Genomic DNA, 60948 nt, shown 5'->3' with positions numbered 1-60948 from the left:
GTTCCCTGGATTCTTAACAGAGAGCCCAGCAACAGAGGCAGGGCCATTGTTCACTGGTGCCATCCTGGTGCTCACATCTGGTTTGTCTTTGGAGACTGAGAGGAATTCGGTTAACCTCTCCACTGGCCTCCCCAAGTTCACATACTTCACGTTTTTGTCTGCAAAACTCATACCTGAAATATTCTATTAAACAAAAGAATGAAGCCAAATCTTTGAAGCATCAGACTTGAACCAGTCACTGTCCAAAAGTCAAGAGAGCACTGAATGTGTCTATCATATCTGCAATTTTGTTCTTCCTTACTCCACCTGAGTCTAGGACTGTGAAACCTCCACCACCACTACTGCCCCCACACACTGGGCACCATCCCCTTAATTCCCAAGGGTGGAAGAGCTTCTTGCCTCTGATGCCAGTGCTCCTCAGCACCAGAAGTTGAGCCTCCGCTTTCAAGTAAATTGTCATATCTTTGGTAGTTGAAAATAACCCTGAAAAGAAAAATTCACACGCAGCAAAAAGATGCAGGCTTGCTCCTTAGAGATCCAACTGAAACGCCACGGTCATTGTCAGCAGATTTTTAAAAAGGTGTCTGTCTTTTTTTCAACCCCCCTCCAACTACTTAGCCTAGTGCTTCTGAAGAGTAGCTAAAGCTCTGAGAGTTTCCTCAGATTGGGGAACACAGCCTGCCTTTCAAGGTACCTCTCAGCTCTCTCTCTACTTCAATAAGTGAGATAGGCAATCCGGGGGCCATACCATCTGGGTAATTGAAGTTGAGTCCAGAAAGGTATGCCAAATGGTTCTCCAACTTTGCCCCCCAAAATGTAGCCCTAGAAGTCACTGAATTTACCAAACAATACCCATCCCAATGCAGACCTGCTGCTCCTCAGACTGAGGTTTCAGGAAGCCTGCTTATCAGCAGGGCACAGTTGCAATTTTCCCTGCATAGGGTTGAAACGTGGCAGACTCTTTTCTGGAATGAAACACTTACGAAAATGTGCTTAATCCATTTTTAGCAGTTTGGTAGTTTTTTCATGACAAAATAATATCTTTCATTCTGAAAAACATTTTGCCTATTGTAGCTTCTATACAACTTCAGCACTGCAATAAAGCCAGTTCTCGGGTGAGTATGGCAGCCAGTTGCAAAACAGGAAAAGGGTGCGATACATTTTGGAACATGATGATGCATATACTCCATAGCTTAGTGATGAGAAGAGAAAAAGGTTATGGGGTGAGGCTCAACACAACGTTGTACTCTTCCCACAGCAGAAAATGCTGAGGTCATCTTTGGAAAGTGTTGCTTCCTGTTGTTACAGGGAATTCTTCCAATTCCCACCTCTCCTGCTGTTTGTGAACGCCTAGTGCAGCTTACCCAGTTCTTTACCTCCCTTTCTCCCTTCTATACCCCAAGAGCCTGCTTCCAGCACCCTAGGAAAGCTGTATCTCTTCACCATGTCAGCCAAACATTTGGTCATAGCTACAGCCTCTCACAAGAAGGGATCTTTCCTCTCATGAAGCTGATCCTGCTATGATCTCAGCACTCAGAGATCCAATCTGGCACACAGGAGGTGGGACCGAGACAATAGACAGGTCCCCAGGGGCCTATGCCTTCCATTAGCTAAGAATTCCAGATGACCGAGTGTGAGGCCGCAGACCTAAGGGACAAGGGAATAAAAACTGCTTTCTCATTTTTCCTTATTATCATTACGTCATGCTGGCCTCTCTCTGTGTGTCAAACTTCTTGTTTGACAGAGAGAGATGCAGAGGCACTGAGCTTGAGGAAATATTCCTGCCCAGGATGCATCTTTTAACAAATGTTCACTAATTGCCTATAGTGTGCTGGGGATTTGGTGGATGATGTGTCTCTGCTCATCAGGGAGCTTGCGATAGTAGGGGAGACAGGCAAGTAATCTGGTAATGTGACAGTGTGACAGAGTGCTGCAAAGGTGAGGGTCCTGTGGGAACACATTGGACAGTCTCCTATCCTATACCCAAGGGACATGGGGGCAGCTCCAGAAGTGTTCCTTACAAAATGACAACGAGACTCAGTCCAGAAGGGTAAGAGTGGAGGGAAGAGTACTTTGGATAAAGGGAACAACATACAAAAACACCAGGAAGCTGGAGAGACAGAACAGGAAACTCTAGATGCATCAGTGGGACAAGCAGAGTGACCAACCTTGGGCTGCAGCCTGAGAGCAATGGGGAACTGTTGAAGCAGGAGAAGTGACATGTTGAGTTTTGCCACAGGAAGTGAGTTACACAGAGGAGACAAGAGCCACACCCCTCCCCGCCAGACCCCCAGCAAGGAGCTCTGTCCTGGGAGGTTCTGTAAGGCTCAGTTTCTGCCCATGGAGTGGGGATCATGATGCTTAAAGGAAACAAGGAGGGAGGGTGAGCAGATGAAAGGGCAGCTAAAGATGTTTTAGGTTATTTTACATTTACTGACCATATAGGCATTATTTGAGACTTGTAATGTTCTCAGTCCCAACTCCAAAAGCCCAGCACCCCTGTCTATATTTTAGTGTGCATTTAAAATTCTCTTCTTACCCTTTCATTTATGGTTTGAAAATTTCTCTTCCTTAATAATAACACAGCCAAAAGGGAGCTGCAGCACAGGTTCCACTCACGGCTACCTCATTATTAATCCTTCCATATAGCCAATAGGCCATGTGGAGGAGCTTCCAATCCCCTCAAACCCTCTCTGGCAAGGTTGAGGAGGCCACAGTCAGCTCCAGGATTGAACCTCAGAAGGTGGCACAGACCCCTCCCCACAGCATGCAATCAGAACTCCGCAGAGCTGGCGGGAGAGTTCCCCCTGAGGGAGAAATGAAAACGCTTGGCTTCTCACTGTTGTCGTTTTGGAGGAGAGTGTGAGAGAGTGAAGATACAGGGGAGGTGGAAAGAGAAAACCGGGAATGGAGAGGAAGTGAGGAAGAAAGAAGCAAGGCAGACAGGCACAGAAAGTGAGACGCAGAGAAGAAACTGCGAGGAAGATTGGAGATGGAGATGGACAGAGGGTCCGTGAAGGAAAATTTCAGGGAGGGGGGAGGAAGAGAGGAGTAGAGTGAAAAAAAGAAGAGAGAGCAAGAGGAAATGGGGGAGGGGAGAAGTCTCAGAGGTGTTTAGATAACACACTGGAACCTTTGAGGAAGAGTCAGGCAGGAGAAAATGGAGCTGCCAAAGCACCTTGTTGCTGTAAGCAAATGTGCAGGAGGCAAGGGAAGAGGCCAGCCCACCCCTCTGCCTCTGTCCTCCATCCAGGGCTGAGGGCCACTAGGTCACTGCTCTTGACCCGCTGCCATTCCTCTGAAGCCTGCAAAGCCTACTGTGTCCCAGCCTTGCTCTGCATCTCTGTCCCTTCCCATGAGCCAGGCTGGGGAAGGAGTGTCTGGGAGGAGGAATTCTGAGAGCTATAGAGGACCCCAAGAGACGACCTGAGGGAGGAAAGCAGGCACGGGAATGGCTGCACAACTAACTACAAGGGCGAGGTGGGATGGGGGCAGGTAGACAGATGAAGGGACAGACAGACTGTCAAGCAGGCAGACCGCACTTGAGGAGGGTTCCCAAGTTCCTCTGTATCATGCACCTTCTGTGTCTCTGTCCAGAGAGTTGGGGGAAAGCTATTCCTGCCCTCAGCCTCTTCACCTTCTCTCTAACCTGAAGCTGTCAGCTTGAGAATACCTGGTGGCGCTGCCTAAACCCTCTCAGGTCTTTTTCCCCCTGGTAACAATCATTAGGACTTTACTGTTGGGCTCCAGCTTGGCTCCAGGATGAAAGGAAAGCTGGTCGGGAGTGGGAGGTGGGGGGCGGGGGGAGCAGGGCTGCTTACATGCCCTCCTGCAGCTGGGGAGTTAGAGGTTGGACAGAACACCTCTGGCCCTCCCCAAACAGCCATGGCAGCCCAAGCTCCTCCCTGGCACACGGGCAGGCTCTGAACCCCACTCCAGCTGCTGCCGACTGTGCCTTTAAATTACTGCTTTCGGAGGGTGCATCTAGGGGGAGGTGGGAGGCAGGAAAACATCTTCCTACCGGTCTCCCTCCTCCCTCCCCTCCAAGACTCTTCAGGGTTTGGAGAGTGATTGCTGCCCAGAGAGAATCTTTTCCAGCTCCCAGCTGGCAGGCTAAGGCCCTCCGGAGCCCAAGGCGAGCCCAAGCAGAAGCCAGTAGGGTTATCTGTGTCAGGATCATTTCCAGGGGAATAGTTCTGGCCCCTGGCAGGTAAAGACAGGCCAGAGGAGAAGAGGCAGAAGAGGAGAGAAAGCAGGCTCTTTTGCGAGCAGCCCAGGTTGGAGAAAGGCTCTGTACTTTTGGCGTTCCTGCAGGGATATCCCCTCTCACATTGGCAGCCAGGCTGAGAAAGGGCTTCAAGATCCCCGCAGAATGACAACTCTTGTTCCTGCAACCCTCTCCTTCCTTCTTCTCTGGACCCTGCCAGGGCAGGTCCTCCTCAGGTGAGCTGAGTGGGGGTGAGAAGGAGGTGCATGCAAACACTAGCCAAGGGGGATGGGCAACCTGGGCATCTGGCACACTTTCCTCTAAGTTTGCACAAAGCCCGCAGTCTGGAGGGCTTCAGGGGAGGACACGACCTCCCCCAGTTAGGACCCCAAGAGCTTTTTATTAGAGATGTCAAGGCACCGGTCATGCTGGGAATGTTTCTGCACAGGTGGAAGCTTCCTAGGCCTGGGTAGGGGCTAGGCAACTAAGCCCCAGAATGGAGGGTGTCTGCCCAGCCACCTAACCCTGTTTCCCTATCATCTGGGCCACACACTGCTCAGATCGCTAAAAATGATGGCAACATCTGTCAACTGCCAGCCCAAGAGGCTTCAGGTAGCAGGGGTTTGCCCCAAGACCACATCAGGATGGAGCTGGGCTAGACATTCTTTGGCCTTCTGCAGTCACCCTGCCTGTGCTCACTTGGTTGCTCCCTATTCCTTGAGGGGGAAAAAGTAGCAGTCACTTCCTGGGCTTGCAGGAAAGACAGGCTTTGGGCTCCCTGTAAATGTTCCCCCACCAATTGCCCCTTTCTCATTAGACCAGGAGCCAGCCTAGGTTGGCAGGGTGAGCTGAACAGGAAAGATGGCTGTAGCCTGGGCTGACCTGATCGTAAGAGGAGTGCCTCCCAAGGTGGAGGGGGTCAGTACCACTGCGGCATACTCCTCCTCCTCCTCCTGTTAATCCAAGAAACATCGCAGGGCTGCTTGCGTCTGCAAAGCCTCCTGCCCCACTGTTTGCAGACACATTGGCTGGCAGGCAGGCAGGGATGCAGAGCAGGGCAATAAACTTCTAAAGAGTGAAAAGCAGCTCAAAGTAGAATGGCAGCACAGCTGGAGTTGACAGGAGGATGCAGGCAGAAGGGGGCACCACACTGGGCCTTGCAGGCCCTCCAGGAGGGGAGGCTGCCTCAAAGCTCAAGCTCCAGTAGCAGCATTCCCACTGGGGCTTGGAAAGCAGAGGCAGTTAGAGCAAAACGGGCCCTTAGAGAGTCTGGAGTCCAAGTCCTTCGTTGTACATACGGAAACTGAGGCCTAGAGATGGGGAATGACCTGCCCAGGGTGGCTCAGCTACCTAGCACCAGAGTTAGACTTCTCTCCCTGCGCCACCCCAAGACTTTACATGAGAAAGACTGTCAGCTCTGGATCCTCCTAGGTCCTGAAGGTGTTTAGGACTTTCCAGGAATGAAAGAGAGGAAGGAGTGGCTGCACACGGTGACTCTGCTCTCAGGTCCTCAGACAAGTTAGCCCCAGAAGAGGGTACTGCAACAGGGGCTGGGGACCAAGACTGCTAAGCCCATAGCCTGTCCCAGGATACTAGGTCTAGGCTTAGCAGGAGAGGTGACCTGAGAGTGGGGCTGAGGACGGCGGGGAGGGTCCAGTTTCTCCACGTGCAGGACCATGTGGCCTCCCAGCAGGCAGGTGGCAGGTGGCCAGAAGCAGCAGCAGCACCTGGCTAGCGTGGACATCCTGTGGTGAAGTCACAGACTTCTGCTTGCTCCAGCACCACCACCAGCCTCCTTGGATTTTCAGAGCCTGCCTCTGTCCCCAGGGTAAGGGCTTCCTCTTCCTTAGAAGATTCAAGGAGGCAGGACTCTAGACGGTCAAGGTGGGGCTGCCACTGACCTTCCCCTACTTTGGCTCCTTGGCAGCCCACCCTGGGCTGCCTGCACCATAGTATTGTGATAGATAGAGCTAGTTTTGAAGTCAGTAGCTCTTGATTTGAATCCCGGCTTTACCACTCACTGGCTGCATGATCGTGAAGAATTCACCTCACCTTGCTGATCCTCAGTCTTCTCATTTATATAATGGGGGTAATCATAATACTTAGTTGAGAGGACTAATGTGAGAACTAAACTAGACAGAGTGTGTAAAGCATTTAGCATGGGGCCTTAGCTATTTTTATTATTCTATCGGTCACTGGATAGTACATGGATCTACTGGGAAAGAGGAGCCCACTGGCTAGAAGAAGACTAGTCCCCAGCAGGACAGCAGTTACCCTGCTGCCCAGTCCCACAGTGCGGCAGCGGCAGTGACAGTGGTGGAGTCGGCTATAGAGCAATGACAGCAGGCAGGAGGGAGCAGGAGGTGCCTGGCCCAGCCTGGAGTCCAGCTGAGCTCAGCCCTGAGCACTGCTCCTGTCCCCAAGGCTTTGCTAAGCTCCTAGTCCCTAGTTTATCTGTTAGCTGGCAAGTTGGTAAGTAGGCATATGAAAGGGGCTTTGCTGCTATTAGAGGGAAACCCGTTAGGGGAAAAGGGGGCTGGCTTCTAAGCTATGCCAAAGCACACTGGCTCCTTCCTCAAAATCAAGCTGTTAGCGGGGAAAATACGGGAGTTGACCTCAGCATGTCTACCCTACCAGGAGGCTTTTTCCCATCCCTAGAGTCCTGCTTCCCCACCATAGTTGCCAAAACTAGTTCACCTGCCTGCAGTGGCATGGTCCTTAACTAAAACGTAGCTCAAACATAGCTTCCTGTTGGAGCACACACCAGAAGCCAAAACTCCCTCTTCAGAAGCTGGGTCCTACTTCCTGAGCAGCCCAGCATAAAGCCCAAGCAACTGAAGCCAACTCTCAGAAATACAAGTTGTCCTTGAGCCCTTCCCATCCTTGACTAGGCTAGACGGGCAAAACTTTGTAGTAGCCACATCATTTCCCGCAAGACATCACTCATTGAGTGTTTTCCAAGTACCTTCAGAAAGAGAACACTGGACGAGGCCTCAGCCTAGGGTTTGAGTCCTGACCCTGTCACTAGCTCTGAGACTTTGAACAAGTCAGTCCTCCTTTTGAAGCCTCAGTTTTCTCATCTGTAAAATGGGAATAACAGTCCTCACTCCCATCTCACTGAGAATTGGGAGGGTAAGAAGACCTACTGTCTGTGAAAACACTTTACTAGTACTAACTGGCAGGCTGCCGTGTTGACTTATGGCGTTTTTGTTCTCATTTTGCAAATGGCACCCAGAGACCCATTGTCTTCTATCCTCCTGCCTGAGGGGTATGGAAACTGAGAGTCTGTGATAAGTGCAGCACATAACTGGCCTCAGACTTTTTTACCTCTCCTGTCCAGGGTGGCCTTGGCAAAAGAGGAAGTCAAATCTGGAACCAAGGGGTCCCAGCCCATGTCCCCCTCTGATTTCCTAGACAAACTTATGGGGCGAACATCTGGATATGATGCCAGGATTCGGCCCAATTTTAAAGGTAAGAAATCTTCATCCTATAAAAACTCCTCCCTCCCCACCACCTTTGGCAGCACACTAGCCAGCCAGCCCCTATTGCCTTCCCTAAGGAAAGGAGGCTGGAGGTCCAGGGCTGGGGCTGGTTCTAACAGCTCAGAAGGAGCCTCCTCACCCCATTGTCCATGGGCCTGTGTATCTGGCACTGATTTCTCCCAGCAGTGCCCTGGCCTGCAGCTCAGGGAAGGAGTTCTGGAAGCTGCTCCCAGCCTCCTGGAATGCCCTGCCAATGGCCTGTGCTTTGCTACCCTCAGGCCCACCCGTGAACGTGACCTGCAACATCTTCATCAACAGTTTCAGCTCCATCACCAAGACCACAATGGTAAGGGATCTCCCTGCTCCCCACTTCCAGCCTAGTGTGAGTGGGAGGAGCCCACCAGATAACAAGCTGGCATCTTTTGCCATATCAGCCCAAGGAAGGTTCCTTCTCCAGTGAAAAATGCCTACTGCCCCTGAGATGTGTTCCCAACATTCCTCCTCATGGCCCTCCTGCCCCTACAGGCTTGCTGGGCCCCTGGGAATGGCAATGTTTCTGAAGGGCCCATATCTGCACCCTCCCAGGACTACCGGGTGAATGTCTTCTTGCGGCAACAGTGGAATGACCCACGCCTGTCCTACCGAGAATATCCTGATGACTCTCTGGACCTCGATCCCTCCATGCTGGACTCTATCTGGAAGCCAGACCTCTTCTTTGCTAATGAGAAAGGGGCCAACTTCCATGAGGTGACCACGGACAACAAGTTACTGCGCATCTTCAAGAATGGGAATGTGCTGTACAGCATCAGGTGCACCGGGTGGATAGCCAGGAGAGTTTGCGTTAAGGGGAAGAATTTGGATGAAGACTGAGGGGTGGGAGGAGGGTTCCCTTGCACTGTGATGGGCCCCAGTAAGCCGATGTCACTTCTTTCTTACTGTCCCCACTAGGCTGACCCTCATTTTGTCCTGCCTGATGGACCTCAAGAACTTCCCCATGGACATCCAGACCTGCACGATGCAGCTTGAGAGCTGTAAGTGTCTATATAGAGTCACAGAGAGCCTGGAATAACAGCCAGTTAACCCGACCTCATGACATCACAGACAGGAAAAGGGCCACTCAGAGTTGGGAGGAACTTACTCAAGCACACCCAGCCAATTCTTGGCACAGATGAGACTAGAAACCAGGGGTCCCTAACCCCTAGCCCAGTGTGTTTTTCATCCCCACGTTATTTGCTGATCTGGCTGTTCCATGGGGCTGGGGAACGGGAAGGCATCAGCCTTACGCACAAATGTGTTTGTGCTGTTTTGGGGGGCGATTTGAGCGACATCTTCTCTGCCCAAACGTATGTCCCCTCTCACAGTGCCTGAAGTAGTTCCACCTTTACCTCTCTTGAATTAAGACATTGAAGATGCCTATAAAAATGCCAGAGTGGGCAGGGTGGGGGCACTCGTGGAGCCCTGATTCCCCACAAACATAGATAACCTTTGTAGAGAGGTAGGAGATGACAGTTCTAGGCACAAGACAGTGCCTAGAATGAAGAGGTCAGCCAAGGGCTCCTCTGTGGCAGGGGTGCCAGCCTGGAGGGGCTGCCCAAAGTGCAGAGGAACCAAGGATGACAAGGTTGGGTCATCACTTATTTCCACTCCCTCCTCATCTCCTGGGTCAGGAGAGACTGTTAGATCTGGAGCCATCCACTAGATGTTCACAGAAGAAGGCTTATAAGGCTGTTTCCAGCATAAAATAACTGTGATGAATAGAATGTGTCCTATGTGGTCAGCTCTTTAGAGTTCTTAAACCACTTTCACATCCAGGCTCTCAATATCCCTTCATGGCAACGCTGAATAGTGGGGAGAGCAGCTACTATAATTCCCATTTTACAGAAGGGGAAGCGACTTACCCAAAGTCACAGAGCTACTCTGGGTCAAGGCCCAACACTGGATGTCTGTGAGCCTTGGTGTTTCTGCTCCCATCTCTACCTGACATGTGCAAATATGGTCATATACGTGGCATGAGCCCTCATGAACTGCTATGTATGTGTGAATAACTTGACATGTTCAGACATTAGCTTTAAATTTGCCCCAACTCAAGGCCCTGGCTAGGATCTATGGTATGCACATTGTCCCATGCATGACTGGCAGGATATAAATAGCTGTCTCCTCCCTGAGGTGATGTGGCAGAAGTCCTGGCTCTGAGGCTAGCTCAGCTTAAGACATGTGTTCGGTACACATGCTTACTCCCCTCGGCTTGAGATATGGCAGGAGGCTCCCAGCTGTGTTCCTTGACATCTTTCCAACCCTCTTGACCTGCTTTCTAGGTCTGTCAGAATAATTTCTCTTTGGGCTTTTCTCAAGCTTGAGAACAGGGTAGGAGAGGAGTCTGTAATCTTCCTGATTTACCTGCCCACTCAGGATGGGCCCATGAGACAACTGACCAAGTGTCCTCTCCAGAAAAGTTTTCCTTTCCATAATGAGCATGAAGCTCCTAAACCCCAGACCTTACTCCTCACCTGTTCTCTCCTGCCTGTTCTGATCCTACCCCTACCCCCACCCAGCATCCATACTCTGCAGCCCTCTGCCATCTCTGTCACTTTCAGTTGGCTACACCATGAAAGACCTCGTGTTTGAGTGGCTGGAAGATGCTCCTGCTGTCCAAGTGGCTGAGGGGCTGACTCTGCCCCAGTTTATCTTGCGGGATGAGAAGGATCTAGGCTGTTGTACCAAGCACTACAACACAGGTAAAAACCAGGATCTTTATTGGCTGTGAGCCACAGGAGAACCTTCAGATGTGAGGCAAGGGGACAAGGCAGCTGGCCTCTATCGAAGGTTCAATCTATGTCAGATATGGGGCCAGGTGCTTCATATAACTTATTTATTTGTGACAGCAACTATAAATACCATTTTTCAGAAAGGGAAAACTGAGGTTCTAAGAAGTTAGTTAAATCAAGTGTCCAAGTCGCACAGCTAGTAAATGGCAGATTTAGAATTTAAATCCAAGCCTTCTAACTCCAAAGTCTGTGTTCTTGTTCCTGTCGCATGCTGCAGAGCAAATGACAGTGGGTGGACAGTTTCCCACTTTTCCTGGGGTCAACTTTGTGTGGAAGCGGGGAATCCACATCTGGTAATAGGGAGTGACTATGCTGAACCCAGAGGGAACAAGCCTGAGGGCAGTGGCCAGCTTACAGTCCACACCTCCCACTGTCGCTACCACTGCCAGCTCTCAGGAACTTCCCAGGTGTGAAATGTCAGCTAAGAAGTGGAGAAGGGCTGCTTTCCCAGGCTGAGCATCTGCCCCCCTGCAGCTTCTGTAAGAGTTGCTGGCTCCACATTTTCCCTGACAATTTGTCTGCGCGGAGCTCTGACCCTGAAATAGAGGCAGCAGCCTGAAGAGGGGAGATCCCGGGTCCCTTCCATGGTGGGCTGATATGTTTTGGGTGCTGCCCCATGAATATGTGTGTGCATGTATGTGGGGGTGTGGGGAGTGGGAAGAGGAAAAGGCCATTGAATTTAGAAAATGCAAGGGGGAATGAAAATTGATATAAACTTTTTGGAGTAAAAAAGTTGGCAATTTGTATATAGATCAGTGGTTTTCAAACTTTGGTGTGCACTATATTCCCCTGGGGAGTCTATTAAAATGTTGCCTCCTGGGCTCTACCTCTCAGAGATTCTGATTATGGTTACCTGTACTTGGAGTGATGCCTAGAAATCTGCATTTTAACAAGCATCCTGAGGATTGTGGTGCAGGTGGTCCAGCAAACATGCTTTGAGAAACTTTAGTCTAGAAGCTAAAATTGTGTTTCTACTTATTTATCCAGGAATCCTACTCCTTGAAATGTATTATATGGAAATATTCCAAAATACTGCATTGGCCTTAGACCCCAAGGGGGCTCCTGGGTGGCTGTTTATATTAGCAAAAACTTGGAACTGTTTTAAATATCCACCAATAGGGCAGAGGTTAAGAAAATTACATGTGCGTCTGCTTGGTGGACTAGTATGCAGACATTAAAAGGAATGGTTACAAGGTGCTTATATCAATGTGGGAAAGTAGGAGTGAAAAAAGGTAAGATTCGGAGGTATAAATACAGAATGATTATATTATGGTAAAAGAAACAAACCAAAAGCATGCATTTAAAAACCTTAGGTGGAAATAGCACTAAATGTCTCTAAAGTAATGTGATACAACAGATAAGAGCAAGAACTTTGGAGGCAGATAGAGCTGAGTTTGGATTCTGGCTCCATCATTTACTAGTTGAGCGCCCTTGAGAAATATAATTTAATCTCTTCATGCCTCCGTATTCCTATCTGTAATATGAGAGATAATAATTTTACTTGCCCCAAAGAGTTGCTATAGGATTAAATGAGGTAAAGTCAGGTCCCTTAGTAAGGGTTTGATAAATGTAAGCTTATGAATATTATTATTCCTTCTCTACTTCTTATTTTTTCTATACTAAACAAGTTTTAATTTTGGAATTAAAAACAAAACTGCTATTGCAAAAAAAAGAAGAAGAAGAAGGAAAGAAAGGAAAGAAAGTATAGGTACCTAATAAAGGCATGTCACGGCAAGAATCCCAGGGTGGGATGAAGTGAGGTGGATTCAGGGAACAGTAAGAGGTCACAGCATCATACAATGTGTCAAAGCCATAATCAGTCATTGACAACATCACTGACTTTGAAGAAACAAGTAGGCCTGATAAGACTAGACCTAGGCCAGAATAAAATAACAATATATGCATCTTCTCCTTCTTGCTTGGATTATCCTGAGCCTCTGCTTCCAAGAGAAGCTCTGCGTTAGTATTTTCTTAGCCCTAGGGCCCTGGAAAGCAGAGTAAAGTGAAGTCTGGCAAAGGAGGTGGAGCATTGGTCGGTGTGCCTGGGCCAATGCACTTTTTGTTGGTAGAATAGAATGTTGCAGCCTGATGCTCTATGGGAACCTGCTCCCCGCTGTCTGGAGCTGGTCTCTGTTGGGCACTGTTTTCAGATGTTTGCTATCCGGCTCTTCTCACTTGCTTAAGACACAAGCAGTGTTTATCCCAGTGAATTGTTGTTGCTAGAGAGCTTCTGGGGCACTAGCAAGCACAAGCATGGCCCCTGAGATCTAAGTGGAGTCTAAGCTAATTGTTTTGTTAATAATGATAACAATAGTAACAGCTACCTATGTGTCAAACACCTCAAATACATTATCTTGTTTAATTTTTCCAATAGCCCAGTGATGCAGTTGGTATCACTACTCTGTTTTACAGGCAAGGAAACTGAAGCTCAAAACGCTTGGGTGTTTTGCCCAAAGTCACACAGTGGAAGGTTCAGGATTCAAACCCAGGCAGTCTGACTCTGGAGCCCTCCTGCTCCTTATCCTCTTGCTGTGCAGTCACGTGAAAGGCCTTCCGCTGGAAATGAAAGTGCTGGGAGCCAAAGGCCAAGTCTTTGATGGTCGCTCTGAGAGCTTCCTTAGTACGTACATCTGGCATTACCTGGGGCCATTATGAAAGGCTCATTCATGGGCCCAGCTGAGGTGCCCAGAGGCTGGTCAGTAGAGGGCTGCCCTAATCCTGTCCTAATCCCCTCAGGCTCAGCTACAGGCTGGGTACCTGGGGCCTGACACCTCACCTCTCTCCTTGCAGGGAAATTCACCTGCATCGAGGTAAAGTTTCACCTGGAACGGCAGATGGGCTACTATCTGATTCAGATGTACATCCCCAGCCTACTCATCGTCATCCTGTCCTGGGTCTCCTTCTGGATCAACATGGATGCTGCCCCTGCCCGTGTGGGCCTGGGCATCACCACCGTGCTCACCATGACCACCCAGAGCTCTGGCTCCCGGGCCTCTTTGCCTAAGGTGAAGAGACATGCAAGGGAACTTGCTTGCCATAGAGTACCCCATTTCCCATTCATCCCAATGTGCCCTCCTGCTCACCATTTACCTTGGATTTAAGGTTGAGAAGACCCACTGGGCAAAAGCTGGTGTCCTGCATTCTCTCTCCCTGTAATATACTGCTAATAACATTGTTGACAATGTGGAGGCTGGGGTTAGGGATACTATCTGGCTAGGGAATGAGGAGAGACAGTGCCTTACTTTGACTCTCTTCAGGAAATACTAGCATGTCCAAGGTCAAAAGATCCTCAGCAAGTAGAAAGTCCTACTGCCTCATAATACAAATGAGGAGAATACAGCCCAGAGTGGTAAAATAACCTTCTTAAGATCATGCCTTATAAGAAACAACCAAAACAATATCAGAGTTTTGAACCAATTTCTGTCATCTTACTGTATCAGAAATTAGAAACTATCACAAAGCGCTCTAGAGATATTATCCTTTCTTTTGGGATGAGAAAATTGAGGTAGAAAATAGCAATTAAAGTCAGTGAACTCCAGTTGTCTGGGCCCAGTGATGTTTTGATTACGCAGGAAGATTTGTGCTGATGGGACTGGGCACAGATTCTCCCTGCCTCATGTCTTCATGTAGGGAATTTAGAGGTCACCTCAAAGTCCTTACAGTCAGCAAGGCTCTGAACGAATCAGGGAACAAGGCCATTTATTCATTCAATAAATATTTATTGAGCATGTACTATGTACCAGCCACTGAACTTTGTCATGGAAAAATAACAGGAAGCAAAAGCAACACAGTTCCTTGTGGATCTTACAATGAACATATTCCCTCTTGCACTGATTTGTTGGGAACCAGGCCCTGTGATCTCCCATCTCTCAGTGCTTGTTCCTAAGAAGACTTTTTACTGCGGGCTTACACGGCAGGTAATTTCAGACATCCATGGTGAATTTATGAATTTGCTACATGGCGGGGGTTGGGGAGCTAGTGATTAGGAGTAGGAGATTGGGGTCAGACAGATTTGGGTTTGTCTCCCAGGCTCATCATCTACTAATAATTTACCTTAGGTAAATTCCTTAACCTCTCAATCATCTTGCCTATAACATGGGAATAAGAATATTACCAGTTCCTGCTGGGAGCAGTGGCTCAGGCCTGTGATCCCAGCACTTTGGGAGGCTAAGGCAGGCGGATCACGAGGCCAAGAGTTCGAGACCAGCCTGGCCAACATGGTGAAACCCCATCTCTACTAAGAATACAAAAAAATTAGCTGGGTATGGTGGCGTGTGCCTATAATCCCAGCTCTCGGGAGGCTGAGACAGAAGAACCACTTGAACCTGGGAGGCAGAGGTTGCAGTGAGCTGAGATCGCACCACTGCACTCCAGCCTGGGCAACAGAGCAAGACTCTGTCTCGAGAGAGAAAAAAAAAAAGAATATTACCAGTTCCATAGGGTTATTGCAAAATATAATGTATTAACACACAGGACAGTGTTTGGCACATAATAACCGCTCAATAAATGTTAACTATTGTTATAATTATCAGGTGTCAACGTTGAAAAAACTGAGTGATGAATCTGGGGCTAAAGCAGCTGGTGTTGTCCCTAATTATTTTTGAGTTGTCAGAAACCCTTTGAGGTGATCCAAAACCCTATAGGGATAAATGGTGACAAAACTCAGATCAGAATCACATGTCCCGGGAAACGTTGTTAGAGATCATTTTCTGTAAATGTGTTTCCTAGATGGACAGGGATATTGGCAAGGCTCTGAGAGGCAGGCTGGACTTAGGCAAGGGCTACACGGCCAGACCAGGCTGTGATGGTCGTGTTTTGATAATGATGTTGTAAGGAGACCAGAAGCAGAAAAGTAGTTCAGACCTAAGAACCCTGCCCTAGTTTATTGCCTCTGCCATGCAAGGTGATTCATCTCTAAAGCAGGGAGGTACTGCAATTTATGCCTTATTCTTGCCAAGAGAACTTCCTTTTCTGGTTCCCTCCTGTGAGTGAACATAATCCATCTGCTCCCAGGAATCACTTAGTTTCCTTATTTGGAAAAAAAAAAAAGTCTTTGTTTGAGGGTTGTTTGCAGCATTTGGTACCTTCTTGTCAGATTTTAATGAGTTCTTCATGGCCTCATTGGCCAGTAAGCAAAATATCCAGGCCTGCACCCTGAACTAAATAGCCTCATTAACCAGCCCCTCAGAGCAAGGGACTCAGTAAGCCAGGGACTGTCTGCTCACTCTTGAGTTTGTGCAACATTAAGTTTGGTGGGTGCCCATGAGGTCAGGCCAGGGGCTTCCAAAAGTCACACCAGTCTCACACCCCTAATACAACTCTAGTGTCCAGAATGAGAGTGGTAGGGGCTTACTTTGTAAGGGAACTAGATTGGAGTGGCCATTCCTCATGTTCCCAAGAAACAACTGTTACTTTGCCTTTATGGTGCCACCAAAGGCACTGATTACCATCTCTTTGCCAGGACTTTGATCCCCTCAACTGCAGGGAGCTCAAAGCAGAATGGAAGGACTAAATGGAAATTTATTCCAGAGGCTAGGAGATTAGACCTAAAGTTGCAGCAGGGAAGGAGCCACTTCTATCTAGATCCTATCATCTAAATGGCCTACAGCTATTGGGGCAGGTAGTGGTAAGGAGGGTAGAGAGCAAGCAGAAGCCAGCAGATATACACATCACATGTTGCTAAACCATCTATCTGTTCATTCATTCAAAAAAATATTTACTATAGTCCAGAAACTCAGCTAGGCATTGGAAGCAGAACAGTGATCGAGATAGAAACAGTCCATGCCATCGAAGAGCTCACAGTCTAGTGGAGGGAATGGCCAGGTATGTGATGGATGCTAAGAAGTTGTAGGTAACCTGAGCACATACAGCAGGACAACCGACACAGACTGGGATGATTAGGGAAGGCTTCCCAGGGGATGTGGTATCTAAAATGAGAGCTGAAGGATGAGTAAAAGTTATCCAGGTAAATGAGAGAAAGGTTAGAGGAGATTGGCTCTTTGGGAAACTACTGAAATAGTTCACCACAGCAGATTACAAGGGGTGTGATGAAACTGAACAGGTAGGCAAAGGCTAGATATCATGATAAGGGGAGCAAAGACTGTATCGTAAGGGTAATGGAGAACCACTGAAGGATCATAAAGGGGAGTGATATAATCAGATTTACATTTTGAAAACAACTCTGGCTACTGTTTGGAGAACAGATTGGAGGTGGCAAGAGTAGATGCAAGGAGACCATTCAGAAAACTTGCAACCCTTCAGATGTGCTAGGATAGCGAGTGGACAGATTCCTGAGTTTTTGTTTTTGTTTTTTTGTTTGTTTGTTTGGTTTTGTTTTTTAGACAGAGTCTTGCTCTGTCACCCAGGCTGGAGTGCAGTGACACGATCTCAGCTCATTGCAACCTCTGCCTCCCGGGTTCAAGCAATTCTCCCACCTCAGCCTCCCTAGTAGCTGGGATTACAAGCATGCGCCACCACACCCAGCTAATTTTTTGTGTTTTTAGTAGAGACAGGGTTTGGCTATGTTGGCCAGGCTGATCTTGAACCCCTGGGCTCAAGTGATCTGCCTCTTGGACTCCCAAAGTGCTGGGATTACAGGCATGAGCCACAGCGCCCGGCCGAGATTTCTAAGATGTATTATTGACACACTTATCATTAACAGGACTTTCTTCCTAGTGCTTAAAGTGTCTTTTTCTTTGATGGTCTAAGGACCTTCATGGCCATCTCTTTATAATAATGAGTAATTACCTCATTATTGATCTTAATAGCAGGTATTTGATATCCTTGGGAGCACTGTGGGACTGAGGGATGGTGAATGAAATAGGATGCCCTCTTAGTAAGTGGCAAAGTAGAGACACCAAAGGATGCTTCATCAGGGTTGTCTAGTAACCCACTGCCACCATCTCAGTGACATTGCCCTAAAAGAGTTAGAGCAGGGTTTTTCACCCTTAGCACTCTTGCCATTCGGGGCCAGATAATTCTTTGTTGTGTGTGTGCATGTGTGTGTGTGCATGTCTGTATGTGTGTCTGTGTGTGTCTGTATGTGTCTGTATGTGTGCTTGTGTGTGTGCGTGTCTGTGTGTTGAAGGCCAGGCAGGGAGCTGTGAACTGTAGGATGTTTAGCAGCATCCCTGGCCTGTACCCATTAGATGTCTGTAGCCACCTCCTCCCTCAAAATTGTGCCACCAAAAATGTCTCCAAATATTACCCAATGTACCTGGTGGGGGACGGAGTTGTCCCCAGTTAAGAATCATTGAAGCAGAGGATTTATTTATCCAGTGAAACTTGCTCCTTACCTGGGGTCTGCAGCACCCTCACTTCCCATCATAGCAGTGGCTGATGAAAGAAGTGGCCTGTCCGAAATTCTGTTCTTGCTGGGGTGCGCTATGTGGTAAGCTCAGCAGCTCAAAACTAAGTAGCAGGTAATTTGGTTGAGAAGATGAAAAGGTCTAAACCTGAGCTCTGTCCCCCACTCCTGGCCCCATCCAGCTGCAATGCCTGGAAGAGGCCAGAAAGTGGGAGACAAAAGTACTTAGAGGCTGCCAAGGAAAGCAGTGAGAGGAGAGTACAAAGGACTGGATAGGTGGATGCCAACCACATCTTGCAACTAGCGAAGCATCCTTAAAGGGGTGGGTGGTGTTCCCTCAGTATCCCTGCCCTGTTCTCTCCAGGGTGAGAGATGAGGCCCCAGCTTACTACTGAGCTAAATTCATCAGCAGAGCCTTTCCAAAAGAGCAACAAGGAAAACCACAGGACCAAGGGAAGAACAGGGGTGGAGGAGGGAAAGGAAGGAACTCCTAGTTTGTCAGTGAGACCACAGCCTAAGTAAATGGCAATGCCACTGAATTGAAAGCCCAGAACCCTCAGGTCCTAGTGCCACCTTCTCACTGGGTAATCTTGGCTAAGACCATCTGCTCTGGGCCTTAAGTGTCCTCATGTGTCTCACATCGGAATTGTGAACGCTGCCTGACCAATTACCACTGAGGCTGTGAGGACCCTAGGAGATAACAGAGGGAAGACAAATGCAGTGTTCATGCTCATTGCTGTTTATTGAAACAAAAGAATCAGAAGAAGATCAGAATGAAGACAATAATAAAAAGCAGAAGCAGAAGTACAAGAAGAATAAAGAAAGAAAGGGAAAGAATTGTAGGAAGGAAAAACTTGTAGAAGTAGAGGGTGGAGAGTGCGAAGAGGTGGAGTATGATGGGCAGTCCGATCTTTTCCATCTGGGCTTTCAGACAATGGGATATGTCATGGAAGGCTTCTTTAAACACCAGAAGAAATTCAGGATAAAGCTCAAAAAGAGCAGGCAATCGATAGGGGTTGAAAATCCACTCAGTAGGCCACGGAAGGACTTCAAGAAGGTTGATCGTTCTGTCGCTGGATGTTGTAGGTGTCCTACGTGAAGGCAATCGACATCTGGATGGCTGTGTGTCTGCTCTTTGTGTTCGCTGCCTTGCTGGAGTATGCTGCCATAAATTTTGTTTCTCGTCAGCATAAAGAATTCATACGACTTCGAAGAAGGCAGAGGCGCCAACGCTTGGTGAGTACAACTAGGGAGCGGCCCACTGCCTTTCTCCTTTGGACTCCTTCCTCCCTACTCCGCCTCCCCACAAACCAAGACCCACCCCAGGGCTGCAAGGACTAGATAGGCAATCAGAAACCCTGGATTCATAAGGGCGCAGTGGCTCACGCCTGTAATCCCAGCACTTTGGGAGGCCGAGGTGGGCGGATCACCTGTGGTCGGGAGTTCGAGACCTGCCTGATCAACATGGAGAAGCCCTGTCTCTACTAAAAATACAAAATTAGCCGGGCGTGGTAGCGCATGCCTGTAATCCCAGCTACTTGTGAGGCTGAGGCAGGAGAATCGCTTGAACCCAGGAGGCGGAGTTTGCGGTGAGCCGAGATTGAGCCATTGCACTCCAGCCTGGTCAACAAGAGCAAAACTCCTTCTCAAAAAAAAAAAAGAAAGAAAGAAAGAAAGAAACCTGGATTCTAGTACTAAGCTGGTCACTGTTAAGCTAAGTACTTTAATCTCTTTGATTACTTTAATCTCTTTGATTACTTTAATCTCTTTGATTTTAATCTCTTTGATTACTTTAATCTCTTTGATTCTGTAAGTCAGTATAGTAGATTGATTAAGGGCATGGGCACACTGCTTGACATAGAATAAGCACTGAAGATATGTTAGCTAGTAGTAGAACCTTACCAAGTTAGCTAATAAGAGATTGCTTTGCCAGGCACGGGGGCTCACGCCTGTAATCCCAGCACTTTGGGAGGCCAAGGCGGGTGGATCACAAGGTTAGGAGTTCGAGACCAGCCTGACCAACATGGTGAAACCCTGTCTCTACTAAAAATACAAAAATTAGCCGGTGTGGTGGTGGGCACCTGTAATCCCAGCTACTCAGGAGGCTGAGGCAGGAGAATCACTTGAAGCTGGCAGTGAGCTGAGATCACACCACTGCACTCCAGCCTGGGCAACAGAGTGAGACTCCATCTCAAAAAATAAGTAAATAAATAAATAAATAAAAAGAGATTGCTTTGAGTAGTAATTGCTCCCCCACAACCGGGAGGAAGGTAGCCCAGGTTGTCATACACTAATTGGTGGTTAAGAATTCAACAATCAGGCATTGGTGTCTTTCTAGGGGAGCATTATAAGAGGACCCCCATAACTAAGTTGGAATTGAGAAACCACCACTTGCCTGTTCTGACTGTTGGATTTCTTCTTCTTGATCTTCATTGGGTGCATTAGAGTTGTTGGGCTTGAGTTGTTGTTCTCCCTCACTCTTTTCTGTTAACCTCATTTCTTCTACAGTAAAGTGATCACCTGGGGAAATATAAAAGAAATCTTGTCGTCATGACAACAGAGGCAGTTTACCCCCAATTGCCCAGACAATAGGTGCTAGGTAAGTTGTCATGACAACAGAGGTGCCTGGGCCAGCCTCACAGAAGCAAGTGTCCAATTATGAGCAAAGCTGAAAGGCTTAACTGAGCTACATACTGGTTGCTTAACCATTAGAGACACAGAGTTCTGGTCTGTCTTCAGCTCTGACTCCATGTTTTCTGTCTAATCTGGAGGCTCTAAAGCCAGAGAGGCAAGAGCATAATGACCTCTGGGGGATGGGAAACAATGCTGTGAACCCACTCTTAAAATCCTGACTCTAGCTTGTCTGGGCCACACTAGCACAAGGAATGTTCTCTCCTCAACACACCACCTCCCACCTCAGCTGCTCCAGGGGCACCCCTACCGTATGTCCGCACTAAAAATATCTCACAAACTACCTCCTTGGTTTCATGTCCCTTGCTAAGGTTCCTTTCTGCTGAGGGCAGGGCTCCTGTCTCATCTAGTGGTTTGAATTTATCAGTCCCTACCCTTTAGTCCTTTAGTTGGTCCCTGGGCAGTACGCCCTCTAGTGGACTAATCCACAACTACATGTCCTCGAGTAGGACTCATTCTTCAAGAAACCTAAAAGCATTTCCTAACCCATACCAAGGGTTAGAAAAATATGTGTATACACCTAGCAGAAGGGCAAGAAAAAAGGACACTCCATTTTCTTTTTTCTTTTTTTTTTTTTTTTTGAGACGGAGTCTCGCTCTGTCGCCCAGGCTGTAGTGCAGTGGCGTGATCTGGGCTCACTGCAAGCTCCGCCTCCCGGGTTCACGCCATTCTCCTGCGTCAGCCTCCTGAGTAGCTGGGACTACAGGCGCCCGCCACCACGCCCGGCTAATTTTCTGTATTTTTAGTAGAGACAGGGTTTCACCGTGTTAGCCAGGATGGTCTCGATATCCTGACCTCGTGATCCGCCCGCCTCGGCCTCGCAAAGTGCTGAGATTACAGGCGTGAGCCCCCGCGCCCGGCCAGGACACTCCATTTTCTAAGCTAACTGTCCCCACCCCCTCTTTAGCTGTGTCGAACAAATCTGCCTGCAGGTACCAAGATCTTATCTTTATAGGAGTTTTGATCTTGGTGCCTTCTCAATGCCTACCTTGGAAAAAAAAAAGCAGACTGCCAACCAATCCAGAGTCCTTTCACCAGCTAAGTTGCCTGTATGGATGTCCCAGCAACAAAAAGGCTGCCATTGTTACTGTAGAGCTATTCCAGGTTGACTCTAGTCCCACCTCCTTTCCTGAACTCCTGCAACCCGCAACTGCCTGCAGCCTGTCCCCTCCTGCTCATATATATAGGCTGATCCTGAGCTCATAATGGAGTCTGTCATGACCAGTGCTCAATTATTACAAAGTTACAACAGCAGCCTGGGCCTTGCTTAGGACTCTGGGGCCTGCCTAAAAGTGGGCTGAGGCTTTTTTTAACGTGAATTATTATTATTATTAACGTGAATAAAACTGAAAATCAAACCCGTGCCATTCGTCATGTCCTTTTTTGAGTCTTCTAAAGTCACTGTTATCCCAGGACCTGTAGCAGGTATTTTGGAGGCACCAAGCAGGCTGAAAAAATTGTTGGAGAGTTCATCCATTTCTAGAACCTCTGTCCGGGCCCTACTGCTCCAGCTAGGGAAAAAGAATTCTTCAGTCTGAGAGGGCAGGGAGAAAATCCATGTGATCTCCAGGGAACCCTTAGCCAAGAGTCAGTTAGGAGTGTTCTAGGAACCAGCCAGCCATTCACATCTTTTCTTCTCAACTCTCTCCTCAACCAACAACTCCATAGCATGGTGGCCCCCTTTCATGTCACTGCCTAAAGTGGTTTACTTTTTACCCATGCAATCCTACACTGTCTTCCCGGCTAGTCCATAAGCTTCCCCAGGAAAGGGAAGCTCTTTTTCATCTCCTCAGCAGGCCTTAGCACCAGGCTCTGGACACAGCAGTCATGTAACCCAGCTCACCAACTTTTACAGGCTGATTGGAGAGGACTGTCTTTCAAACTGGACAGAGCAAAAGCTTTGCCATGATCAATAGAATAACTTGATAACTGGAAGAAATTTCAAAATACTGCCCAGTCCTCTCAAGGGCTTGGTCCCAGAACCCTGCCCACCTCTCTTCATCCTCCAGCACCCTCTTCATTCCCCATTCTCTAATCCCTTTTTTTCTAGCCCCTCTCACTTCAATACAAATCACTCTTTCCCATCTCCACACTTTACCTCCTACACTGTGCATTCCCTCCTTAGCGTGGTTTTGAGATATCTTCCCTCTCTAGCTTCTCAGTCCTTCTCCCCTATAGATAGCCAGGGGAAAAAAAGTTCTATTTTAATAGGCATGTAAGCCACAAAGTGGTATTTAAGGCTCCAATGTTCCTTTCCAGCACACACACACACACACACACACCCCACACACAAACACCCCTCAGAATTTGGCCTAAATAGAGAATACCCAAATGCAGGATGCCCCACCCCTGGATTTCAAGCCATTCATCTTTGCTCCTCCAGCTACAACAGGTGCAGTATGTTAAAGTCACAAAAAGCCAAGACCAGCTTACTCTGTTGGCCATATTTTCTCTCCTGTGTGAAATGGCTTTTTCCAGCCTGGGAAATGTGTCCAAATAACTCCCTTTAGATTTATTATGATTGGAGAAAAGGGAAAATAATTAGATCTATAGAAACAGAAATAGCAGTTGGATCCAACTTTCCCCCTCAGAGCTTTTTTGCCAACATCCTTTGCTTACATCCTCTAGCCAGGGTAGGGCTCAGGGGATCAGGGTGAGTACTGGGCAACAGGGTCATCTGAGGGACCCTGAACTGGAAATCAAAGGAGAAAACCATTTTACTTACTCCCCTCATTTTAAAATTATTGCAAAATATTTTGTTTGCCTCTGGTTCTTCACCTCGAAAATGGGTCCAGCACAACCTCCTTTGTCAGAATAGTGTAAAAATGAATTACAGAGTACATGTGAGGTGAACCAAGGCCTGTCTTTATGATGACAGGTCAGTTTCTAGTCATGTCATTATCAAGGGTTACTAGGACCTACAACACCAACATCTCATACACAAAGCCACTTTTCTTTTTTTTTTTCTTTTTCTTTTTTTTTTTTTGAGATGGAGTCTCGCTCTGTCACCCAGGCTAGAGTGCAATAGCGCAATCTCTGCTCACTGCAACCTCCGCCTCGTGGGTTCAAGCGATTCTCCTGCCTCAGCCTACTGAGTAGCTGGGATTACAGGTGCCCGCCACCACGCCTGACTAATTTTTGTATTTTTAGTAGAGAAGAGGTTTCACCATATTGGTCAGGCTGGTCTCGAACTCCTGACTTCGTGATCCGCCAGCTTCGGCCTCTCAAAGTGTTGGGATTACAGGTGTGAGCCACCGTGCCTGGCAAAGCCACTTTTCAGTGTGTTGCCATAGCTGCAGAGGTCCCACGATAAAGACCCTGTGGTGTCCCTCTAACTGAGAGAGACAGAGTGTTTAAAATCTACTTTATCCACATTTTGTATATATCTATGTCATACCTATACAATATACACATATTTTTTTCTTATAACTTATAATAAATACCTCAGGTAGCCACAGGATGACCAGCTCTTCCTGATTTGCCTTGCACTTCCCCAGTTTCAGCCCTGAAAGACCCAAGTCTTAGGAACACCTTCCGTTCTGGACAAACCGAGATGACAGTTTGCATCGTCCTCCAAGAGGCCATTGCACTTCAGGTGATTTCTTAGATACCTGAAACTTTGACTCTAAAACCATGAATACTTTAAGAAATTACCACCATCTTTGAAGGAAGCATTTCTCAACCCTGTCCTTTAGAAGTAAATAAAATTAGGCTTGTTAGGGTTGCATATAAAATAAGACTAAATAGGCTGTGAATGGGGGCCTGAGGGCCTCATATAAGTAAAGCTCTCTCTATTGACACTCAGAGGTTTTGGTTCTCTCTCTCTCTCTCTCTCTCTCTCTCTCGCTCTCTCTTGCTCTCTTTCTCTCTCAACTTTATCTTTCTGTCCCTACTTCCTGGCTCCTAGCTGCGTTTAGCTACTAAAGGTTGTCAGCTAACTATTGGAAAATGGACTTTTGGCAGTCTGCCGCATTACTTAGTGCTTATATAAAATTTACCCCTCACTGGGCATGTGTTTATCCTAATTTGGATAACTCATTGGGTTATTTAAAACTTTTGGAATTTTCAGTTTTAAGTTGAGATAAATTTTAAAAGATACGATTCAAAAGGGGAATGAATTCTGAAGCTTTTGAAAGTCATTAAAGTCAAGTTTACTAAGACTGAATATCTCAACTTCACTATCTAATAGTTTTGTTGTTTTGTTTATTACCAGTCAGAGATAACTTGACATTGAGATGTCCTCTCACAGTGGCCGGCACTTCACTGGATTTTAGATAACTCTAAATGATGTTTTGCATTTTACATGGGTAGCTTAGAGCCTATCTGCCATGGAATCATGACATACACTATATATAGCACGTAGAGCTGCTTAGCATACATCTATCTCATGAGTAGTGTTGTGACCATAAAAAGCATGCAATGGGCCTGTGTACCCAAGGCACCTTGTCTGCATAACATTCCCTATGAGATATTGATGGGTGGTCTGTTCTCTATCCCTCTGCCTTTGAGCTTTGACCTCAAATTCTGCCGTTTCTTCCTTGTAATTCCAGGAGGAAGATATCATCCAAGAAAGTCGTTTCTATTTCCGTGGCTATGGCTTGGGCCACTGCCTGCAGGCAAGAGATGGAGGTCCAATGGAAGGTTCTGGCATTTATAGTCCCCAACCTCCAGCCCCTCTTCTAAGGGAAGGAGAAACCACGCGGAAACTCTACGTGGACTGAGCCAAGAGAATTGACACCATCTCCCGGGCTGTCTTCCCTTTCACTTTCCTCATCTTCAATATCTTCTACTGGGTTGTCTATAAAGTGCTATGGTCAGAAGATATCCACCAGGCTCTGTGAATAGGGTGGGAGCTATAGAGTCCTGCTGCTGGCCTCCTGCTTCCTCCTGGGTGGGCTTTCTCCCTCAGTTAGACTCCATTAGGGGTTTGGACAGTTCCTTCCTGATCTCCCACTCAGAACTTCAACTACCAGTCCCAAAGCTATGTGGGCCTATATTGCATGGTGCCAATGGTGGCTGTACTTATAAAGATGGCTTATCTACCCTAGTCCATATTTTCTCCATACTTTCCCATTTCTCATGAGACTAAGGTTTGGCCACATTCCTGGGGCCAGGATGACCTTCTGCCCTTGCTGGAGCCTCCCTGTTTTCCAATACTCCAGTGGAGAGTATTCAGAACACTGCTGCTAGATTCTGGCATTTGTCATCTTAATCTGCACCACTTCTCCCCCTGCCACCTCCCACCCAGAGCCTGGCCATTACTCTGTCCTCTGTCCCTCCTGCTGCAGATTCAAATGGTGAGTTTCTCCTATCCACAAGTGCTGCCCTGTGGGGCCTAGTCAGGTTTCCTTGAAGTGAGAGGAAGGCAAAGCCGCAAGTTCCCCACCTCTCGAGAGGGTTGGAACAGTCATAGGCTGCACTGGGCTAGCGACTATATGGCCCAACAGAGAGGTGTTCAAGTCTCTTGGGAAGCCCCACACTTTGTCTTCATCCCTTTTCCTATTGCGCTTGTCTGCTCTTTCCTGTTCACTGAGATACTCCTCTTGTCTGTCTCTTAGTTTTGAGGAGAGCGTTCTGAGCTGACCAGGGTAGCTGGTTCAGAAATTACTGTCAGAATTGGGGCAGAGACTTTGGGTTCTCAAAAAGACTAACCTTCCAGATCCACCTGAACATTCTGGTCTCAGAAATATTCGTTCCGTTCCCTAATTAACTAGCATGATGGCAGGATCTGTTGGACAGCTGGGGAGTGTAAAAAAAGAAAAATACTTGTTCTTTAAGAAACTTACTTTATGATGCTAGAAAACTTTTGAGAAAAGTGAGATCCAAGGTAGTGGAACCCAGGAGGAGTAGAATAGAGAAACTATTCTCAGAGTGTCTTTTGTTGGCTGGGCTTTCATTTGTTTCTTCTTTCTCACCAAAGTCTATTTTCCAGGGCCCTTCATTTCCAACCTGGTCTTTCACCTCCTTTTGGTGTGCAAATAAAGGTGCCGCTGCAACCTTGTTAAGGATAGAATGGGCTTCAGGTTTGCTGGGGAGGAACTAGGCACGTAGAAGACCCCTATACTAGATCAACATTGATTTGACCAACATCAGGGTAGAAGTTGTAGAAGTTAAAGAGCCATAATTCAGAGTTGTTTCTTCACCCTTCTTGCTCCACAAGGAGAAGCAGTGAGTAGGTGTAGCAGTCAGTTGAAGCTACCAGAAACGTCAGAATAGAGAGAGTTGGTGTGGAAGAGCCCACTTCAGGCCTGACATACCACTGGGACATGGGGAAGCATGTGCCTGGCACACTGAGACCTTTGAAGTGACCAACTGTGAGTAACTGAAACAGGAGAGATTAAAGTGTGGGACTGACACTGGAAGAAAGAAGTGATCAAATGATCTCTTAGACATCTTGTCCTTTTCTCTGGACCTAGAATAATTAAGCACATAAGTCCAGTCTCTCTCTCTGCTTCTCTCTTTCTCTCTCCTTTTCTCTCTCTCTTCCTCCTTCCCTCCCTCCCTCCCTCCATATGGTGATCCAAATTGAAAGTCAATAAATCCAATGGCCAAAGCTAATCCTATAATCAAACCAAGAGCTTGATTTGTCTTTATCCCTTTTCCTATTGCACTTGTCTGCTCTTTCCTGTTCACTGAGATACTCCTCTTGTCTGTCTCTTAGTTTTGAGGAGAGCATTCTGAGCTGACCAGGGTAGCTGGTCTAGAAATTATTTTTATTGGCAATATTATAACTCTGGTGCCAAGCAGATTTAAAACAAAATAACTGGCATAAGGGAGCAGATTGAATTGAGAAGGGCAGAAAACCCCTGTTTTCCTATTTCTGCCCAGGTAGTGCCAATCAATGAGAGGCCACAAGCAATACTCCTTTGAAAGGAGCAGAGAGCATCTCTTTGATACTCTCCATGGAGGGGCTGGGGTGTCAGGCTGCTGCAGCCCGAAGGCGGGGGTAGCGGGGAGGGTGGACTATGGAGATGAGCTTATTGCACAGAGCTCTACTTGTTATAGATCTTGTCCAGATGGGCCAACTGCACAAATCTGCCCTGTTGGAAGTCTCAAGAACAATGCCCTGGAGACAGCTACAGCACTGAGCAATAGAGCCTGCCCAACTGGGACTCAGATCAGGGCATCAGCTGGTGCTGGGAGCCAAAGAAGCCAAAGTACCAACCAACATAATAGCCCACAGGAGCACACAAAGCCACTCAGAGGCAATGCCAGGTGGAAGGTGCTATTCCTCCCCATTGGAGCCCCCAAGCAGGGAAGGGAGATGCATGGTGTCAGAATCAGGTGCAGATGACTTTCATTTTCCTCACCCTTCCCACATATGTACAGGGGCTGGGAAATACTGGGTCTCACTGGGAGCATCTGTCACCTAGCAATCTCTCAATCATACAATAAAAATTGAACCCTTCTTACCACAGTGAATTGGCAGGAGGTCACAGGAGGCTCACTTGGAGGTTGCTTCCATTTATCATCATTCTTATAGTACTTACCCCTCCAGAGACCACACTACCTTCTGCCTAGATCACATCTGAAGTGATGTTGAGATTTAGAACAGCATTTTTTAAAGAGGAAAAACTTCCTACATAAATAAAGTGTTTTGGGTGTTTTCATTAATTCATTTTTAATATTTAATGCCAGCTAAATATTTTATACATATATTTTTCCAGGGAAAGCGCTTTATTTATTCAGTTGTTGTTAAGGCTATCAGTCCCTCCATCTTCCCTTTGGTTTGCTCTGCTCTCTGGAAAACCACTGGTCTGTCATCTTTTATTGCCTCATTCTACAAGCACAGCCTCTTGTTCTCCCAGAATTCACAGGCAAAGCAAAAAGAGCTTTCTACATGGAAGAAAGGTAGTGAAGAAAATTTATTCCTTTAGCTTTCTCCCATAAGCATTTTTCCCTACCTGTCACCAAAGAATGGGCATGCTTCTAGTTGAAAGGTTATTTGACTCTTGAAGTTATTTTCTCTTTTCACTGGGCCATGCAACTATCTCAACTTTGTCCAGAACATATCACCTCTTGGGAATCTTCCTGTGTGTTCCCACTTGCCTCTCTGCACTCTCAATGGAATATTATTATCTTATCATTTCTTGCTATCAAAATCTTAAATTTGATTTCACTATGTTAGGATTAATGGTCTTCCTAGGCTGTGCTGCTAATGAAAGACAAAATCAACCAAGCATGGGAACCACTAGGGAATTAGGAAGCCAGGTAGCATTATCATCTGCTCAGTGGAGGAAATGTAGAATAAGCTCTTTGACGGCAAGGACTGTGTCTTATACACCTTTTTTTTTTTTGTAGAGACAGGGTCTCACTCTGTTGCCCAGGCCGGTCTTGAACTCCTGAGCTCAAGGGATCCTTCCCCCTTGGCCTTCCAAAGTGCTGGGATTACATGGGTGAGCCACCATGCCTGACAATCATACAACTTTTTAGCTCACATAGCTCCTGGTACCTAGCAACACTCAGTAGGTACATGTAGAATGATAGTGTGACTTCCCATTCGGTTTACTGTATACTACATTCATTCTCTTTCTGTGAACTTATTGGTCACAGAAAAAATAGACCAAAAAGAGATTTTATAAAACCAGATAGAGTTCACACACACACACATGCATGCATACATACCACACACACAAACTGCTCTTTGGGTGTAACAGAACCAAAGCTAAGAAGACAGCAGAACCTTGTAAATTGTATCCCTGAATTAAGAATGACAATGTTCTCAAGCGTACAACTTCCTAAACACACTGCACATGCTCACTTCCCGAGGGTAAGGAGGGCACTGTGCATGCAGGCAGCCCACCCTAAGGGAAGAATCATGGGAAAGGGGCGCAAGACACCGGAGGTGGGCCAGCCTATAAAGTCCTAGGATCATGGTTAAACGGGGCACTTGTTCTTCAAGTCGCCCACTTGGATCTCTTCAAAGTGCACTTTATTTCCTGCTTTAAAGCTTTTTAATAAACTTCCACTCCTGCTCTGAAAAAAAATGATAATGTTCTGATTAAACATTAGTAATATTCCAAATCTGAAGACTAGTATCAAGCTATATTTCAAAAACCAATCACCCGATAAAAGCCCTGGCAGTGACTAGTGAGTACAGTAGCAGGGATTTTGGCCTCTGCATGCTCCACACATTGTTCTCACTGGAAAGCCAGTCATCTCTGAGGGGATAGCAATTAAGCTGGTCTTCTCAGCTCACACTCTTCGCTACATGATGAGACTTCACAACTAGGATAATGCGTACAGTCTATGAACTTGGGCTGGTGGTATCAGAACAGCTTGTTAGGAAATCCTAGAAGGGCATCTGAGCCAGGGGCTTTCTCCCTCACAAAGCATTCTCTTCATGGAAGGATGATGAAGTAAATCTTATGTCAGGGAGCCACCTGAAGAAGTCACATGAGAACTCAGCTATTGTCACTCTGCCTGTGTAGCTCTGTTTTTCTCAGTCTCTGCTTTCACCATGAGGCTTTCTACAAATATCCTGGTTGCACTATACCGTATGGGGCATTACCAAGGAAGTACATGCTCTCACTATCAATTTTATGGAATAGGGAAAATTCTTACCATCATCTAAATTCAAGGAACATTTAGCCTTACAGAGCTGGATCGAGAAAAATGCACACATATTCTTTATTTTAATAGCTTCTATTCATGACAGTGTAGTGATTACTGGTGGCTTTGGTACCAGACAGAGCCTGGGTTTGAATTACAATTCCAGCACTTACTAGATATGGGTTCTTGGACAAATGACTTCACCTCCCTCAGTCTCAGTTTCCTCCTCTAAAGGGACATTTGAAGGCTCTGAAATATCCAGCATGCAGTAACTATGTGGCCTTGAGTAAATCATCAAATTTTTCTGTGCTTCAGCTTTTGCATCTGTTAAATGAAAGCAATAACAATACCTACCTCATAGGGTTGTTGTGGGAATTAAATGAGATAATGCAGTCTGGGCACAGTGGCTCACGCCTGTAATCCCAGCACTTTGAGAGACTGATGCAGGAGAATTGCTTGAGGCTAGGAGTTCAATACCAGCCTGGGGAACATAGAGAGATCCTGTCTCTACAAAAAAAATGTAAAAATTAGCTGGGCATGGTGGTGCACATCTGTAGTCCTAGCTACTTGGGAGGCTGAGGTGGGAGGATTGCTTGAGCCCAGGAGTTTGAGGTTACAGTGAGCTGTGATTGCACCACTGTACTCTAGCCTGAGTGACAGAGCAAGACCCTGACTCAAAAAAAAAAAAAAAAAAAAAAAAAGAGAGAAAGCAAGAGATAATGCAGGTAAAGTGCTTTTTTGTTTGTTTGTTTTGTTTTGTTTTGTTTTTTTGAGAAGGAGTCTCGCTCTGTCGCCCAGGCTGGAGTGCAGTGGCGCGATCTCGGCTCACTACAAGCTCCGCCTCCAGGGTTCGCGCCATTCTCCTGCCTCAGCCTCCTGAGTAGCTGGGACTACAGGCACCTGCCACCACGCCCAGCTATTTTTTTTGTATTTTTAGTAAAGACGGGCTTTCACCGTGTTAGCCAGGATGGTCTCGATCTCCTGACCTCGTGATCCACCTCCTCGGCCTCCCAAAGTGCTGGGATTACAGGCGTGAGCCACCGCGCCCGGCTGGTAAAGTGCTTAAGTCAGTGCTTGGCAAATAGTAAGTGCTCAATTAAAGTTAGCTTTTACATGACCAGACTACATCATCATAATCTCTCTTCAAATTCCATGCTGTGAGTCTCACTTGCTAAGCCCACGCTCACAAAAAGGGTCAAGCTAAAATCACTTCTCTTTATATTTTGTTTCTCAACTGACACTAGGTTCTTCCTGCTGGCATAAAACGTGTTTAAAAACTATACAACCATGGAAAATGGCTTAATCTCTCTTAGCCTCAGCTTTTTCAGGTGCGGGGAAGAAAAGGAAGAAGGAAAAGGAGGAGGGAGAGGGGGAGGAGAAAAAGAAAAAGAGGAAGAAGTGAGTCTTCCATCTAAAAGAAAAAATAAGGAGACAAACTACTCTCCATTGGACCTTGAATTTCTCTCCATTGACCTAATTGACCTATTGCCCTCTTTTTATTCACCACCAAGTTTCTTTTTTCTTTGTTGTTGGTTTTTTTTTTTTTTTTTTTTTTTGAGATGGAGTCTCTCTGTTGCCCAGGCTGGAATGCAGTGGCGTGATCTCAGCTCACTGCAGCCTGTGCCTCCCAGGTTCAAGAGATTCTCCTGCCTCAGCCTCCCAAGTAGCTGGGACTACAGGTGTGTGCCACCATGCCCGGCTAATTTTTGTATTTTTAGTAGAAATGGGGTTTTGCCATGTTGATCAGGCTGGTCTTGAACTCCTGACCTCAAGTGATCTACCTGCCTCTGCCTCCCAAAGTGCTGGGATTACAAGTGTGAGCCACCACACCCGGCCCAAGTTTCTTAAAAGAAATGTCCTTACTAGCCATTTCCACATTGTCACTTCTACCATTTACTTCTTAACACACTGTAATCTATCTTCCGCCTTCTTCCCCCTACCCACCCCTCAAATGCTTTTCCCATATTCCTCATACTACCTTCTTTTTTTTTTTTTTTGAGACGGAGTCTTGCTCTGTTGCCCAGGCTGGAGTGCAGTGGCACGGTCTCGGCTCACTGCAAGCTCCACCTCCTGGGTTCACGCCATTCTCCTGCCTCAGCCTCCTGAGTAGCTGGGACTACAGGCGCCCACCACCACACCTGGCTAATGTTTTGTATTTTTTAGTAGAGACGGGGTTTTTTAGTAGAGACGGGTTTCACCGTATTAGCCTGGATGGTCTCGATCTCCTGACCTTGTGATCCATCCGCCTTGGCCTCCCAAAGTACTGGGATTACAAGCGTGAGCCACCGTGCCCGGCCTCCTCATACTACCTTCTTAATCGCCATGTCAAGTCAACACTTTTCTGCCCTAACCTTCCATGATTTCTCTGTAACATTTGTCAGAGTTGTCACACCTTCTTTGAGATTCTCTTCTCTCATGGACTTCATTCTCTAATTTCTTCTCTTGACCCTCTGCCATACCTTCTTATGTGTTCTTATTCTCCAGGATTTAATCTCCTGATTTCACTTCTCCTCACCACACGCCTACTGCTTGGCTGTTCTTGACTGTTTCCATGGTTGTGATAACCTATGTGCTGATGATTCTTACATTTCTGACTTCATCCCATGGGTACCTCAAGAGCCAAAAAATGGCCGGGCGTGGTGGCTCACGCCTGTAATCCCAGCACTTTGGGAGGCCGAGGTAGGCGGATCACCTGAGGTCAGGAGTTCTAGACCAGCCCGGCCAACATGGTAAAACCCCGTCTCTACTTAAAATACAAAAATTAGCCAGGCGTGGTGGCAGGCGCCTGTAACAGCTACTCAGGGGGCTGAGGCAGGAGAATCACTTGAACCCGGGAGGCGGAGGTTGCAGTGAGCGGAGATCGCTCCATCATACTCCAGCCTGGGGAACAAGATCGCAACTTCGTCTCAAAAAAAAAAAAAAAAAAAAAAGCCAAAAAACTCACAACCTCCTTCAAACTTTCTCTGCCACTCTGTCCTTCAACTTTCCTAATCTTGATGAATCATCTAAGCCAGAAACTTGGGAGTCGTCCTTGAAAACTAGTTCTTCCACAGCCCTCAGATAAAATCAATTACCAAGTCCTGCTGTGTTTACCGTTCAAATATTTCTGAAACTCCTGCCTCCTTCTCTATACTCCCTGACTTCATCTTGGTTCAATCTTTGACTCCAGTGTGGTTTCCTATCCTCCACACTATTGCCAATTTGGCCTTTCTAAAACTGTCTATTTATGACACTTCCTTGCTTTGAATCCTTCAACGGCTCCCTATTGCCTCAGGAAAAAGCCCAAGTGGCTTAAGTTGGCCTACCAGAAATTTTCTTCTCTGGCTCCTGCCAGTGACTCCAGCCTCTTCTCTCATCACTCCCCTCACTCCACTAAATGCATCCTTAATTTGGCCTTGCTGATCCACCCACAGATCCCTGAACCCAGCAAGCCGGATCCTGTCTAATGCTCTGTGCCTTTGCACATGCTGTTCCTTAGCCTTTCAACGCCTTCCCTTGACCACCTGAGGTATTCTATTCATCTGTCAAGGCTCTCGCCAGATATCATGTTTTCTGTGAGGCATTCTCAAACTGCTATGACCCTAACATCCAGATAGATTTAGGTTATCTGATAATGCCCTGTACATAGCTCTATATTTGTACTTGTAAGATTAGATACTGTTCTTTTGTCTATTTCCCTCACAGATAAATGAGTTTGAGGTCAGGGATTATAAGGTATTTATCTTTGTATTCCTCATACCAAGCTCATAGCAAGAAATGAATTAGTGTTTACTATATAAGTTTTTAAAAGTCATGAGTACTGTAGTTCAAAAAAATTTTTAACCACCCAATTGCTGTGCTAGTTCTCACTAACTATACTTTCTTTGCAAGGGTCGTGTCATGAAGTACTACACTATCAAGGTAACAAGTATCTTTGTGGTTTTTTTTTCCCCCCTTTTCAAAGCTCTTAAGTGCCATGTCATCCTCAAAGCAAACTTGAGGTAAGATAACCAGGTATCCATGTAACAGGTGAGGAAATGAGGCTGAGAGACCTTAAGGGACTTACCCAAAGTTACCTATTTCTCAGTACAGTACAATAATTTATCTATTTGGCAAAGGATTTTCAAAGTCATTTTCAAGGAGTCCTAGGGTTTCATGGGAAGGGAAGGAAGGACAGGCAGCCATACCCATCCCCCACACATATATACAGACGTTTCAATCTGCATAACTCCACTCTCAGTTTATATACTTGCTTTACCATAATATTTTCTTTGGAGTGAGGAGAGAGGATGAGAAGAGTTTACTGCTTCTTTAAAAAATTTGAAAATCAAAACTGCATCATCTATAACTTTCAATTTAAGCCATTTAACAGGTCAAGGGATGTTTCAGCTGTATTATTTGGCAATATTATAGAAAGATCATTTTTTGAGAATAGGCTAAAGTCAAGGGCTATGATGACAAAGGAATCTAACAATTGGGCATCTTTCTGACTCTAAGCCCCTCTTCAAGTTATCAACCTACAGAAGTCCTGAATACTTGTCACCCTACCTCCCCTTTTACTTACTAACAATGCCTGGCTAATGACCTCAGTCTTATCAGTCCTCAGTTTAATGCTAATCCTTAACTACTTCAGACAATGAGAATCATTGTTACAAAGACAGCCCTGACCATCAGAAGGGCAAGAATGCTTAAGACAATTGGCCACAGCAACACATTTGCTATCCTGACTGCATTTAACTCTCACCAATATGCCCATGCAGAGAAATAAACAGTTGGCTCTTTTAGAAAACAAATGTCTCATGGGATTTCCCATAAGACAACTGGCTCAACAGATAACAATGTCTTAGAATTTTAGAAACTGGCGGCTGAGCACAGTGGCTCACGCCTGTAATCCCAGCACTTTGGAAGGCCGAGGCAGGTGGATCACGAGGTCAGGAGATCGAGACCATCCTGGCTAACACGGTGAAACCCCTTCTCCACTAAAAATACAAAAAATTAGCTGGGCGTGGTGGCGGGCGCCTGTAGTCCCAGGTACTTGGGAGGCTGAGGCAGGAGAATGACATGAACCTGGGAGGCGGAGCTTGCAGTGAGCCAAGATCACGCCACTGCACTCCAGCCTGGGTGACAGAGCGAGACTCCGTCTCAAAAAAAAAAAAAAAAAAAAAAGAATTTTAGAACCTGGCACAGCAGAGCTAGAAGGGCCTTCCCAGATCATTTAGTCTAGTCTGCTCATCAGACAACATGGGGATACTGAGGGCTTGATTGGGCAAAGCTCAGGCCCTCAGTGTAGTCCCCCTTTTTTCTCAACTTAGTTGAAGCTGTGAAAGGAAAGAATAGAACAGGAAGGGAAAGACTAGAGTGTGTCATCATTTATTAGCTCCAGAGGCTCACTTCTGGGATGGCTCTGACTTGTAGACAGCAACAGATTCAAGGCCAAAGGTAATCTGCAAGGGAAAAAACTGTTTCTGTGATGAACATTCAGTTCCCAACCTCTGCCCTGTTCATCTGTTGACGACACTCATATTAGATATTCACAGTCCCCACAGAAACGGGATATAGCAAAAATCTTGGCAACAGTTACAATGATATTACAGGTGTGCAATGGTCATGCCAAGCTCCAAATAGCAGAAATTCAGGATTTCTTTCACCAGGGTTTCTTTGTGAATTTGTTAATCCCTTAGACTTACACTTCTTTTAGTCTTTGCGTAGCAGAAACACAACCTGTTATCATCATTTGATTGGCCTAAGCTTCAGGTTGGTCTATTAAGGAAGGAGACAATATGGTTTCTCGTGAATGTGTTGTTATTCTCCTATGAAATATACTTCACTGATTTTGGAGTTAACCCTTCCTGTCCCATCTCATTAGGATGTCAAATTCCAGGTGTATGAACTGTCTTCACCCAAGGCTACCTAACAGGCAAAAGTAATGAATCATGGAAGTTAATCTCATTTGTCTCCATCTGCTACATATAGTCTCTCTCCCTAACATCCTGGTGGTGGATTCATGTTTAGGGTAAAGGATTCAAGGGGGAAAGAGAGGGTCAAAACTAATGACTATATCTTTAAAGTGTCACTGATACCATGTATGATGTTATTCTTCAGCCAAGAGATATCCAGTTAGGACTTCAGCTACAAAATAGTATCTATTTCTTTCCTTCACCCTTCTTTGGGGGTGGGGGGTGTGAAGGGGTGAACGTGCACTGGCTCTCTGATGTCTTAATTTGCTACCCCCTAATTAGCTGGGAACTGAATCTGAGATGAAAAAACCATACCCTGGCATTAAGGGCTACCTCAGGGTGAGTGGGTGTCCTCTGATTATCTTTGGAAGGTTTCTTGGAGTTGCATTCTTATTTCAGCCCCCCTCAAAGTGCAAGGCAGTGCCTCTATTTTTAATGAGAAATCCAATTCTTTCTCCTGTCATTCCTTGAGTTTTTCCATGCTGCTTCACTCAAGAGGTGCACCTTGGTGGCCTGTTTGCCTTAGTAAGCCCAACCTAATAAGGTTAAGAAATGGCTGATGCCTAACCACCCTTCCGGATATTCACCACCCTGCCATTTAGCCTCCTCACAGAAAGGTAACAGTCTAGTGTAAACGGATATACTTATCCATCCTCTGAGTCTCACTGAGTCCCCAGTTTTACAGATGGTCCTGAAATTGAGGTCTTTTGCAGGCTCCAGTACCCTGAAAAGTCTCCATCACTGAGCCCAGGTAAAGCAAAGCCCTTCACTAGAAATTTGAAGTCACGAAGTGAGTGGTAAGTGTAAGGGGTTCACTCAGTTGTGAGCACCATCGAGGTAAGAAAAAAGTCTCCATCTGTAGCTATGAGCACAGCACTTGGAACAATGGAGGTGGGCAATAAATGCTAGCCCAACGAACAACTACAAATGTGGAAGTAAGTGTATTTGGCCATACTGCCAAATTTCTCTGGTTGGAAGGATCAATGAGTAAGTTTTCTTGTGTTTTTGGAGGAGGCAGTGGTGGGGGAAACAGAAAGGAAGAGAACATGAGTCTACAAGATCATTGGGAGGCCGGGTTTAGGGTAAGCTGAGGTTGGAGTTCTCTGGGTTTTGTTTGATCATTTTTTGCTTTGTTCTGTTTGTTTTGTCAGAAGGCAGGGTTCTCTCATGATTTTTTTTATACCCCTATTTAAAAACTTTTAAAGATTTCCCTTTGCACAGAAGTGTAAGATTAATCCTTCAGTTGGCTACTAATATTGCCTTATCTCCCTTGGATTTATTCACAAATTTTTGTGGAGTGCCTAACACAATATGCCAGGCACTGTGCTAAATACACAGATACATGGTGAGGAAGAAACATAACTCCTGCCCTCAGAGGGCTGACATTCTGGCAGGGGAGACAAACTTAGATAGAGACATTTAAGAAGTGACCAGAAGGAAAAGTAAGATGGAAAGAGGCAAGAAGGACCAGGAAGGCAAAGGAGAAGGAAGATGTTAGAGGTAGGAGAGTTTCCAAGAGGGAAGTGATGTAACAGATTTGCATTTGCAAAAAAACTCCGGCTGCAGAGTGGAGAACAAATTGTAGGGAGACATGAGTAGGTCATCAGGTGAAAATAGTGGTGTCTTAGAAAGGGGAAAGTAATGGGTGCTATGGGAACATAAAGCAAGAGTACTTAATCTGGCCCTGGAGATCAGGGAAGGCCTCCCTGAGGAAGTGACATTTAAGTGAGTTTTGAAGACTGGGTTAGCTGTGGTGAGGAACATGACGGGGTGAAGACTGAAGAGAGTCTGTGTCATACTAACTTTCTGCCTTCGCGAAGGCAGGCCTCATTGTTACTAACAATTTGGTCCTAGCCTGGAATGCCTGGTATCTTTTTTCCCTTGGCCAAATTGTGTCTATCTTTCTATAGCCCTCTCAAACTCCATTTTCTCTGATGATGACCAGATATGACTACTCTCGTTTCTAAACTCTTATTCTATGTCTGTCACTTAGGATTTAAAGTCTTACTATTGGTATTGTGACTTAAGGTTACACGTTTACAAACTTCTTGTAAGTTCCTTGAATTTACGAGCTGTCTTGTATTACTTTGGCATCACCCAGAGTATCTAGCCCAGTGACAGGCACATGAGGTATTCACTGAAAGAATGAATGAATGAATGAGGCACTAGAGTCCCTGCAAGCCTCCTTTGGTAGTTCACTATTATCTGTGAAGCTGACAAGGAAAGGGGTCTGCTTTCCCTATAAGATTTGTACTAAGTACTTGGATGCACAAACCTAAGATCTGAAATTGACAGCTCCTTCCCTCTGGTCACTGATTCTCACCCCCTTGCAATCCTGCCCACCCCTACCCACCACCTTCTATTGTTTCTTCTGTCTTCTGGTTCTCAGCCAGGATGAGAAAATGGTCTAGCTGTCCTCAGAGACTTACGCCAGCCTGGACTGCTCTGCAGTGCCATGAAGGGCCAGGACTTTTGTTTACAGCTGGGAGCATGGTGAGGTGGTGAGCACAGCTGACAGCCCCACTCTGGAGCAAACATCAATCTTCCTCTGTCCTCTCGGCCAAGTTTCACAGACCAGCTCTATTGAAAGCTGGCTGTACCGGCCTGGGTCTCATTGACGTCCTACCCAGAACTCTGGCCTGGAAGCAGCGGGGTGAATCTCGGCTTTGTACCTTTTAGGAACTGCCCTTGCTCCCTTCTCTGTCCCCAGTTTCAAACCATTTTATCTCAACCTCAGGACCTTGAGAGAACATGTGCTCTGATTTCCCCATGCCCTAAACAGTGCCCCACCTCTCCAACCATATCTGCTCACTCCCAGCAGTGTACAAACCCCGTCATTTGCTTAGTTACACAGTGAAAACACAACAAAGAACGAACAAAACCACATAGTTTTCAATGGGTACTCTATGGAACCCGCCTTTCCAAGCAGGTTCAGGTTGGACCTGGAACAGTCAGGTTCCAAGTCCTTGAAAGAGTGTGTGTGTGTGTGTGTGTGTGTGTGTGTGTGTGTGTGTGTGTGTGATCTTTGCCTTCAGGCAGCTTTCCCATTGTTTTATTGTTGTTGTTGTTGATTTTTGTGTATGGTGAGAGACAGGGATCCACCCCACTGTTTTAAAAACTGCAGGTCAGCTGGGCATGATAGCTCACGCCTGTAATCCCAGCACTTTGAGAGGCCAAGGCGGGCAGATCACCTAAGTCAGGAGTTCAAGACCAGCCTGCCCAACATGGCGAAACCCCGTCTCTACTAAAAATACAAAAAGTTAGCTGGGCGTGGTGGCCGGCGCCTGTAATCCCAGCTACTTGGGAGGCTGAGGAAGGAGAATCGCTTGAACCCAGGAGGTGGAGGTTGCAGTGAGCTGAGATCCGCCACTGCACTCTAGCCTGGGCGATAAGAGTGAAACTCTGTCTCAAAAACGAAAAACAAAGAAACAAAACAAAAACCTGCAAGTCAGATGGGGCCCAGAGCCTTCCAAGAATACCCTGAGGTCCTCAGTAAGGACCTCTTTGCCACATATTCTGCTCCCTGGTGTCCTCTGTCATTAGCAGCTTTGTCCTCTCCAGCACTCACCTGGGGTGAGAATGAAGCCCCATTACACTCCAAGTTCCATCTCCTGCCCCAATACTCCCTTTGCCTGTGCTTCTCTTCCTGCTGGCTAACAGTTTTTGCCAATTAGCTGAGGTCTGTTTCCATGGTTTTCAAGCTCCCTCCACTCTCAATCGCCCAAGGGATATGATATACTTCTTTCACCAATAGTGGTTCATTACAGCAAGACTTACTTGTGGGGTTTGGTGGAGGGGGATTGCAGGCAGAAGGATATTTCCCTTCTAGAAGACCTAACCAGAATTTTTGGCAAAGAGGCTTTTTCAATCTAAAACGCCCCCCTCCCCAGATTTTTACAGGGTATGTCTCTACTAAAGGGTGTACATTCTACCTAACCCCTTGGTTAATAAGTACTCTTCTAAAGAGAAACCCATGTGCGTTCTCTTCCTCAGGACTGATGAAGCACTTTAAAACATTTTTTGTCTTTTTAAATGTTTTATTATGGAAAACTTCAAAAATACACAAAAGTAGGAAAAACAGTCTAATGAACTCCCACGTAACAAGCTTCAACAATTTAGATGCAGCACTTTAACTACTACTGGTTTGTCATCTTTAATAACATGACAGCTTATATTTTCAAAAGGCATAGTTTTTATCATTCCCAGTGTAACGGGGACTGTAGGTGGAGGTTAGAAGCATAAGCAAATTTAACTCTGGAAAAATGACTCAAGGCATCCTCTTGAAGCAGTGCTCAGATTGTAGGACTCAGCATACACTGGAGGAAAGCGGTCCTCATTTCTGTGGGTTGGTATGTAGCATGGATGACTTTATATGATCATTCCAAGTGAAGTCTGTGGCTCAGGAAACTACAAATTTTGGTAAATTGTATGCTAAACTATTAACTCAGGAAGGGGACAACAAGGAATTATGTGTGAATCTGGCATCCCAAGGTCATCCAAGGACATTATTGATTAGGTTCAGGATCTCAGTGTTTTGGGTCATTTGAAGAAGTAATCTCATTCTGTCAAATGGGTAGGTCAGTCTCGGGGTGGGGATTTGTCAAAGGAGGAGAGAGGAACTAGAAGAAGACAGATACCCCTAAAAGGATAAAACTTTCCCATGACTATTTTCATCTTTGCCCTGGTCTCACAGGCTAGCAAACTAGATTGATTCAGACTACATTCCTGGACTGGCTTTATAAAATTCCTATGGAATGAGGCAGGTATAAATAGATAGAAATACGTCCTTATTAAAGAAATACCATTTGCTTAGCTGAAATATTAGGTTTTATTTTTAACCTTTACATTAATCAAACATTATTCAAAAAAATCCAATAAGCTAGTCAGAATCAAAATTTTAAAATATCAAATTAACCTTAGAATAGACCAATTTTATCTACTACCCAGAAACCATGGGAAAACACTGGTGTCTCTCTCCACCCTCCAGAACAGACTGACTGCTACCTTCCAGACCTAGGAAGGCTCTCTTAGTCATGAGGTAAGACAGGGCCAGCAGAAAATGTTGGGCAGGTTGCACCCTCCCCAAGGGTGCCCAACTAATAAGGTAGAGTCCAGGCTGAAATTCATTCTTCAGCTGTTCTGGTGAGGTTGCAACAGCCTACAGAAAGAAAAGTTATTTTTCTCATTGTTCCACTGGAATGGGCCCTTCTCTACAATTTCTCTGCCCCCCAGGTGACATGCTTTTCTAATTAGCACAAAAGCAAGGTATGAGCTAATGGTGGCCTTGAAAATTAACACAGGGTTCTCAGAGCATTGCCTGTCCTTTGAAGGCTGGGACCATAAATATTCTCTGTCTGGCCTTGGAGCCAAACAAACATTGACCTAAGCTATTTTTCCATTCCAGTTGAAACAGACTGTGAAGACAGCGGTTCAGCTATACATTCAAAAGAGGAGTAATTCCCATTTTCTGAGGACCCACTAGTAAGTGGAGGTGGCAGGGGAGTATTCACATTTGAGGGAGTAGCATGACATAATGGGAAAAAGCCTGGGCTTGGTCTGCCATTTACTTGCTGAGCAACTTGGGGTATTTATTCTCTGGGCTTCACTGAGGATTTGCTAAGATACCAGATGTAAAAAGCTGGGCACAGTGCTATGTGGCACACAGGAGACATTCAGTTCCTATGCCTTTTTCTGCTACCACCCTGATTCCAAAGTTAATTCACACTGTTCACATGCTTGGCCTTGAAACCTCACTCAGTAGAGTAAAGCATAATGATGGGTATACTAGACAGAATGTTAGAGCAAGAGTTAGGAGATGTGGGTCCCGGTGCCAGATATATCCCCTATCACACTACCTTGGGTAAGTTACTTCCCTCTCCCAACTCCATCAATAAAACAGGAGAACACCCCTAGCTCTGATGCTGAAAGAAAAAAGCAGACGAGATCACTTTTCTCGGGCATCTGCCATGAGATATGCACCGTGTTAGGCCCTTTTATATACCTTATATCCTCTAAATCAGCACTGTCCAGTAGAACTTTCTGTGGTGGTGGAAATGTTCTGTATCTGCACTGTCTAATATGGTAGCCACTAACTGTAAGTAGCTATCGAGCTCCTGGAATGAGACTAGTGCAACTGAGGATCTAAATTTTTAAATTTTACTGCATTTAAATTTAAATAGTCACATATGACTAATGGCTACAGTATTGGATAGTGTGGCTCTAAGATTATGAAATAGAAATATTTGTTCCCATTTAATATGTGACACTGAGGCTTAGAAAAGTTAAATAACTTAAAGTCACTTAACAAGTAAATAACTAAACCAGCTTCAAAGCCAAAAAGTAGAAAGCTTAGTAAAATAATATGGGCAGATATGCCAGGAATTATCCAGGTTCCACTATTTACAAGTTATATGACCAAAGATAAGTAATTACACACTGCAGAATTCACTTTCATTATCTATAAAATAATGATGATATCACCCAATTTGCAGGCCTATTGTTGAGATTAATGGGTGTATAGAGTGTGTGGCCCATAACAGGTTTTCAATAACTGTTTCCTCACCACCCTGATAACTTCAACACACATAGAAGAGATTTAGACATATGGCTGGGTGCAGTGGCTCACACCTGTAATCCCAGCACTTTGGGAGGCGAGGCGGGTGGATCACCTGAGGTCAGGAGTTTGAGACCAGCCTGGCCAACATGGTGAAACCCCATCTCTACTAAAAATAGAAAAATTAGCCGGGCGTGGTGGCACATGCCTGTAATCCCAGCTACTCGGGAGGCTGAGGCGGGAGAATTGCTTGAACCAGGGTTGGGGTTGGGTGGAGGGGAGGGCGGAGATTGCAGTGAGCTGAGATTGCAGTGAGCTGAGATCGCGCCACTTCACTCCAGCCTGGGCGACAGAGAGAAATTCCGTTAAAAAAAAAAAGAGATTTAGACATAAATAAAAAAGGCAACTGCAGAGTAAAGAGAACATTATTTGGGGAATTAAAAAACAAGAAAGAAAACATTTAGAAGCCTTGATGTGATATGCTATTATAGAATGGAGATGAGGAAGGGTATGAGAATGAAACATCGAAATATTTCCACTTACTTGGTTTGCTTTCCTGCACTCTTCTTGACACTCCAGTCAACATTAGCCAAAGCAGGGAACAAGATATTTCTAATGTATTTTGAGGCTTGGAAAGACAAGTCATCATGGTTAAACAACAGAGTACTATTAGGGGCTTGGGCTAGAGGCAGGTGAAGTTCAAATCCTGGTTCCCATACTTGTTGCGTACACTAAGAAAATAATTTGACATATCTACACATTAGTTTTTAATCTGTAAAATAGGACTGATAATATAGAGGGTGTCTGAAAACATATACTGTGCATCATTTATTATTTTGCTTTACATTCTGTAGCACCCTCTAGTGGTGTGTACAAAAATATGCATTGCATTTCTACTCTCCAAAGCAGTGGCTCTCAAACTTCAGTGTGTGCTGGAATCACTGGGATAGTTTGTAATAACACAGATTACTAAACCCCACCCTGCGAACTTCTGATTCATTAAGTTTGAGGTGGGACCTGAGAATCCGAATTTCTGACAACTTTTCAGGTGACGCTGATGTTTCTGGTACATCCAGGAAACACACCTTGGGAACCACTGCTCTAAAAAAATCCCTCCTGTGTGGTGTACAAGTATATAAGATAGATAATTGAAAGGGGTATGATTTTTGTTGTTTGACTTTGATCCAGTAGTGCTCATCTAATAAGGACTTGGTGATGAATAAAAAAATCAACGTGAACGATATAACACAGCATCTAAAATATAGAAAGCATACAAAAAAACTGAGGATCACAAAACATAAATCATTTGCCCAGGGTACTGAGACTAGTAAGTGGTGGAATGAGGTTTACAATTAGGTCTCTTTCTCTTACTCCAAAGACACAATAAAGTTTACCAATACCACTACAGAAAATAGGGTGCAAAAACACATATCTGATACAAATTTCAAGAGAAAAGGAAAATCAGTTTTCAATACCAGGGTCCAGGTTTTACTGATGAGTTCTTATCTATCTTTACTGACGGAACAGCTATCTGTATTTTCAGTTTGGGTGAGTTGCGAGCATTTGAAAAGGTGAGGAAAAAGGGTTAGGATCTTCAGCATCAGTGCTTGCGTCATTCATTAACTCTTTGATTAAACAAGGCAAGGACAAAAGAAAAGAGGGATGGAGAGGGGCCTTTTTTTTTTTTTAACCCAAGGAGAAAAGGAAAGAAATGAGCAAAATTATTTGGATCTTGGGTCACAGTCCCCTGCCTACTAGTGCTATTTACAGAAGTTGATTTTATTTTTTCCTAGGAATGAACGATATCCATGATGCCTATAGATATTACCGTTCAGCAAATCAGAAAGGGGAGGGGGGAGGGAAACAAAATCCCAGAATCCCAGGGACCAAACAGCCAATCCTTTGCTGGGATTTGGCGGCATCTAGTGGCAGACTCGAGAGGTATAAACCTTACTCACAGAACTTTCTGGAAAATTAACAGTGCGTATTTGCCTGAAGAAGGTCAGTGTGCTTGCTTGGAGATCAGGACGCAAAGGTAAGAGCGCCTCAGTCGCCACAGAAATCCGGAGTCCCTAACGGAGGGGAAGGCTGTCGTAGATAGATATTCTCACAGGAAAATTGTATTTGTGCCAAGAGAACTGCACGCAACCTTGAAGGGAGGGGGTAGGTGTGGAGGAGGGGAGGGAGGACGATACTAGAGAACTTGAAAGAAGCCTCCCTTTGGAGTTGCTAATGCGGCGATGGAAGGGTTTGGCTCTGAATCATTGGAGGGCTGTGGTTTACGATAGGATTTTGGCACGGAGGAAAACGTAGGAAGTGTATTTTTAAAGTAATTAAATCAGTACGGAAAGCCAAAATATTTCTGACAGTGCCCCTTTATCTGTTATTGTCGCCTTTCCTTAATTATTTATTTTCCTTTTCATTAGAACATTTTCAAATATAACACAGAAATAGATAACAACCTGCGCGCAGTAGCAAACCCCTCCCTGCACCGCCCCCACCATCACGCACGCGCGCGCGCCCGCCGTGGCTCTCACCAGTCCCGACGCCAGGGGCGCACGCCTGCGCAAACACAGCACCTCCCGAGCCACGAGGGCCGCTCACACAGCAACCCCAGCACCACGCGAGCCTGCCCGCGCACTAACACACTGGCCTTAATGCCTTGCGCCCGTTGCACTCACGACCCTCACTTGCAAACACAGCAGAACCCCCACTGCGCCTTTTTTTTCCGTGTTCGGGGAGTTGCGCCACAGGACTGGGGGCGTGGCCCCAGATTTGACCTCGCGCTTCCCCACTCGCGGGAACCTTAGCTCATTTCCGCCTATCCTATTTCCGCAGGCCACGTAGACACTTCCTCTCCCAGTGGGGGGGGAAAAAAACCACAAACCCATAATGCCTCCCTGCAGGAAAAAAAAAAAAAAGGAAAAGGAAAAAAAAAAACCCTCTGGTCAGAGGAACTCTGGGTCGTGAAATAGGCCACGTGAACATTCTGCCCTGTAGACTTATGACCCAACGGCTGTCACGCTTTTGGAGGGCGGGCTAAAAAAAAAAACCTAAGAGGGCGAACGTCATTGGCCGGAACTCGTACTAACGGAGGAAGAGGATTGGTTTGCTGTAGACCTTAACAGTGAAGAAGCAGGTTGCTAGCACCCGCCTTTACTGCGGCGAAGTGTCATTGCTGACGTGGGGGTGGTTGTCCAATCATTTGATTATGGAACATTCTAAAACTTAGACAAGACGATTGTGATTGGCTGAAGGGCATACGCCCTCCTCCAGGGTGACGTGTCTGCCTATGGATATCAGTTGCCAGAGAAACCTGGCTTTACTATGGCGGTTGGAGGAACGGCAGTGATCACACGTCGGCTGCTGGGAAGATCTGGATTCTCGTTTCAGGTTTCGGGGTGGGGGTGGGGAGAAAGGGTCGATGATTTCCTTTTTTCGTCGGGTATAGACGGGATTACCTAGTGCCTTCACAATCGGTCAGAGCTGGATTCAGATTCCTGCTCGCCAACGCCCAGCTTGGGCAAGGCTCCTGTTCTTTCTGTGTCTCGGTTTCCATGTTTGTAAAATGGTGATAATAATAGTATCTACCTCAGAGACGTGTACTGTATAATAGTGCGTATAAGGCACGTAATGTGAAGCCTGGCCCCTGAAGATATTAGCTATTGTTATGGAGATAAATAATACGCGTAATAGAATGAGAAAAATTATAAATTATATAAATTCGCTAATTGTAGTGCCCTTTCTGCCATCAACTTCTTTCCTAGAATAAATTAAAGATAAAATAGATATACCAATTTTTACCAATGAAATAATTTGTTATTTGGGAATTGCCTCAAAATAGCAGAGATTGTAATTTTCCTATATTGAAAAGTTAAATAAAAGGTGGGGGGGGGGGGAGTGCAAGAAAGAAAGAGATGGAGAACGAGAGCGAGCTGGAGATGAACCACATGCGATGAGTAGGCCTTGTTTGGATCCTGAATCGAACACACCAACTGTAAAAATATGTTTAAGACGCATCGGGAAAATTGGGACACGGATTCGATATTTGATGTTTTTTAGGGAATTGATGTCAGTTTTTTTAGGCGTCACAGTAGTATTGTGATTATGTTTTCAAATTGTCCTTTTTTGTAGAGACATACGAAAATATTTACGGATTAAATAATGTCTGGGATTGGCTTCTAAATACATTAATGACTAGGATTTGCTTCAAAATAATCTCAGCGGTAGGGGGAAATGGGGAGGGGTATAGATGAAACAAAATTGGCCCTAAATTAATAATATTTTTTTGCTGAGTGATAGGCAGTGGGTTGCGTATATTAATCTGCTTTCCTTGGTATACGTTTAAATTTTTCTATAATAAAATACAGAAGTCAGATATTCCGGTGAGCTTGAAAAAGTCGGGGGTGGGGGGGAGCAGTGGGTGGGGTTATAGATGAAACAAGATGGCCTTCAGTTGGTAATTGTTGAAAGCTGGATGATGGATTCGTGTAGGTTTATAATACTATTTCTTTTTTATTTCATCCATTTGAAATTATATTTAAGGAAAGTTAAAAAACAAATTTGTCAGAAATTATACAAATGTACAATAAATTAAATTTGAAAATGTGGCCACAAGAAAGGAAAAAGAAACACTTGTACATTATTTATCAGCTTTGGTGTCCTTTGTGTGTGATGAAATTGCATTGGCTGATGTAGAAGAAAGCCATATCTCATATCTTTTTATTTTATGTTCTTTCTTGTCCTTTTGTTTGACCTTCTAGGTCACCATCAGAAAAGCTAAGTTTGCTGTATAGTGAGGATCAGGAGATCTGATCCTGATTGCAGAACCTTCCCTGATTACAGAATCTTGGGTAAGTGCCTCCCTTCTGTCCTCAGTTCTCAAACAGGATAATACCACATAACCTTCCTAACTGTCCAGGAATATTTTGAAAATTAATAAGCTCCTATCTGGGAAAGTAGTCTAAATTCTGAGAAGGGAAGGGTGGAGCTAAGTCCATTGATAGTTCCAGTATAGAAAGTGCATAAGCAACAGAGGGCTTTGTAATCTTACATCCCTTGATAAAAGATACTACAGTCAATCTCCTGTAGTAGTTCCACAGTTCCATAGATTACATTTTTCCTTGGAGCATCCTATATGCAGCATAGTTTAGTGGTTAAGAGCAAATACTTCCTGAATTTAAATCCTGGCTCTGCCACTTAACTATGTGATCTTGGGCAAGATATTTACTCACTTTATACCTAAGTTCCTCGTATATGAAACAGAGGTGATAATAATAGTTCCTACTTCATAGGATTGTTGAGAGGATTACATGTAAAGTACCAGGACAGTGCATGGCACATGTAAGTATTTGCTTTAATAATAATTATGGTTCTGTTAGTCCTGATAATCTCATGTTTTATCTACACATTTACACCTACTTCTAAAAGCAGTGGATATATTTCTTTTTGGAATTGTGTAAAAAAAAAATAATAATTAATACCGTTGGTTTCTCTCCTCATTTTCCAGAAGCAGCAGTTACCACTAGAACTGAATTCCGAAATTATGACTTCTGGCTTGTCTTAACAATCTAGAAAGGTTTCAAATATATTGATCATATTTATTTATGAGGGAATTTCCAGGAGCTATAATTTTAGCTAGCAGTTCAAACCAAATTTATAAATAAGCAAATCTTTTCACTGAATATTCAGTCTGCTAACAGCTTTTGTATCATTCCTCCTTTGTCTCAGACTTAAAAAAAAAAAATCTATTACATGTAATGGAAATGTTTCAAGATCCAGAAGAGAAAATTGATATGAATGTAACTGATATGGTATATGTGCATTTAAAGGTTTATTCCAACAAAATGTTACTCACACTCTTTTCTGACACATGCATACACAAAAGATGTTAGCATTTGCAGTCTGATTCCCAAATGGCCCATTGCTTGTGTGGAGAGATGAAGTAGGATTTGAAGGTTTTTCAGCCTTTTGACAGCTACATATGGAGTCACTGTAATTTCCTTTTTTTTCTCTCTTCTGAAAAGTAGGTTTCGGAGGAGGGCACTGCCCTCCTGGAAGAGATGCATTAGATCGGTAGGCACAGAATACCTTTACATGAGACCATTTAGAGAATGATTAGGGGCCAAAGGTAAGGGGTGGACTGTTAAGCCAACAGGGACTCAGAGAAAGCAAGGGTCAGGGTGACCAGAAATAGAGAAAAAAAAGCCTCACAGAGGAAGAGGACCTGGACCTGAGCCACAGAGGATGGGTAGAACTTAGAAGGAGGGAATGAGCCCAGTCTGAATGATATGTCTACAAAGTATACAATATGCAATGATGATTAACTGAAAAATTGGGCTGGCCATTTGTGAGATCCATGAATAAAAGTAGATCAGAAAGTCAGTGTGAGTTTTAAATATATATATTTTATTATAAAACGTTAATCACATAATATGTGAAATCACTATTGATAACCTTTTCTATTGGTCCTAGTGTTTTGCTATTTAAGATAATACTGCATCAAATATTCTTAGTGTAGCCATCCATTTACAAGTGTTATTTTCAAGAGCAAAATTTATGCCTTTAAACTGTGATAATTAAATTAATACTGGTGAGAACTATCAGATATACCACTGTGACAGAACAGATGGCCTAGAGACAGTGATACCTTTAAAAGTTAAATAATTGCTGAGCGCGGTGGCTTACGCCTGTAATCCCAGCACTTTGGGAGGCCGCGGTGTGTGGATCACGGGGTCAGGAGTTCAAGACCAGCCTGGCCAAGATGGTGAAACCCCATCTCTACTAAAAATACAGGTGGGCGCCTATAATCCCAGCTACTCAGGAGGCTGAGGCAGAGAATTGCTTGAACCCAGGAGGCGGAGGTTGCAGTGAGCCAAGATCGCGCCACTGCACTCCAGCCTAGGTGACAGCGAGACTCCGTCTCAAAAAAAGAAAAAAAAAAAAAGTTAAATAATCAAAAATCATTCAGAAGAGAGTACCTTAAAAGACCCATATACCTCTGAGAATTTAGAATGTTACAAAACCGTATTTCATACCAATGGGGAAAGGATAAACTCTTCAGTGACGAATATTAGAAAAAGTTAGTTATACATTTGAGGAAAACTATAAAAGTACCAATAATGAGTAGGAAATCACTTCTGCAGTATTTTTGGAGCATTTTCCTTAAGCATGACATAAAAGCCAAAGGTCACAAGGGAAAAAACTGATAGATTTGTCTGTGATATTGAGAGATGTATGCACATATACATACAACAGTCATAGTAAGACACCGTTAGACAAAAGAAAGTGATGGTTTGGAAAAAAATTTCCAACATAAAATAAAACTAATATTTAATTATTAGAAAATAATAGCAAACAACCTGGTAGAAGAGAGAACAAAAATATTCATATACGATAACGTGACCATTGAATGTGTGAAGGATGATATCACACAAATTCAAATGAAATTATCTTACTACATGTTAGATTGGCCCAAGAAAAGTCGCTCTCCTTTTTTTTTCAAAAAGATGTTTTTCCAGTGTTCTTGAAGTCATGAAAAAATGAACTTTTATATTTTTGTTAGGAGTACAAATTAAAACAGTTCTTTGTGAGGTGAATTTGGCTCTATCTCATCAAAGTTATAAATAAGCAAATCCTTTCGCTAAATAGTTCCTCTTGGAATATATCCTTCAGAGGTACTTAACTAATGCTCTAATATTTGTATACACTGATGTGCATTGCAGTATTTTTGTAATAATGAAATATTGGGAACAACCTAAATGTTCAGAGACTGGTTATAGTACATAACATTATAGAATGTGTTATGAATATTAAAAAGAAGAGGTAGGTATGTACTGACATGGAAAGATGCCTATGAGAAGTGAGCAAAGCAAGGTGCAGAGCAGTATGGATCTCACCTTTGTCAAAACAAATTAAATAAATGCATGCTATATATTCACATACCTATGTGTATAATATACACATTGAGTCTTTAAAGTTACATTTTATGTGAATGTACATGAAAAGATTTGAAGGCATACATGCTCACTCAGGATACTCCTAGGATTGGGGTGGGAGAGGGGGAGGTGATAAGGGAAGAATGTTCACATCTTTATATAATTTGTTATCTATAGTTATAAAAAGGAAATATAAATGGTACCACAAGATCTAATTACTTGAGGTGAACGAAGATTGTCAGTTCATGACTTGCAAACTACTAGATGGATTAAGGAGTTATAAAAGAAATCTATCAAAGTATTTGTTCTTAATTTTTAAACTTAAAAATGAAAGGAAAAAAAATTTTTTAAATGATCCCCAGTACTGGTCAGAGCATGAGGCATAGTAAATATTTTTACACACTGCTTGTGGGATTAGAAATTGGCACAACTTGTGCAGAGGGAGTAATTTGGCAGTGTATTGAGAGTGTTCTATCTCTTGACTCACTAAGCCCGCTTCTGAGAGTCTTAAAGGAACAAAAGGAAGCGAGAGCAAAAAAATGTTTACACAAAATGTTTTCATTGATTATTAAAGAATATATTGGTGGGAGGTGTGCACTGGATATTTCCAGGGAAGGAGTGGCTAAGTAAATTAAGGTATGCTCATTTGACAGAATATCTATTATATGACTCAAAATGGATGCATATAATAACCTTAACATGGGAAGATTATTGGTTATCATAGTAAATTTTTTAAAAGGAAAAATCTAAGATTTGATAGCCCTTATGAGCTCACCTCTGTTTAAATGTATTATTTATACAGAGATTAAACTGGTGTAAAATTAAAGATAGAAAACTAAGACAAACATAAGTACAAATGTGTTTTCTGAATTTCTGGCTTACCCTAGAGCTGACCTGTAGGGAACAGGTGGCAAAATAGTTGGTGACTGTTGTCCCTAATTTGTGCCCTCATTTTCTCCATGTGTTGAGTCACAGCCCCCTCCACCCCAATTCACAATTATATACCCACCAGGGACCAATGTGACTTCCAGAATGGTTTTTGTCCAGCTTGGCTCTACTTAATGTGTTTTACACAGTCTGGTTGGCACTAGGTCATGTTGCTTTCTTTAGGTGGTATTTTCACTATCATCCCTTTGTTTTATGGAACCTCTGCACTATGAGCCCCAAGATGGGCTTTCTGGATTTACTCATGCAGGTTCAGTAACCCTAATCTGAAATGCTCCAAAATCTGAAACTTTCTGAGTGCCAACATGCCACTAGTAGATGATTCCACATCTGACCTCATGTGACAGGTGCAAAGAAATGTTTAAAATACTGTATAAAATTACCTTCAAGACCATGTGTATAAGGTGTATATGAAACATAAATGAATTTCCTGTTTAGACTGGGGTCCCATCCCCAAGATATTCTCACACATATGCAAATATTCCAATATCTGAAACACTTCTCATCCCAAGCATTTTGGATAAGGAATACTCAACCTGTATTAACAATTCTCTGAAGTCTTCAGATACTGTATCTGGTCTGTCCTGGTCACAAAGCAATTCTTTTAGAAACATTATTCTGGAAGCATGATAGCTTACAATTTAATGCCATGATACAGTGGCCACTATCACCACTGTCTGATCCTTCACAGGATGTGTCTCCGTGTCCCTCTCAGCCAGAAGGTTTCTGATTCCCACAGGGATCAGTCTCCATATTTACAAATTTTGATGCTTTCTGAAGACTGACTTTACCCTTGAATTTCTGCTCAAAGCTTTGTGCTTTTTCAGTTAGAGGATATTGTTTGCTTAGTGAAAGTACTAGCATCCAGGCCTTTCTTCCCAATAACTGGCTTTCCTGGTTCAGGGATCTAGTCTTCAAGCATGCATGCATGCATATTTATTTATTTGTTTGTTTGTTTGACAGAGTCTCACTGTCACCCAGGCTGGAGTGCAGTGGCACGATCTCCTGGCTCACTGCAACCTCCATCTCCCAGGTTCAAGTGATTCTCCTGCCTCAGCCTCCCAAGTAGCTGGGATTATAGGTGTGCACCACTAAGCCTGGCTAATTTTTGTGTTTTTAGTAGGGACAGGGTTTCACCATGTTGGCCAGGCTGGTCTTGAACTCCTGACCTCAAGAGATTTGGCCACCTCGGCCACCCAAAATGCTGGGATTACAGGCGTGAGCCACCGTGCCCGGCCTTGTTTTCTTTTCTTTTCTTTTTTTTTTTTTTTTTTTTTTTTTGCCCACAGGTGCTACTAACAAACATTTCTTATCTCTGATTTTCTTCTCAGAGCCTCCCTGACACCTGCCTACAGTGTTAATGGCTACAGAATGGCTGCTGGGCTTTTTCTGTGGGTGAAAGTTGTAGTTACTAGAGAAACCTGGTTTAAGGCTAGTCTACAATCATCCCTTTCTCAGAGGTTACCCTGATTTTAACAGGCTGATATTTATCTGTCTAGATATTTCCATGCATATTTATAGACATCTGTTTAAAACACACACACAAATGACAGCACACTCTTCCTAAAAACTATTTCACACTAATGCTTATTTCTCTACCTGTACTATCTTTTTTTTTTTGGAGATGGAGTCTCTGTCGCCCAGGCTAGAGTGCAGTGGTACGATCTCAATCTCAGCTCACTGCAACCTCTGCCTCTCGGGTTCAAGCGATTCTCCTGCCTCAGTCTCCTGAGTAGCTGAGACTACAGGCGTGCACCACCATGCCCTGCTACTTTTTTTTTTTTTTTTTTTTGTATTTTTAGTAGAGACAGGGTTTCACTACGTTGGCCAGGCTGGTCTCAAACTCCTGATCTCGTGATCTGCCTGCCTTGGCCTCCCGAAGTGCTGGGATCACAGGTGTGACCCACTGCGCCCGGCCTTATCTGTCTCTTTAAGATCCTATTGCATTTGGGATCCTGTAGTATTATGCCACTGCCTATTTACCTAATAATATATATTGAACATCTTTCCATGTCAGTACACAGATCTCTGCTTAATTCATTTGAATGTTCTTCTGTAGTATTCATACATAATTTATGTTATCATTTTCCTGTTGAAGAATAGGTAGGTGTTTTCCAGTTCTTCAGTATTGCAAACACCACTACATTGAACATCTTTGTATCCATGTGCAAATATTCCCGCAACATACTGTGCTAGCTGTTCAGCCACATCACCTTTATGAAATTCTCACAGGAACCTGTGAAGGCTATAGGTAATTTGCCACATTCCACAGATGAGAAAAAGGCTAAGAGAGCTTACATGTCTTGCCTGAGGTCTCACAACTCATAAATGACGGAGCCTAATTGAAGTAAAGATCTGTCTGACAGCAGAACTCAAGTATTTTCTCTGATACCACGATTTACAATTGTGGTATATGATTCATATATGTGTTTAAATGTAAACATATAAACCACATGTTTATAAATTACTCATTTTTTTTCTTTTTCTTAGATGATTTCACAAAAGTTCATCTTCATTGCAGATACCTGCCTTTCTTTCTAGGTTGTATCTCCCACTTCACCCTTCTAGACCATCCCAGAAGATCTATAAGATTTCATCTGGGAAATCACTAGGAGTTCTTGGAAGGGAAAGAAGGAAGATTGTGTAAGTCAAAGGAATTGTTTCCTCTGTCACACCATAAGAATAATGGAAGACTATTTTTTGCATCCTTATCTTACTAGCACTCCCTGCTGCACTTTACACTGTAGATTATACCTTTTTCTTCTTGGAACGCTCATCATCTTTGGCATCCAAAATAACATTCTTCTAATTCTGTTATGGCTACTCTTAACATTTTTGTTTCATTTGTGGTCTCTGTGCATCCCTTAAATGCCTTTCGTCCTTAGGTTTTCCAGAATTCCATACTTGAAGTTCTTCCTCTCTTCTCCCTGATTTCATTGGCCCTCGTAGTGTCCACTACCAGCTATGTGATGTTACTCTCAGATCTCCATTTCTGGCTTTTACTTCTCACCCGAGCTTTATTTTTTTTTTTTTGTTTTGGGTTGTGGGGTGGGTACCCAGTTAGCTGGACAAAACTGAGCTTTACAATTTTATGTTTAACTGTACATCTCACACACAATAGGCCCAACACAACTTTTCCTCCAATCCATTTTCTCCACCTGTAAATGGAGGAGTATTATCATTTGGTGATAATACTAATAACCTAATCACCCATACCTGGGAGTCATCACTGACTCCTCCCTCACCAATCTTTTTTTTACCTTCTTAAACAATCACTGACAGTGGTGTCATGTACCATTTCTTGTGTCTGCTCCCAAACTATTTTGTGCCTATAACTGTCATTATACTAACCTTATCGTTTTATAATTGTCACTTTAGATATTTGGATCTCTAGCAACTACCATAGTACTTGTCCCAAAGCAGATATGCAGTAATGTATAATGACAAACTGAATAGATTAATGAATGGATGAATTACCTATGTTCTGTCATTTTATTTCTGATTCCAAACTAAACCCTAAATTCAGTGCTTTCATTAAGTTCATTAATTACCCAGGCTTGAAATTGCAGATTCCTCCCTCCTTTGGTTACTATATTCTTCATGATTTCTGTATTCTTCAGTTTCTCTTGACTCTGTCATCATCCTAATTCAGGCCTTTCTGGACTAATACAAGAACCTTTACTGTTACTCATTTTGCCCTTAGTCAATTAAATATAACCTTCCCTATTCCATATTGTCATTTCTCCTGTTCAAAAGTCTTAAATTTCAACTCCACTGTCTTTTATAGTTTTTCATTTAATTCCTTCTTTCTTGAAAATTGCTTTCCTATCTTGTGAGTGGCATCAACAGAGTAATTTATGGGTAGTTGTGATGAGTATTTGGGTGAGATGAGAGTAGTGGCTGGTAGTGAGGATCAGAGAGAGGGAAAGGAGGTAAAAAAATAAAAAATCACTTATAAAGGGTCCTGAAATAGGATTTGAAATCCAGATTTTAAGGGAGTTAGAATGTGTTATTCTCTGATGGGCCTTTATGAAACATAGTTAAAGGTTGCCATAGAAAACAACCAAGTAAAATATTTTATATATTACAGTGGTTGGAATAAAAACAGGGTTGAATGAGTTCCAGAAAGCAGGGTTCTCAACCTCGTGGACAGCAATCTGCAGAAGAAGAGAACTTCAAAAAACCAACTAGAAGCAACATGCAGAGAAGTAAAATGAGAGGGGCCTCCTCAGGAAAGAAGACAGCTGGTCCACAGCAGAAAAATCTTGAACCAGCTCTCCCAGGAAGATGGGGTGGTCGCTCTGCAGAGAACCCCCCTTCAGGATCCGTGAGGAAGACCAGAAAGAACAAGCAGAAGACTCCTGGAAACGGAGATGGTGGCAGTACCAGCGAAGCACCTCAGCCCCCTCGGAAGAAAAGGGCCCGGGCAGACCCCACTGTTGAAAGTGAGGAGGCGTTTAAGAATAGAATGGAGGTTAAAGTGAAGATTCCTGAAGAATTAAAACCATGGCTTGTTGAGGACTGGGACTTAGTTACCAGGCAGAAGCAGCTGTTTCAACTCCCTGCCAAGAAAAATGTAGATGCAATTCTGGAGGAGTATGCAAATTGCAAGAAATCGCAGGGAAATGTTGATAATAAGGAATATGCGGTTAATGAAGTTGTGGCAGGAATAAAAGAATATTTCAATGTGATGTTGGGCACTCAGCTGCTCTACAAATTTGAGAGGCCCCAGTATGCTGAAATCCTCTTGGCTCACCCTGATGCTCCAATGTCCCAGGTTTATGGAGCACCACACCTACTGAGATTATTTGTAAGAATTGGAGCAATGTTGGCCTATACGCCCCTTGATGAGAAAAGCCTTGCATTATTGTTGGGCTATTTGCATGATTTCCTAAAATATCTGGCAAAGAATTCTGCATCTCTCTTTACTGCCAGTGATTACAAAGTGGCTTCTGCTGAGTACCACCGCAAAGCCCTGTGAGCGTCTACAGACAGCTCACCATTTTTGTCCTGTATCTGTAAACACTTTTTGTTCTTAGTCTTTTTCTTGTAAAATTGATGTTCTTTAAAATCGTTAATGTATAACAGGGCTTATGTTTCAGTTTGTTTTCCGTTCTGTTTTAAACAGAAAATAAAAGGAGTGTAAGCTCCTTTTCTCATTTCAAAGTTGCTACCAGTGTATGCAGTAATTAGAACAAAGAAGAAACATTCAGTAGAACATTTTATTGCCTAGTTGACAACATTGCTTGAATGCTGGTGGTTCCTATCCCTTTGACACTACACAATTTTCTAATATGTGTTAATGCTATGTGACAAAACGCCCTGATTCCTAGTGCCAAAGGTTCAACTTAATGTATATACCTGAAAACCCATGCATTTGTGCTCTTTTTTTTTTTTTATGGTGCTTGAAGTAAAACAGCCCATCCTCTGCAAGTCCATCTATGTTGTTCTTAGGCATTCTATCTTTGCTCAAATTGTTGAAGGATGGTGATTTGTTTCATGGTTTTTGTATTTGAGTCTAATGCACGTTCTAACATGATAGAGGCAATGCATTATTGTGTAGCCACGGTTTTCTGGAAAAGTTGATATTTTAGGAATTGTATTTCAGATCTTAAATAAAATTTGTTTCTAAATTTCAAAGCAAGTAATTTGTAGTGTGCCTTTCATGTTACTGGTTGGTATTCTGGTTATTGTAGAAATAAGGTTGGTATTCTGTGGTTATTGTAGAAATTTTAGAAAACATAGTAAGAACAAATGCAAATAAGAATCATGTAATTCTACTGGATCCTTCAAGGTCCCAGCAAATAAATGGGACTCAAAAATGGGTGATTTGAGGAGAGTTAAAGAATTTTTTCCCTGAGTTGCCACCAGAGGGGTAGGGTTGTAGTGTATATTAGCTGGCTCAGGCTGCCGTAAGTACCTCAGACTGAGTGGCTTAAACAATAAGTTTATTTTCTCACAGTTCTGGATGTTAGAAGTCAGATCAAGGTGTTGCCAGAGGATTTTTTTGAGGCCTCCTTGGCTTCTACATGGCCGTCCTCCTTGTCATCACATGGCCTTTTTCTGTGTATCTGTATCCTAATCTCTTGTAAGGACACTATTCATTGGATTAGGACACACCCCAGTGACCTCATTTAGTTATCTCTGTAAAGACCCTATTTCCAACTACAGTCACAATCTGAGGTATTGGGGATTAGGACTTCAACATGAATTTGGCGGGTGTGGGGAGGGGTGGGTGCACAATTCAGGGCATAACAGTGTTACTACCCCTCTGCAAAGGAGACGAAGAGGGGAAGGGACGGGAGGAGCAGAGGGAAGGAAGGGAGGGGTTACTGGAATGGTATACAGCTGTGTGGAAAGGTCCACCTGACAGTAGCTGTAATCTTCAGGATGCAGTCAGCTCACAGCGACCCTGAGAAGAGAAAATGCAATGAGAGGGCATAAATGCTTGACTTTGCTCTCTTCCGAACATCGCCTGCTGGGTATTTCCCTTTGTCCAAACTGGAAGCCAGAGGGCAAGGAAGACCTTTTGTATAGTCTGTGTTGGTAAGTGTGGGGGACACAGAGCAGGAAGGAAAGTAGATGGTGGGGAGGGGGGTGGAGGAGGGTAGTTGCGGGTGGTAAGTGGGAGGAGGACAAATGGGAGATACCTAGCACACACCTGAAATAGTTAATACTTTACCAGATATTCTTGGAATTATGTGTATACGTAAATATTTGTAATAAAGATCATACAACATTTTTAAAACAAATTGGGATCAGATCATATGTATGGTTTTCTTTTTCTCCCCAAATTGATATACAAAGGAAGTTCAAGGCTAATAAAACTAGTTTATTTTTAAATGACTTAATGAAAATAAAACATGAAAATGGAAAAATTCTGAGAAAACTAAAGAGAAGTTGCCACATAGAAAAATTTGTTATAAAATGGTACTCTAAAAGTGTATTTTGGGCACCAAAACAGATCAGGGTAACAGAATGGAAATATCTGTGTCTGTGTATGTGTGTTTAACTTATTAGTTATGTTAGAGGTAATATTTGAATTAGTAGTGAAAGAATGGGATAGTCAAAATATTGGAGGGGAATGTTAGATCTTTTGCATTACATTTTATTCCAAAGTACATTCCAAACGAATTAAAGATTTACATTTGATAAGTGAAACCATAGATTGTTTGCTTAAAATGAAGGATATTTTATCATCTTGGCTCAGATGACCTTTCTAAATATTAGATTATTGACAGGATGCCTACAGGAAAAGGTGGATAGATTTTAATACATAAATACTTTAAATAACTTTATTATAAAACAACATGAAGGGAATTATTAGGTATGCAACACAGTAGAATAGTCAAACACATAAATACAAATTGTTAATATCTTTAAAATTTAAAAAGAGACAAGGGAGATAGGCCATAGATGCACATAGGCTAGTTTTGAAAAGAACTGCAAATTGCAAGTAAACAGGTTCATTTTCCTTAGACATAAATACTTAAAATAATGAAGTATTTTCTATCACTGTTGTCATCCTCCTTGCAATAGGTGCTAGTAAGTTATTGAACATGCTTTTAGGTGTCAATATATTGTCAAGAGTAGCAGAAACCAGGCTACGTTGTAGGCTGGCTGCATTGTGACCATCACACCATCATGTGATGACTAGACCCATCAGGTGTCAATTATTCTTCCCCAAATTCTGTAGTGGGAGAGTGGCAGGAGAAAGGATCAATGTAAAGAAGAAAGGAGGTTTTATAATTATATGCAGCCCATTGATTACTGAACCTAATTATCAGATCTCTCTAACACTGGTACTTAGCATGTAGAAGTTGCTCATTAAATGTGTATTCAATGAAGACTACTTAGACTTTGCGTCTTAGTGAATACTTCATTTAAGTAGGCAAATCCCTGGTGTCAGATGGCTGAAATGATTCAAATTTTGCATTAGTGAATGATGGGTGACCAGATGGGCAGGCTTGGGGCCTCTCATCCTCATACTCTGTGGAATCTAGGGCCTAGCCAACTAATTGAATTCTTGACTCCTATCCCATTAAGAAGACAGTTGTAAAATAGCCCACGATACTCATGAAAACATTCCAAAAGAAAATAAGGATTTGTTAATGAAATTTTGAATAGGAGGCCTACCAAACAGATATGGATCTTAGTTCACACCCTTGAGCATATAAGAAATGTCACATTTTCAAAGCGCCTTTAAATGAACATAAATATGACTCTGATATCCAAACCCTAGCATGCTAGTGGGAAATCCACATCACTTATTACTGGGGATTCCTCATCTCCATTAGTTGTACAGGCATTCTATGGTCTTATCTAGCACCAAAGCCTGAGGAGATCCCTGCTGTCTTCAGCTGTCTGTCCACACTGGTTAGGGATGAGGTGCTCATTTACTGAACTGGCATGGTATCTTCAGTTCCTTTGTCCCTGCTGCTTCTATCCAACCCTCTGGGTAGTGGAATGTTTGCCAAGACTAGGCAACCAGCTTCCCCCGGCCCATCACAGAGTCTTCTTTGGGTCCTGATATGAAGAAATGCTCATGTCTCTGCCACTGAAAGGAAGTATAGACCCTGACCTCTATTCTCTTGCTGCCCTAAAATGCCCTCCATTCCCATCCAGGGACATCTGGCTTGATTTCATCAATGAATATAATCCTTTTCAGAATATATGGGCTGGGCACAGTAGCTCGTGCCTGTAATCCCAGCACTTTGGGAAGTCGCAGGAGGATTGCTTGAGGCTAGGAGTTCAAGACAAGCCTGAGCAACATAGCAAGACCCAATTTCTACAAAAAAAAAAAAAAAATTAGCTAATGTGTGCCTGTAGTCCCAGCTACTTGGGAGGCTGAGGTGGGAGGATCCCTTGACCCCAGGAGTTTGAGTCTGCAGTGAGCCATGATTGTACCACTGTAGTCCAACCTGAGTGACAGGGCAAGACCCTGTCTAAAGAAAAAAAAAAAAATCACCGGCTTCAAGCAGCTTCTACTTCCAGATCTGCCACAAATCTCCCTCTCTTGGATCTCTGCTGGAAATGAGAGGAGAGAAAAATATAAGAACACAATATACATGTTAATATATATTTCTCTTTCTTTTTTTAGAGATGGTGGGGTCTCACTCTGTCACCCAGGCTAGAGTGCAGTGGTGCCACTATAGCTCGCTGCAACTTCGAACTCCTGGGATCAAGGGATCCTCCTGCCTCAGCCTCTCAAGTAGCTGGAGCTAAAGATGTATGCCACCAAGGCTGGCTAATTTTTTTGTTGCTGTTGTTTTGTAGATGGGGGTCTTACTATGTTGCCCAGGCTGATCTCAAACTCCTGGCCTCAAGCGATCCACCTCAGCCTCCTACGTAGCTGGTAACATTTCAAAAACTGATAATTTAATATGTCCCAGTTAAACATATAGGTAGTTTCTTTTATTTTGGATGATTTCTTCTTGTTAATTGTTTCATTAAAAAAAATCTTAGGAATATTCAGGAAAGTCATAAAGTACTTTATTAGATCCAAAACTGGGCC

The 60948-nt window shown here is 44.2% G+C and overlaps 2 protein-coding genes, 1 long non-coding RNA gene and 1 pseudogene across 19 annotated transcripts, besides 3 other annotated features; 2 read left to right on the top strand and 2 right to left on the bottom strand.

Moving 5' to 3' along the window:
• Positions 840–1713: an enhancer, noted in NCBI's record as "NANOG-H3K27ac-H3K4me1 hESC enhancer chrX:102985791-102986664 (GRCh37/hg19 assembly coordinates)". NCBI's record gives its function as "activates a minimal SCP1, AML or CMV promoter by ChIP-STARR-seq in primed H9 embryonic stem cells {active_cell/tissue: H9 hESC(primed)}" and the evidence as "EXISTENCE:reporter gene assay evidence [ECO:0000049][PMID:30033119]".
• Positions 4081–27082, top strand: GLRA4 (glycine receptor alpha 4 (pseudogene); annotated as a pseudogene). The gene is made up of 9 exons (NR_164162.1): positions 4081–4443; positions 7548–7678; positions 7968–8035; positions 8275–8498; positions 8638–8720; positions 10284–10424; positions 13305–13519; positions 18907–19056; positions 25062–27082. The product of NR_164162.1 is annotated as a glycine receptor alpha 4 (pseudogene) (transcript).
• On the bottom strand, positions 18544–21667 carry TMEM31 (transmembrane protein 31). Its single transcript, NM_182541.2, has 3 exons — positions 21500–21667; positions 20216–20340; positions 18544–18982 (listed from the first exon to the last, which is right to left on the bottom strand). Exons 2-3 carry the CDS (start codon positions 20315–20317, stop codon positions 18578–18580), a joined length of 507 nt encoding a protein of 168 aa, NP_872347.2. The 5' UTR covers positions 20318–20340; positions 21500–21667; the 3' UTR covers positions 18544–18577.
• Positions 34037–34787: an enhancer, noted in NCBI's record as "OCT4-NANOG-H3K27ac hESC enhancer chrX:102952717-102953467 (GRCh37/hg19 assembly coordinates)". NCBI's record gives its function as "activates a minimal SCP1, AML or CMV promoter by ChIP-STARR-seq in primed H9 embryonic stem cells {active_cell/tissue: H9 hESC(primed)}" and the evidence as "EXISTENCE:reporter gene assay evidence [ECO:0000049][PMID:30033119]".
• Positions 34788–35538: an enhancer, noted in NCBI's record as "OCT4-NANOG-H3K27ac hESC enhancer chrX:102951966-102952716 (GRCh37/hg19 assembly coordinates)". NCBI's record gives its function as "activates a minimal SCP1, AML or CMV promoter by ChIP-STARR-seq in primed H9 embryonic stem cells {active_cell/tissue: H9 hESC(primed)}" and the evidence as "EXISTENCE:reporter gene assay evidence [ECO:0000049][PMID:30033119]".
• Positions 40016–45292, bottom strand: MORF4L2-AS1 (MORF4L2 antisense RNA 1). Its single transcript, NR_038978.1, has 3 exons — positions 45090–45292; positions 43096–44624; positions 40016–41157 (listed from the first exon to the last, which is right to left on the bottom strand). It is a non-coding gene; the product is annotated as an MORF4L2 antisense RNA 1 (long non-coding RNA).
• Positions 44529–57078, top strand: MORF4L2 (mortality factor 4 like 2). 16 transcript variants are annotated; one of them, NM_001142428.2, is made up of 5 exons: positions 44529–44587; positions 47316–47405; positions 47847–47895; positions 53976–54077; positions 55525–57078. In NM_001142428.2, the coding sequence occupies exon 5, from the start codon at positions 55549–55551 to the stop codon at positions 56413–56415; it is 867 nt and encodes a 288-aa protein (NP_001135900.1). In that variant the 5' UTR covers positions 44529–44587; positions 47316–47405; positions 47847–47895; positions 53976–54077; positions 55525–55548; the 3' UTR covers positions 56416–57078. The 16 variants fall into 16 exon arrangements, with proteins under 16 accessions (NP_001135900.1, NP_001135904.1, NP_001135894.1 ...); NM_001142432.2 differs by having other exon boundaries at positions 53956–54077; NM_001142422.2 differs by having other exon boundaries at positions 53925–54077.
• The last annotated feature ends 3870 nt before the right edge of the window (positions 57079–60948 follow it).

This window comes from Homo sapiens, chromosome X (assembly GCF_000001405.40).
Source record: "Homo sapiens chromosome X, GRCh38.p14 Primary Assembly".
In the NCBI taxonomy this organism is placed as follows: Eukaryota; Metazoa; Chordata; class Mammalia; order Primates; family Hominidae; genus Homo; species Homo sapiens.
This window is presented reverse-complemented; position numbering and strand designations above follow the sequence as displayed.

Bases quoted from the DNA above. Each gene is read 5' to 3' on its own strand.
- TMEM31 (NM_182541.2), bottom strand. From the start codon at position 20,317: ATGAGGTTAACAGAAAAGAGTGAGGGAGAACAACAACTCAAGCCCAAC. The intron at 18,983-20,215 runs GCAAGTGGTGGT...AATTTATGGCAG, and splicing joins AAATCCAACAGTCAGAACAG to CATACTCCAGCAAGGCAGCG.
- MORF4L2 (NM_001142420.2), top strand. From the start codon at position 55,549: ATGAGTTCCAGAAAGCAGGGTTCTCAACCTCGTGGACAGCAATCTGCA.